This window comes from Giraffa tippelskirchi, chromosome Y, assembly GCF_054371585.1.
Source record: "Giraffa tippelskirchi isolate mGirTip1 chromosome Y, T2T-mGirTip1v1.2.pri, whole genome shotgun sequence".
Lineage (NCBI taxonomy): Eukaryota > Metazoa > Chordata > Mammalia > Artiodactyla > Giraffidae > Giraffa > Giraffa tippelskirchi.
Window position 1 is genome coordinate 12,430,166 of NC_137290.1, and position 72,089 is coordinate 12,502,254.

Genomic DNA, 72,089 nt, shown 5'->3' on the forward strand with positions numbered 1-72,089 from the left:
TTCTCTTTCTTTTTCCTAATTATTGGTGTATAGGAATGCAAGGGATTTCTGTGTGTTAATTTTATATCCTGCAACTTTACTATATTCACTGGTTAGCTCTTGTGATTTTCTGGAGAATTTTTAGGGTTTTCTGTGTAGAGGAACATGTCATCTGCAAGCAGTGAGAGTTTTACTTCTTCTTTTCCTATCTGGATTCCTTTTATTTATTTTTCACCTCTGATTGCTGTGGCCAAAACTTGCAAAACTATGTTGAATAGCAGAGGTGAAAGTGGGCACCCTTGCCTTGTTCCTGACATTAGGGGAAATGCTTTCAATTTTTCACCATTGAGGACAATGTTTGCTGTGGGTTTGTCATATATAGCTTTTATTATGTTGAGGTATGTTCCTTCTATTCCTGCTTTCTGGAGGGTTTTTATCATAAATGGATGTTGACTTTTGTCAAAGGCGTTTTCTGCATCTATTGAGATAATCATGTGGTTTTTATGTCTCAATTTGTTAATGAGGTGTATCACATTGATTGATTTGCGGATGTTAAAGGAACCTTGCATTCCTGGGATAAAGCCCGCTTGGTCATGATGTATGATCTTTTCAAAATGATGTTGGATTCTGTTTGCTAGAATTTTATTAAGGATTTTTGCATCTATGTTCATCAGTGATATTGGCCTGTAATTTTCTTTTTTGTGTGGCATCTTTGTCTGGTTCTGGAATTAGGGTGATGGTGGCCTCATAGAATGCGTTTGGAAGTTTACCATCTTCTGCAATTTTCTGGAAGAGTTTGAGTAGGATAGGTGTTAGCTCTTCTCTAAATTTTTGGTAGAATTCTGCTGTGAAGCCGTCTGGTCCTGGGCTTTCGTTTGGTGGAAGATTTCTGATTATAGTTTCGATTTCTGTGCTTGTGATCGGTCTGTTAAGATCTTCTATTTCTTCCTGGTTCAGTTTTGGAAAGTTATACTTTTCTAAGAATTTGTCCATTTCTTCCAAGTTGTCCATTTTATTGGCATATAGCTGTCGGTAGTAATCTCTTATAATCCTTTGTATTTCTGTGTAGTCTGTTGGGATCTCTCCGTTTTCATTTCTAATTTTGTTGATCTGATTCTTCTCCCTTTGTTTCTTGATGAGTCTGGCTAATGGGCTGACAATTTTGTTTATCTTCTCAAAAAACCAGCTTTTAGTTTTGTTGATTTTTGCTATGCAATCCCTATCAATCTACCAACGGTATTTTTCACAGAACTAGAACAAATCATTTCACAATTTGTATGGAAATACAAGAAATAGCCAAAGCAATCTTGAGAAAGAAGGGAAGTGGAGGAATCAACCTGACTGACTTCAGGCTCTACTACAAAGCCACAGCCATTAAGACAGTATGGTACTGGCACAAAGATAGAAATATAGATCTATGGAGCAAAATAGAAAGCTCAGAGATAAGTCCACGCACCTATGGACACCTTATCTTCGACAAAGAGGCAAGAATATACAATGGAGAAAAGACAATCTCTTTAACAAGTGGTGCTTGGAAAACTGGTCAACCACTCGTAAAAGAATGAAACTAGAACCATTTCTAACACCATACACAAAAATAAACTCAAAATGGATTAAAGATCTAAATGTAAGACCAGAAACTATAAAACTCCTAGAGGAAAACATAGGCAAAACACTCTCTGACATAAACCACAGCAGAATCCTCCATGACCCACCTCCCAGAATATTGGAAATAAAAGCAAAAATAAACAAATGGGACCTAATTAAAATGAAAAGCTTTTGCACAACAAAGATACTATAAGCAAGGTGAAAAGACAGCCTTCAGAATGGGAGAAAATAATAGCAAACAAAGCAACAGACAAACAATTAATCTCAAAAATATACAAGCAACTCCTGCAGCTGAATTCCAGAAAAATAAACGACCCAATCAAAAAGTGGGCCAACGAACTAAACAGACATTTCTCCAAAGAAGACATACAGATGGCTAACAAACACATGAAAAGATGCTCAACATTACTCATTATCAGAGAAACGCAAATCAAAACCACAATGAGGTACCATTTCACACCAGTCAGAATGGCTGCTATCCAAAAGTCTACAAGCAATAAATGTTGGAGAGGGTGTGGAGAAAAGGGAACCCTCTTACACTGTTGGTGGGAATGCAAACTAGTACAGCCACTATGGAGAACAATGTAGAGATTCCTTAAAAAACTGGACATAGAACTGCCATACGACCCAGCAATCCCACTGCTGGACATACACACGGAGGAAACCAGAATTGAAAGAGACACGTGTACCACAATGTTCATCGCAGCACTGTTTACAATAGCCAGGACATGGAAGCAACCTAGATGTCCATCAGCAGACGAATGGATAAGGAATCTCTGGTACATATACACAGTGGAATATTACTCAGGCATTAAAAAGAATATATTTGAATCAGTTCTATTGAGATGGATACAGAGCGGAGTAAGCCAGAAAGAAAAACAACAATACAGTATACTAATGCATGTATATGGAATTTGAAAGACGGTAATGATAACCCTATATGGGAGACAGAATAAGAGACACAGATGCATAGAACAGTCTTATGGACTCAGAGGGAGAAGGTGAGGGTGGGACGTTCTGAGAGAATAGCATTGAAACATGTATATCATCATATGTGAAACAGAACACCATTCCAGGTTCAATGCATGAGACAAATGCTCAGGGCTGGGGCAATAGGATGACCCAGAGGGATGGGATGGGGAAGGAGGTGGGAGGGGGGTTCAGGATGGGGAACACATGTAAACCCAGGTCTGATTCACGTCCATGTATGGCAAAAATCACTACAATATTGCAAAGTAATTAACCCCCAACTAAAATAAATAAATTTATTAGAAAAAGAATAACTATGGTAATAAAAAAACAATCAGAAAAGCAAACAAAATAATAAATACAAATAAATAATAAAATGTAAATAAAAGACACCCCACTGAATCACAAAAATCCAAGGTAAAGGCGGAAATGTACAAAGGAAATGAAATGTGTGATTTTAAAAAAGCTTAAAGGTTTAAATAGATTTAATAGTACTAATAAAATTACAGTTCATCACACTCTTAAGGCAAGAATACTCATGCGGTTTGCCATTCCCTTCTCCAGTTGGCACTGGTCATAGAAAACACCCTCTACCAACACTACGTATGGAATCACCAGGTTGTCAATGTTGAAACCAGATTAATTATATCTTTTGCAGCCAAAGATGGAGAAGCTCTATACAGTCAGCAAAAAAAGACAAGGAGCTGACCACGGCTCAGACCGTGAACTCTTTATTGCCAAATTCAGACTTAAGTTGAAGAAAGTAGGGAAACAACTAGAGCATTCAGGTATTACCTAAATCAAATCCCTTATGACTATACAGTGGAAGTGACAAATAGATTCAAGGGATAAGATCTGACAGAGTATCTGAAGAACTATGGACAGAGGTTCGTGACATTTTACAAGAGGCAGAGATCAAGACAATCCCCAAGAAAAAGAAGTGCAAAAAGGCCAAATGGCTGTCTGAGGAAGCCTTACAAATAGATTGAAAAGAGGAGAGGTGAAAGGCAAAGGAGAAAAGGAAAAATATGACCATTTAAATGCAGAGTTCCAAAGAATAGCAGGGAAAGATAAGAAAGCTTTCCTCAGTTATCAGCACAAAGAAATAGAGGAAAACAATAGAATGGGGGAAACTAGAAATTTCTTCAAGAAAATTAGAGATACCAAGGGAATTTCTCATGAAAAGATAGGCACAATAAAGGGCAAAAATGTTATGGACCTAACAGAGGCAGAAGGTATTAAGAAGAGGTGGGAAGAATACACAGAAGAACTGTACAAAAAAAGATCTTCATGACCCAGATAATCAAGAGGGTGATTATCACTCACCTAGAGCCAGACATCCTGAAATGTGAAGTCAAGTGGGCCTTAGGAAGCATCACTACAAACAAAGATAGTGGAGGTGATGGGATTCCAGATGAGCTATTTCAAATCCTAAAGGATGATGTTGGGAAAGTGCTCCAATCACTATGGCAGCAAATTTGGAAAATTCACCAGTGGCCACAGGACTTTAAAAGGACAGTTTTCATTCCAGTTCCAAAGAAAGGCAATGCCTTTCTTTGAATGCTCAAGCTACTAAACAATTACACTCATCTCACATGCTAGCAAAGTAATGCTCAACATTCTCCAAGCCAGGCTTCTAAGTATACTTGCGAACCATGAACATGCAGATGTTCAAGCCAGATTTAGAAAAGGCAGAAGGACCAAAGATCAAAATGCCAATATCCATTGGATCATTGAAAAAGAAAGCGTTCCAGAAAAACATCTGCTTATGCTTCATTGACTATTCTAAAGCCTTTGACTGTGTGGATCACCACAAACTGTGGAAAATTCTTCAAGATGGGAATACCAGACCACCTGATCTACCTTCTGAGAAATCCATATGTAGGTCCAGAAGCAACAGTTAGAACTGCATATGGAAAAACAGACTGGTTTCAGATCAGGAAAGGAGTACATCAAGGCTGTATATTGCTACCCTGCTTATCTGACTTTGTGCAGAGTACATCATGAGAAATGCTGGACTGGATGAAGCACAAGCTGGAATCAAGATTGCCAGGAGAATCATCAATAACCTCAGATATGCAGAAGACACCACTCTTATGGCAGAAAGCAAGGAAGAACTAAAGAGCCTCTTGATGAAAGTGAAAGAGGAGAGTGAAAAAGCTGGGTTAAGACTCAACATTCAGAAAACTAAGATCATGGCATCTGGTCCCATCAGTTCAGTTCAGTTCAGTTACTCAGTCATGTTCGACCCTTTGTGACCCCATGAACTGCAGCATGCCAGGCCTCCCTGTCCATCATCAACTCCCGGAGTCCACCCAAACCCATGTCCTTTGAGTAGGTGATGCCATCCAACCTATCTCATCCTCTGTCATCCCCTTCTCCTGCCATCGATGTTTCCCAGCATCAGGGTCTTTTCCAGCGAGTCAGCTCTTGTCATTAGGTAGCCAAAGCATTGGAGTTTCAGCTTCAACATCAGCCCTTCCAATGAACACCTAGGACTGATCTCCTTTAGGATGGATTGGTTGGGTATCCTTGCAGTCCAAGGGACTCTCAAGAGTCTTCTACAACACCTCAGTTCAAAAGCATCCTACTTCTACGCTCATCTTTCTTTGTAATTCAACTCTCACTTTCCATGCTTTACTGCTGGAAAAACCATAGCTGTACTAGACGGACCTTTGCTGGCAAGGTAATGTCTCTACTTTTTAATATGCTGTCTAGGTTGGTCATAACTTTCCTTTTAAGAAGTAAGTGTTTTTTTAATTTCATGGCTGTAATCACCATCTGCAGTGATTTTTGGACCCCAGAAAAACAAAGTCAGCCACTGTTTCCACCATTTCCCCATCTATTTGCCATGAAGTGATGGGTCTGGATGCCATGATCTTTTTTTCTGAATGTTAAGCTTTAAGCCAACTTTTTCACTCTGTTCTTTCACTTTCATCAGGAGGCCCTTTAGTTCTTCTTCACTTTCTGCCATAAGGGTAGTGTTATCTGCATATCTGAGGTTATTTATATTTCTCCTGACAATCTTGATTCCAGCTTGTGCTTCATCCCGCCCAGCGTTTCTCATGATGCACCCTGCATGTAAGTTAAATAAGCAGGGTGACATTATACAGCCTTGATGTACTCCTTTTCCTATATGGAAACAGTCTGTTGCTCCATGTCCAGTTCTATCTGTTGCTTCCTGACCTGCATACAGATTTCTCAAGAGGCAGGTCAGGAGGTCTGGTTTTCCCATTTCTTTAAGAGTTTTCCACAGTTTATTGTGATCCACATAGTAGGCCTTGCCATAGTCAATAAAGCAGAAATAGATGTTCTTCTGGAACTCTCTTGCTTTTTCGATGATCCAGCAGATGTTGACAATTTGATCTCTGGTTCCTCTATCTTTTCTAAAACCAGGTGGAACATCTGATAGTTCATGGTTCACATATTCCTGAAGCCTGGCTTAGAGAATTTTAAGTGTTAGTTTACAAGAATGTGAGATGAATGCAGTTGTGCAGTACTTTGAGCATTCCTTCTCATTGTCTTTCTTTGGGATTGGAATAAAAACTGACCCTTCCAGTCCTGTGGCTACTGCTGAGTTTTACAAATTTGCTGCCATATTGAGTGCAGCATTTTCACACACCATCTTTCAGGATTTGAAATAGCTCAGCTGGATTTCCATCACCTCCACTAGCTTTGTTCATAGTGATGCTTCCTAAGGCCCACCTTACTTCACAGTCCAGGATGTCTGATTCTAGGTGGGTTATCACAACATCGTGATTATCTGGGTTGTGAAGATCTTTTTTGAATAGTTCTTCTGTGTATTTTTGCCACCTCTTCTCAATATCTTCTGCTTCTGCTAGGTCCCTACCATTTCTGTTCTTCATTGAGCCCATCTTAGCATAAAATGTTTCCTTGGTATCTCTAATTTTCTTGAAGAGATATCTAGTCTTTCCCATTCTATTGTTTTCCTCTATTTCCTTTCATTGATCACTGAGGAAAGATTTCTTGTTGCTCCTTGCTATTCTTTGGAACTCTGCATTCAAATGGGTATAGCTTTCTTTTTCTCCTTTCCATTTTGCTTCCCTTCTTTTCAAAGATATTTGAAAGGCCTCCTCAGACAACCATCTTGCTTTTTTGCTTCTCTTTTTCTTGGGGATGGTCTTGGTTACTGTCTCCTGGACAATGTCATGAACCTCCATCCATAGGTCATCAGGCACGCTGTCTATCAGATCTAGTCACTTAAATGTATTTCTCAATTCCACTGCATAGCCATAAGGGATTTCATTTAGGTCATACATGAATGGTCTAGTGGTTTTCTCCACTTTCTTCAATTTCAGTCTGAATTTGGCAATAAAGAGTTCACGATCTGCACCACAGTCAGCTCCCAGTCTTGTTTTTGTTGACTATATAGAGCTTCTCTATCTTGGGCTGCAAAGAATATAATCAGTCTAATTGCAGTGCCGCCAATCTGGTGATGATCATGTGTAGAGTCTTCTGTTGTGTTGTTGGAAGAGGGTCTTTGCTATGACCAGTGTGTTCTCTTGGTAGAACTCAATTAACCTTTGGCCTGCTTCATTCTTTACTCCAAAGCCAAATTTGCTTGTTACTCCAGGTGTTTCTTGACTTCCTACTTTTGCATTCCAGTCCCCTATAATGAAAAAAATATTTCGGCGGTGTTAGTTCTAGGAGGTCTTGTAGGTCTTCATAGAACTGCTCAACTTCCGCTTCTTTAGTGTTACCAGTCTGGGCATAGGCTTGGATCACCGTGATATTGAATGGTTTGCCTTGGAAATGAACAGAGATCATTCTGTCGTTGTTGAGATTGCATCCAAGCACTGCATTTCAGACTCTTTGGTTGACTATGATGGCTACTCCGTTTTTTCTAAGGGATTCGTGCCCACAATAGTAGACACAATGGTCATCTGAGTTAAATTCACCCATTCCAGTCCATCTTAGTTCGCTGATTCCTACAATGTCGATGTTCACTCTTGCCATCTCCTGTTTGATCACTTCCAATCTGCCTTGATTCATGGACCTAACATTCCAGGTTCCTATGCAATATTGCTCTTTACAACATCGGACTTTGCGTCTATCACCAGTCCTATCCACAACTGAGTGTTGTTTTTGTTTTGGCTCCATCCCTTCATTCTTTCCAGAGTTATTTCTCCACTGATCTCCAGTAGCATATTGGGCACCTACCGACCTGGGGAGTTCCTCTTTCAGTGTCCTATCTTTTTGCCTTTTCATACTGGCCCCATCACTTCATGGTAAATAGATGGGAAACAATGGAAACAATGACAGATTTTCTTTTGGGGGGGCTCCAGGATCACTGTATATGGTGACAGCAGTAATGAAATTAAGACACACTTGGTCCTTAGAAAAAAAGTTATGACGAACTTAGACAGCCTATTAAAAAGCCGAGACATTACTCTCCCAGCAAAGGCCCATGTACTTAAAAATTATAATTTTATCCAGTAATCTTGTATGGATGTGAGTGTTGGACTATAAAGAAAGCTGAGCACCGAAGAATTGATGTTCTTGAATGGTGGTGTTGGAGGAGACTCTTGAGAGTCCCTTGGACAGCAACTAGTTCCAACCAGTCTATCCTAAAGAAAATCAGTGCTGAATATGCATTGGAAGGATGAATGCTGAAGCTGAAATTCCAATACTTTGGCCACCTGAACCAAATAACTGACTCACTGGAAAACACCATGATGGTGAGAAAGATGGAAGGCAGGAGGAGAAGGGGACAACAGAGCATAAGATGGTTCGATGTCATCACCGACTCAATGGACATGACTTTGAGTAGACTCCGGGTGTTGGTGATGGACAGGGAGGCATGGTATGCTGCAGCGCATAGGGTGGCAAAGAGTTGGACACAACTGAGTGACTGAGCTGAGCTGAACTGAATTAAATTGCAGCAATGGGGGAAAAAGAAAGAAATCCTGAAGCAACTACGGTACAAGTCAAAATAAAATAATAATAAGTGTTTTTCTTGAGTATCTGTTGTCTGTGTCCTTTCCCTCACTGGGAGTCATACGCCACCTCACCTCCCTATTATGCCCTGCAACACTGGGCTGGTCTCGACCTGCTGCGGGGACAGACCAGATTCTAGTCTGTTCCTGTTCCTGTGCATTCTTTTCTACAATATCCATAGCTTTCAGCACTAATGCCTTTTCTTTTTTTGGAATTCTCATTGTACATTTCTAGATTCTGTAGGCAGTGTCTGCCTAATTGATTGTGTGGATTTAATATACGTCTTGCACATGTGGTGGGAAGGTTTGGGGTCCTATTCCTTAGCCACACTGTCCCTGGGTTTCAATTGCAGTCTTATCTACATCTCTGTGTGTTAGTCATCCATAGGGTTTTGCCCCTGAGCTTGCCCTGGAGGACCTGTGTTTGCCTCTAGTGAAGGCTAGATATTGGGGAGATGCAGTTGCTTGGGTCACAGGGGCCCTGGCACCACCAGGTACCCAGGGGATCTGGCATCTAGGACAATAGGAAATACGGTTCTCCAGAATGGTATGGCAATCCGTTCCAGGATGCTTCCCTGGAGAATGCCCTGACAGAGAAGCCTGGCAGGCCACAGTGTGCAGTGTTACAAAGAGTTGAATGCAACCAAAATGACCCCATGTGCACAGATGAAGGACTTTTTCTAGCTTCTGTCAGCTCTGTACCAGTGGGGATTATGCATGGAGTTGGCACGTTTGCTTGGATCACAGCCTGGGAATGCTGACTATGCAGGAGTGCTGGTGGCTATAGTCACAGGAGATATGGTGCTATTAGGGCTTTTTCTAACCTAAGGCAACACTGCCCCAGTGAGAATTGAACATGAAGACGGCACAGCTCCTAGGTCACAGGGACCCTGGTTGTGTCAAATGTACAGGGACAGAGATTCCCTCAGCCACAGGAGCTATGGTCCTATCTGTGCCTTTCTAGCCTCTGGTAGCTGCTGATCAGAAAACTTCTTTGCTGGACCTTCTCCATTGGTCCACTCTTTCAGGCAATAAGAGGGCTCCCCTCCATGGGGTCCTTCTATGTTGCTCAGCCCATTTGGGCACTTAAAGAGCCTCCTTCACTGGGGTTCTTCTCTTTTGTTCAGCTCCCAGTGTTGGCGTATGTGGAGAGAGAGAATATGGTGATGGCCCCACCCACAAGCATGACTCATCAGTATTGCCTTGTCTCCATGGCTGCCAGGTTTACCTCCACATCATTTTCCACCACAGTCTCCTCCCTCACATTCCCTCAGGCTGTTACCCTGCAGTCAACAGCAGACCTTGTCTGGGATTACTCTTCAGTCCCCATGTTCCAGCCACTGTGCTTTCTAGGGAACTTGAGTCCCTGTCTGGGATATGCATGGCTGTGGCAAGGATTGTCTTTGTGGTTCTCACTCCATTCACACTATCACTGATCATCTACTTCACTCTCCCACACTGCCAAAATACTCCCCTCTTACTGAAACATTGGCCCTGATGTGGGGTATAAGCCCTACTTCAGTTCCCGCACTCCCTGGGTCCAGTCCTGTTCACGCTCCTCTTTCCCTCCAACTCCTTCTTTCATCCTACTGAGTTTTGTGTGGGTCTATATACTCTTTTCCAGTGGCCAAGGACTTCTGCCCTCTCTTAGCTTGTGTTCTGTGAGATCTAATGTGCCTGAGGGTGTATTCCTGATGTATCCATGGAGAGATATATATTCCATGTCCATCTGCTTCCCTCTGATCATTTTTATAAATTTATTATTTTAAATGCTTTTCAGTCTTGTAAACTTGAATTAATAAAAGCAGTGATTTTCATGAAGTAGACAAAGAAATACAATGAGGAATCTTGGAAGTATTAGAAAAAGCTACTTACTAAGTCTCTTAAATATCTGACTCAGCTGAAAGGTATAAGAGTTTTCCTTTCTTCTCTGGAACAGAGATGGCATATTTCCATCATTTTGAGGATGCAAAGAAAGGCTTAAATTGCCAAGTAATTGATAGAACAAGCTCAGATGTCCAATAAAATCATGAACCTGAATTAGCTGCTATCTTATGACTCATATCACACAAAATATAAATGTAATTTTTATAATTGATTTTATATTTTCTATTCTGTTCAGCAGAATCTAACCATAACTAATAATAATCTCCACTAACCTGAAAACTCAATTAGGGTAAAAGCTTCTTTCCTTGCATTTAAATATTTAGTATATAATGCTATCCTTTGTATATTTATCTGCAAATTATTTTAAACTATAATAAATAACTATTTCATTAACTTCTTTCTATCTAAGGTCATATGCTGCTGCTAAGTCGCTTCGGTGGTGTCCGATTCTGTGCGACCCCACAGACGGCAGCCCATCAGGCTCCCTTGTCATGTAGGTTGATCTAATTCTTTTAATTAGTAAGCAGTATATAGTAGGTTAATAAATCCATATGGTAATTTCAAGTGGACTTCTCCGGTGGCTCAGACAGTAAAAAATCTTCCAGCATTGCAGGAGACCCAGCTTCAATCCATGAGCTGAAATCATCCCTTGGAGAAAGGAATAACAACCTACTTCAGTATTCTTGCTTGGAGAATCCTTATGAACAGAGGAGCCTGGTGGGCTATAGCCAATGGGGTTGCAAACAGTCAGACATGACTGAGTGACTAACACTAACTTAACTACTAATGCCAAATATATCATTATGTTTTACAAGATGTGGAACTGGGATATTGATTGTAACATTCCAAAAATGGAAGTTAATATTGAAGTAGATAAAAATTTTTATTTTTAGATATGTAACTCAGTTAAGTAATTTTATTTATAACATTTCTAGTTGGTTAGTCATGATAGAATGGATGTGTCTATGTAACAAGTGCTTATTATGATGTCAGACATTCTATACTCTATAATCTCAGTCTCAACCTTGAGAGCTACTCTACTAGAGCCTTATTCTTGTGTTCACATCTACGTGAACTAAGATGAAAGGTCCACTTTGCCTCTGTCAGTTTTGGGGGCTGTTTTTCCACTGCTATGGTGGTAAGTTATAGATACATAGAATATCTCACCTCATTTGTCTTAGTGCTGTGTAAGATACTTTTGATTTTCCTTAAATTCTCTTGAAACATCATCTGTTTTTCTCCTTGTTACTTTTATCTCATTTCCTGTTTCTTATCCGTGCTTCTCTTCAGCTTAATGATACATTTTCCCCACTTTTATCCCTTGTCATAGTTTTCTGTATTCTCTCCTTTTCCATCTTCATCAAACAAAATTTTAGAATGAGAAATCTCATTAATCATTTAACAAGATACTGTTTTTCATGTTATATTTACCTCTTCCCTTCCCTATCTGGCCCTTTCAGTACCCAATTCTCAAAAGCAGTGGTTAACCTCATTGACCCCAACAATTGCCCCATTGTCAGCGTCCAACAACATCCCATGGCTAGTGTCCATGGCTGAGACCTGCCAGGGCATTATCCTGAGTCGTTGGTGGATCCTCTCCACGGCCAGCTGTCTGACTAAACTGTAAGTATATTTTAAAAGGGATGAGAAAATGATCATAGTTACGTTTAGTTTGCATATTAGCTTCATTTGTAGTTAGCTGTACTTGCTTTGGATCTTGTGCATTAAACGAACTTTTATCTTAGTTGAAAAATATATTAAAAATGAAATTTGAAGCTCTAAAACTCAAATACTATTCAATGTGTAAGGCAGAAATTCAGTTTACAGTGACAAAAAGTAGAGATTTGTTGAATTGTAAGTAAAAGATCTTATACTGGCAGACATCTTGGCTTAAACGGAAGTTTAATGAAATATTTTTCTTACTCTGATTTTATTATGTTGTTTATTTTCCTATTCCCTTAGGAGACAGTTAAACTCTGACATTTCGGGAGTCTTTGACCAAGAAGATGTCTTACGAGGCCACAAAATATGCCTACTCCCTAGTTTTGATCCAGAAACTGGAAAAGATCCAGTCAAAGCAGATGTAGGGGTGGTACTCCTTCAATATCCTATCAGGAAGAAAGAAATACCACTTTCTCACACTTATAACATCTTCTGGAAGGCCTGTTATAACTGCCAATACAGACACTGCAGGGTGTACCAATATCAGAGTAAGCCACAAATGTTATGTTGTGCTGTACCATAAATGTAGTTCAAAAATTGATATTAAAAACAAAGCAAATTAATGAGAAAACAAATGGAAAGTTTAAAAAACTCTTAATAATTAAATACACGTTAGTGCACTTTACAGGGTGGGGAGTGGAGTCCTTAAGGAAGTAAAGTAACAAAATCATGGGATACAATTATTCTCCATTCTATTTACAAAGGATTTGGGAGCAGTTAAAAAATCCAAGAGTGTATAAGTGTGTATGAAATTACATGCAGGAAAAGATATCAGAATATTTCTGGAATTTTGTGTAATTAAAAATGGAAATATGTACATAAAAATACTAGGAAGCTATTCTATAAAATGTTAAGAGACGTAATAGCCTCTACTCACAATCCTTCCCACATCTGTCCCTTCAGATCATGGTAACTTTGAAAGCAATATCAAGAAATTGTCAGTTAAGCTGCTGGACCTCTCATTCTGCCGCCATCAAAACATTCACCTGACTAAAAGTAACAATTTATGCATCTGGAGTCAGCCAGAAGAAGACTGCTGGGTACTTTCTGTATAAAGGCATTTACTTTTGGGGGGCTATATAATGTATTAAAATTCTATGAAATAGATATAAATCTTCCTTTATGCAAGATAAGTAAATTCTGCAGATCTGCTGTATAATATGCTATATACAGACAAACAAATATACAGTATAAATATTTAAGAGGGTAGATATCATGTTAAATAATAAAAAAGAAAAGAATAAAAGGCTCTCTATTTCCACAGCAATCAGTTCAGTTCAGCCGCTCAGTGGTGTCCAACTCTTTGCAATCCCATGCACTGCAGCACGCCAGGCCTCCCTGCCCATCTCCAACTCCCAAAGCTTACTCAAACTCATATCCATCGAGTTGGTGATGCCATCAAACCATCTCATCCTCTATTGTCCCCTTCTCCTCCTGCCTTCAACCCTTCCCAGCATCAGAGTCTTTTCCAATGAGTCAGTTCTTTGCATCAGGTGGCCAAAGTATTGGAGTTTCAGCTTCAGCATTGGTCCTTCCAATGCATATTCAGGACTGATTTCCTTTAGGATTGAATGGTGGGATCTCTTTGCAGTCCAAGGGACTCTCAAGAGTCTTCTGCAAAACCGCAGTTTAAAAGCATCAGTTCTTCAGCACTTATCTTTCTTTGTGGTCCAACTCTCACATCCATACATGACTACTGGAGAAACCATAGCTTTGACTAGACTACTTTGTCAGCAAAGTAATGTCTCTGCTTTTAATGTTGTGTGTAGGTTTGTCATAGATTTCCTTCCAAGGAGCAAGCGTCTTTAATTTCATGGCTGCAGTCACCATCTGCAGGAATTTGGAACACCGCAAAATAAAGTCTTCACTGTTTACATGGGGCTTCCCTAACAGCTCGGTTGGTAAAGAATATGCCTGCAATGCAGGAGACACTGGTTCAATTCCTGTGTCGGGAAGGTCCACTGGAGAAGGGTTAGGCTACCCACTCCCGTATTCTTGGGCTTCACTTGAGGCTCAGCTGGTAAAGAATCCACCTGCAATGCGAGAGACCTGGGTTTGGCCTCTGGGTTGGGAAAATCCCCTGGAGAAGTGGAAGGCTACCCAGAAATGTCTCAAGTAATGTCTCTGCTTTTTAATATGTCGTCTAGGGTGGTCATAGCTTTATTCCAAGGATCAAGCATCTTTTAATTTCATGGCTGCAGTTACCACATGCAGTGATTTCGGAGCCCCCTCCCCCCAAATAAAGTCTGTCCTTTTTCCATTGTTTCCCCATCTATTTGCCATGAAATGATGGGACTGGATGCCATGATCTTATTTTTCTGAATGCTGAATTTTAAGTCAACTTTATCACTCTCCTCTTTTACATTCATCAAGAGGCTCTTTAGTTCTTCTTTGCTTTCTGCTGAAATGGCTATGTCATCTGCATATCTGAAGTTATTGATACTTCTCCTGGCAATCTTGATTCCAGTTTGTGCTTCATCCATCCACTGCAATACATAGATGTAGTGTTTATGAGGATCACATAATCATATGCATATATGTAAACATGCATCATGATTATGTAAAAGATGAATAGAGACTTTTTTCTCAAGATCACAAAGAAGGGTGGAATATTTTCAGGGAGAAATTTGAATAATACAGAACTTACTAGAAATAATCTTTGAAACTATGGGAAGAACAGGAGGTTATGATACCCGGATTGTAGAAAAATGAACAAAAGGGTAAAATAAATAATATTGAAATTAAGGACCAACAACGTAAAGCATTTGGATTTTACACTGAGTTAATTTTGCTTTTGGGGATGAGAACAAATGCTGGGATAAGGGTGGGTGAGAAGAAAACAGAAATGATAGCTTGAACCAGACTAGTATAAGTAGAGATAATCTGCCTAGACATACTCAGCTAAAGGGATAACAAGTGATAGAGCAACAAAGATGTTGAATACATAGCTTGCTTTTTTAGAATTTGGAAGTTTTCTATAAATTTTCCCCTACTGTGTGACTTTTCTCTTTTAATAAGTGTTATGTTTACCTATGTCATTTCGTAGACCTCTTTGGAGTATGCACCATATACCATTTGTTGTTGTTTATCATGTTGTGTGGGAATTTATATGTTGTACAAAAATATATGAATGTTATATATTTTAATGCATTTCTAAATTATGTTAACCATATATAATATATAATTATATTTTATAATTATTTTCTATATTATGTACTTATATTTATTATATATGTGTACTATATATATCTGTCATGTATATATGTGTATGTATATATATATATACATACATATATATACACACACATGTATATATATATATATGGGTTATCTTTGTTTCCTTATTCAGGTACAGCAGGGCAGTCCTGTTTTCTGTGTCTTTGGCAACCACTTGGAACTCGTAGGCCTGGTCAGTGAGTCCTCAATGGCCTGCTATGACCCAATTCTTGTCATCAAGACAGCCCCCTACCTACCTTGGATGAGAAGACTTATCAAGGCATCCCAGAAGTCACTGGATCCTATTTTTTCTCTACCCTGCAGTTTTTCTTCTAGGGTAGAACATGGTAATCAAGATAGGCTTAGCCCAAAAAGTGCTTTTGCATTTTTTTCCTCCCATGGATTCTCTATACAGTCGTGGAGGGGGAAATTTGGCACTTTTCCACTAACCAGACAGCGCCAGAATCATCCTCCTGTATTTTTTGGTTCAAATAATAGAGACTCTTTTCCTGGAAGTTCACAGTTATACCCTCAAAGCAGTCAGATCTCCTCAGCTAGCAATTTCCTAATGGTACAATCTTGGACGTCTCCTCTTGTCAAATCATGGGATCCTTTTCATACAGCTGTGTCCTGGAATACTGCCGTAACTGATACATCTAATCCTTCAGTTCTTCATCAGCCTCGAAACACTCCAGCACCAGATGTATATACACCCTGGAACCTTCCTCAGAGAGATGCAATGAAATATAAATATAGAAATATGACAGATTCATTAAGATACTGGGTTGAATCTTTAGGTGGTATAATTGGGTTTTATACTCCACCATTAGATAATGCTGATGGATCACATATTCTGTTTTCAAGTGATGTAGATGGATACCAAGTTCATTCTGAGATAAATAATGTTCAGTCTCAAGTTCAGTATGGTATGATTCCTTCCCAAGGTCAATTTCCAGGAAGACCCTGGCTGCATATTATATCTGGTGTTGGACCTTTGACACATAATATGCCTGATAAAACAGGAATAGTGATGCAGATTCAACCTGCTGAGGAGAGTTTTAGAACTCAAACATATCATGCTGCTGATAGAGTTAATACTGTTATTCAACCAGTAGCTTATAAGATTAATCCATGGGTCCCTTTAATTGTTAATAAGATTGGATTCTGGACTCATTCCATACTAAATGAAGAGAGATCCCGATATCCGACAGTAACTCCTACATCAGAACCCTGGTTTCAGCCTGTCCTAAATATAGTTAAATCCCAAGGACCTATAGAAAGGACAGAAGAACTCAGACTTCTCCCTGAATCTAAGTCAACTCAATTTTGGACTTCCTCAACTGTTAATATGCTCCTTAATTGGGCTTCATCCACAAGCAAGACTAACAGGCCTGTGGCCCAGTATATGGCCAGTACAATCACATCCTTAAGTCAAATGGATAGAATGAATCCATTGAACGAGTATGGTGCTTTTACAGTCAAAACCCAGAAGCAGACTGATGATACAACCTGGCTTTTGATTCATACAGTTACTAGTATAGTTGATCCTTTAATTCACTCTGAAGTTGATACACCATGGACTCAGCATGAAGCTGATGTAGTCCAAACTTGGACCTGGTCAGAAACCCAATCAGGAAGCCTTATGAATCTGCTGAAAGCTGATACCACCAAACCATGGTTACAGACTAAAGGAAGAAGACACTGGATTCAACCTAAACTCCAAAATCTCAGACCCAGAACTCAAACTGAAGAAGGTAAATATAAACTTTGGATCCAGTCAGAAGCAGATGCAGTCATATCCTGGACCCACCATGAAATTGAAACACTCAGACCCTGGGACCAACCTGAAATTGGTACTGCCAGACCTTTGTTCTTGACAAAATCTGACCAAATAACACTGAGCACTCAGGCAGCCTTTAAAACACTCCACATATGGGCTCAGCCTGAAGTTGACACAGTCAGACCATGGATTCAGTCTGAAGGTGGCACCATCCAACAACGGACAAAGCCAGAGGAATCTCCTTTCAGACTCACAACAGAGTCTAAAGTTAATACAACTACACCATGGACAAGACCTGAAGCTGATGCTATCAGATTTTGGTTGCAAACACAAACTGATATAATCAGAACCTGGACCCAAACTGAAACTCAAACAATCATTTCTTGGTTTGAACCTGAAGCTGTTCCTGTCAGACCTCCGTGGAATACTCAAACTGATACATTTAAACCTTGGATTGAGACAGAAATAGAAACAGCCCATTCCTGGGCCCAATCTGAAGGTAATATAGACAGATCATGGACCCAGACTGAAGCTGAAAATGTCAAATGGTTCTGGACTCAAATGGAAACAGTCACATTTTGGACAGAGCCAGTAATCAAAACATCCCACAACTGGATACAATCCAAAAAGGAAATAGTCAAGCCCTGGAACCAATTTTATGAGGTTAAAACCTGGACGCAACATGATACTAAAACACTCAAGCCATGGAATGAAAACAATAAAGATAGATTTTGGACTCAGTCAGAAGCTGATACAATGAGACCCTGGATTCAGTCAGATATTGCTATCAACAACCCTGGAGCAGAAAATGAAGCAGGTGCATTCATGCTTTGGACTCAGGCTGAATATCCAGAAGTAAATCTCTGGATACAATCTGACACTGACACAGTGTCATTGTCAACCAATAGTAAAATTCCAGCAGTATATCACTGGACAGAAATACCTGATACCACCATACCACAGGCAAAGGCTAAATTTCCAGGAGTAAAGCCCTTGACACATCTGGTATCTAATACAGTAACACCACGGACTCAGACTGAATCTATAGTAGTAAATCTCTGGACTCAGCCTATGACTGATACAGTCACACAGTGGACTCCAGGTGAGTTTTCAGAAACAAATCCCTGGACAAAAACTACAATTGACAGAGTCAAGTCATGGACCCAGGCTGAATCTCTAGTAGTAAATCCCTGGGTGCCATTTGACCCTGATACAGTTACACCTTGGGCACAGACTGACTCCTTCATAATAAATTATTGGACACAGTCTATACCTCATACTATTACACAATGGACCCACAGTGAACCTTTAGATATAACTCCCTGGACAAAAGCTGTCACTGATGCAACACCTTGGTCTCAGGCTGAATCATCATCAGTAAATCCCTGGACAGATAGTGCAGCTGGGACAGTCACACAACGGACCCAAAGTGAATCTCCAGTAGTAAATTTATGGACTCAACCTGTGGTTAATGTAGTCACACTGTATACTCAGGCCGATTCCCCATTATTACATTTCTGGACAAAGTCTGAAATGGATATGGTCACTGCATGGACCTCAACAGAATCTTTAGCCATGAATTCCTGGAGACAGTCTGAAACTGACAGTATCTCAACATGGACCAATCAAATAAATCCAGACATATACAACTGGGTACCTTATGAAACTGATGTAGTCACAGTTTGGACCCAGTCAGAAAGTCCAGAAATAAATACTTGGACACAAGCTGTAGCTGGTGCAGCTCCACCATGGACTCAGGCTGATTTTTTAGCTCTAAATCCCTGGACAGAAGTTGAAAGTGATACAATATCATCATGGACTCAGGTTGAATCTTTAGTGAATCCTTGGACAGAGAGTGTAGCTTCCACAGTCATACCATGGACCCAGGCTGAATCTCTAGCAGTAAACCCCTGGACACAATTTGCAGCTGATGTAGATACACTATGGACCAAGACTGATTCTCTAACAATAAATCCCTGGATAGATCCTGCATCTGATCGTGTTATACAGTGGATTCAAACTGAACTTCCAACAGAATTTCAGTGGATTCAGAATATGTCTGATATAGTGACATCAATTACCCAGGCTGACTTTCCTGCAGTAGAGACTTGGACAGATCCTCTGGTTGATATAGTAACAATGTGGAATCAGACTGAATCTTCAATAATAAATCCATGGACAGAAGCTGCAGTTTCTACAATGACACCACGGACTCAAATTGAATTTCCAGCACTAAATACCTGGATAAATTCTATAGCTTCCACAGTCACACAGATGACTCAGGCTAAATACCCAGTAGTAAAGCCTCAGAGACAGTCCATATCTGGTTCAGCCACACTATTGAACCAAATAGAATCACCTATAGTAAATCCCTGGACACAGCATGAAACTGATGTAATCACACAGTGGACTCAGACTGAATCTGAAGAAATACATTCTTGGATACAACCTGTAACTGACACAATCATACGCGGGACTCAGGCTGAATCTCCAGTCATAAATTCCTGGACAGAGGCTGTTGCAGATACAGTAAGAACACTGAATCAGATTGAATATCCTTCAGTAAATCCCTGGGAAACAATTGCAACTGATACCAGTACACTCTGGACCCAGGCAAATTCTTCTGTCATCAATCTTTTGACACAGTCCATAGTTCATACACTCACAGCCTCGATCCAGACTATGTCTGTAGCAGTAAATCCCTTGTCTCAGTTTGAAACTGATAGAGTCACACAATGGATCCAAGCTCAATTTGCTTCAGTAAATCCATGGACTCCGTCTGAAGTCAATCCAATTACAGCATGGGCCCATTCTAGATATTCAGCATTAAACTCCAGGACACAATTTGAAACTAGCACATTCACATCACGGACCCAGGCTGAGTCTCCAGTAATAAACATAGCTTTATCTAGATCAGTCAAACCATGGATCCAGGCTGAATCTCCTGCAACACGTCCCTTAACAACAGCTGTAGCTGGTGAAATGACACCATGGATCAAGGCTAAATCTCCTGCAGTAAATCCCTGGACAAAATCTAAATATGACGTAGTCTCACTGTTGATCCAGAATACAACACCAGCAGTAATTTCCTCAACAGCGTCTGTAATTGATACAATGACCCTGTTGAACATGGCCAAAATTACATTACTAAAGCCTTGGTCACAGTCTGTGACAGAAACAGTCACACATTGGATCCAAAATGAGTTTCCCCTGGTATATAACTTCACACGAGATATAACTGATGTAACCACACTGTTTACTCAGGTTTTTACGCCAGAGGTAAATCCCTGGTCAAGGCCTAAAGCTGATACAGTCACACCATGGATCCAGGTTAAATCTCCAAAGGAAAAGGCCTGGAAAGTGGCAGGTTCTGAAACACTCACACCGTCGACCATAGGATTCTCTACAGCAGTTAAAGCCCAGATAGAGACTGTGTCTGATATAGTCACACCAGGAACCAAGTACAGTTTTTCAAAAGTAAAACTTGGGAAATTGCCTGAGGCAGGTGTCACTGAACCATGGACTCAGTCTGAATCTCTAGCAGGAATTCTCTGGACAGGACCTGCAGCTGACTCAGTCACAAAGCAGATACAGACTAAATATCCATTTGTAAATCTGTGGACTCAGGCTCAATTTCCAGTAGTAAATCCCTGGACACAGTCTAAGTCACTACCAAGAAATATTTTGACAAAATCCAAAACTCAAGGTGTAAACCTATTAATACAGCCTGAGACGATTACAGTCACATTATGGGGTCAGGTTGACTCTCCATCGGTAAATCACTGGATAAAACCTGTATCTTCCATAGTCATACCATGGACACAGGCTAAATATTCAACAGTACATCCATTGATGTGGACAGCAGCAAATTCAGTCACACAGTGGACCCAAAATGAATCTTCAGCATTGTATTCCTGGACAAAGACTACAGTAGATACAGTCACAAAATGGGCTCTGGGTGCATCTCCAGTAGCAAATTACCAGACACAACGATTAGCTTACACAGTCCCATTTTGGGCCAAATATGGAACATCAAGGATAAATGCTTGGATACATTCTAATTTTGAGCCATTTCCACCATCAACACAAGTAGAATCTTTAGCAAATAAATATGGGATACATATAGAAAATTATAGAGTCATAACCGTGTCCCAAGTTGAACCAAATGAAGTGAATTTCAGACCAGAGTCTATACATGTAGGGGGAAGAAAATGGACTAAAACTCAATTTTCCATAATTCATTTGACAGGGACTGTATCTTTCACAACCCCATCATGGACAAAGGCTGAAAGTTCAACTGCAAATACATGGAGAGAGACTGAGTCGTTAACAACACCAGCATTGACTCAGGCTATAAATCCAGCTATAAATACCTGGAAAGAGACTGTCTTTTTTACAGGCCCAACATGGACACAGGTTGAAAGTTCAGCTGTAAATACGTGGAGAGAGAATGTGCCTTTCACAACCCCACCATGGACTCAGGCTGGAAGACTAGCTATAAATATCTGGAGACAGGAAGTGCCTTTCACAGGCCCACCATGGACACAGGCTGAAAGTTTGTCTATAAATACCTGGAGGGAAGCTGTGCCTTTAACAAGCCCACCTTGGACTCAGGCTGTGCCTTTCACAGCCCCAATATGGACTCCAGATAAAGGCACAGCTGTAAATAACTGGAGAGAGACTGTGCCTTTTACAGTCCCACTATGGACTCAGGATGAAAGTCTAGGTGTAATTACCTGGGGAGAGACTGTCCCATTCAGAGCCCTACCAAGGACACAAATTGAAAGTCCAGATGCAAACACCTGGAGAGAGACTGTTCCTTTCACATTCCCACCATCGACTCAGACAGAAAATCCAGCTACAAATACTTGGAGAAAGGAAGTGCCTTTCACAGACCCACCATGGACACAGGCTGAAAGTTCAGCTGTAAATACCTGGAGAAAGACTGTACTTTTAACAGACCAACCATGGACACAGATGGAAAGTCCAGCTGTAAATACCTGGAGTGAGACTGTTCCTTTGGCAAACCCACCATGGACTCAGATGGAAAGTCTAGCTGTAAATGCCTGGAGAGAGAATGTGCCTTTCACAGCCCCACCATGGACTCAGAGAGAAAATCCAGCTATAAATACCTCGATAAAGACTGTTCCTTTCACAGTCTCACCATGGACTCAGGCTGAAAGTCCAGTTATACTTACCTGGGGAGAGACTGTGACTTTCACAGCCCCACCATGGACACAGGCTGAAGGTCCAGATGTAAAAACCTTGAGAGAAACTGTGCCTTTAACTGGCCAACTTTGGACACAGGCTGAAAGTACTGCTCTGCAGACTTGGAGAGAGACTGTGCCTTTCACAGCTCCATCGTGGACTCAAGATAAAGGTCTAGCTGTTAATAAATGGAGAGAGATGTTGACTTTCACAGCCCCACCATGGACACAGGCTGAAGGTCCAGCTGTGAATACCTGGAGGGAGACTGTGCTTTTAACAGGCCCACCTTGGACTCAGGCTGAAAGTAGAGCTGTAAATGCGTTAAGAGAGACTGTGCCTTTCACAGCCCCACCATGGACACAGGCTGAAGGTCCAGATGTAAATAACTGGAGAGAGACTGTGCCTTTCACAGCTTCACCATGGACTCAAGTTAAAGGTCCATCTGTGAACAACTGGAGAAAGATGTTGACCTTCACAGCCCCATCGTGGACACAGGCTAAGGGTCCAGATGTAAATATCTGGAGAGAGGCTGTGTCTTTAACAGGACCACCTTGGACACAGGCTGAAAGTACAGATGTAAATACCTCAAGAGAAGCTGTGCCTTTCACAGGCCCACCTTGGTCTCAGGTTGAAAGTATAGCTTTCAGGTTGAAAGGTCCATCTGTAAACAACTGGAGAAAGATGTTGACTTTCACAGCCCCATCGAGGACACAGGCTAAGAGTCCAGGTGTAAATACCTGGAGGGTGACTGTGCTTTTAACAGGCCCACCTTGGACTCAGGCTGAAAGTACAGCTGTAAATGCTTTAAGAGAGACTTTGTCTTTCAAAATTGCACCATGGATACAGGCTGAAGGTCCAGTTTTACATAACTGGAGGGAGATTGTGCCTTTCACAAGCCCACCTTGGACTCAGGCTGAAAATCCACCTGTAAACACCTGGAGAGAGACTGTGCCTTTCACAGCCCCAACATGGACTCAGGAGGAAAGCACAGATGTAAATACCTTGAGAGAAGCGGTGCCTTTCACAGGCTCACACTGGTCTCAAGCTGAAAGTACAGCTGTGCATACTTGGAGAGAGACGGTGCCTTTCACAGCTCCACCATGGACTCAAGATAAAGGTCCAACTGTAAACAAATGGAGAGAGATGTTGACTTTTACAGACACACTGTGGACACAGGCTGAGGGTCTAGCTGTAAATACCTGGAGTGTAACTGTGCTTTTAATGGGCCCACCTTGGACTCAGTCTGAAAGTACAGCTGTAAATACTTTAAGAGAGACTGTGTCTTTCACAGTCCCACCATGGACACAGGCTGAACGTCCAGCTGTAAACACTTGGAAAGAGACTGTTCCTTTCACAGCCGCACCATGGACACAGGCTGAAAGTACAGATGTAAATACCTCAAGAGAAGCTGTGCCTTTCACAGGCCCACCTTGGTCTCAGGCTGAAAGTACAGCTATAAATAGCTGGAGAGAGACTCTGCCTTTCACAGCCCCAATATGGACTGTAGGTAAAGGTCCAGCTGTAAATAACTGGAGAGAGACTGTGCCTTTCACAGCCCCATCATGGACTTGGATAGAATGGCCAGCTGTAAATTCCTGGAGAGAGACTGTGCCTTTTACAGCTTCACTATGGACTCAGGATGAAAGTCCAAGTGTAATTACCTGGGGAGAGACTGTCCCATTCAGAGCCCCACCAAGGACACAGATTGAAAGTCCAGATGTAAATACCTGGAGAGAGACTGTGCCTTTCACAGCCACACCATGGACACAGGCTGAAAGTACAGATGTAAATACCTCGAGAGAAGCTGTGACTTTTACCAGTCCACCTTGGACTCAGGTTGAAAGTATAGCTGTGCATACTGGGAGAGAGACTGTGCCTTTCACAGCCCGACAATGGACACACATTGAAGGTCCAGATGTAAATACCCAGACAGATACTGTGCCTTTCACAGTCCCACCATGGACTCAAGGTAAAGGCCCAGATGTAAATAGCTGGAGAGAGATGTTGACTTTCACAGCCCCACCATGGGCACAGGCTAAAGGTCCAACTTTAAATACCTGGAAGGAGACTGTACCTTTAGCAGGCTCACCTTGGACTCAGGCTGAAAATTCATCTGTAAATACCTGGAGAGAGAATGTGCCTTTAATAGCCCCACCCTTGAAACTGGACGAACATCCAGCTGTAAATACATGGAGAGAGACTGTGCCTTTCACAGCGCCACCATGGACTCAGGCTGAACATCCTGCTGTAAAAAGCGAGGGAGAGGCTGTGCCTTTCTCAGCTCCACCATGGACTCAGGCTGAGAGTCTAGCTGTAAACACCTGGACAGAGACTTTGCCTTTCACAGCCCCATCAACGACTCAGGCTGAAATCACAGCCCCATCAACGACTCAGGCTGAAAGTCCAGCTGTAAACACCTGGAGAGAGACTTTGCCTTTCACAGCCCCACCATGGACTCAGGATGAAAGTCCATCTGTAAACACCTGGAGAAAAAATGTGCCTTTCTCAGCTCTACCATGGACTCAGGCTGAAAGTCCAGCAGTAAATACCTGGACATGGAATGCCCCTTTTACAGCTGCACCATGGTCACACACTGGAAGTCCAGCTGTAAACACCTGGACAGAGGCTATGCTTCTCACAGCCGCTCCATGGACTCAGGCTGAAAATCAAGCTACAAATACCTGGAAAGTGAATGTGCTTTACAGAGGCCCGCCACGGGCTCAGTCTGACTCTGCACCAGCAAACCCTTGGACATCTACTGAAAGTTTTAGAATTACATCATGGACTCACACAGTAAAGCCAGTTTTAAATATTCAGACAGAGCCAATACTGCGGACTGAGGCTGAATATTCAACAACAAAATATTGGACAGAGACTAAGGTCACTTACATAGTCACACCATTGACCCAGTGTCAGTTTTCAATAAATACTTTGATAGAATCTTTAGGAGCCATAATCACACCATGGAAATCTGCTGAATCTCCAGCATTAACATCGTGGAGACAGTCTGCGGTTTCCACAGTGGTGTTGTCTACTCAGGCTCTAGCATTACATTCTTTCACACAAAATATTATTGATACAATCGAATTTTGGCCAATGCTTAAAACTGAGTCTAAGAAAAGGTGGCATCTGCCTCAAACTGGTACACTCATGTTTTCACTAAATCCTCAAATTGATACTTTTGGATCCTTGAACCAAATTGAAAATCAGGAATCTCCTCTGTGGACACATCCTGAAATTGATAATGCCAATACAGTGACCCTTCCTGAATCTGGAACACTCATATCGCAGGTAGTACCTTTGCCCCAAGCAGCTAGACTCTGGCCCCAAAATGAAGCTGATATTAGCAGAACTTGGTTTGTATCCTCAGAAAGAATAAATTCCTGGGCCCAATCAGAGTCTCAAAGAATGAGTACCTCAACACATTTTGGAGTGGGTAGAGTGAAGCCCTTGGCCCAACATGAGACTTCTATAGTCATGTCATGGTTTCAGATTGAAACTGGTATATTCCACCCTTGGAACCAGTCTGAGGGAGACACAGTGAGGTTCTGGCCCCTTTCTGAAACTGAGGAGGTAAGAAAATGGATCCAAACTGGAGCCGGTATAGTCAACTCTTGGACTCAAGCGAGAAGTAGTGTAGTCAGAGCTTGGATCCAAGCTGAATCTGAACTAGTCAGACCCTCGACACAATCTAAAACTAATGCAATCACACTATTGACCCAGGCTGATACTATCAAATCTTGGTTCCAAACTCAAATTAATGCAGTAAGAGAAGGGACCCAAACTCAATCTCAAATTGTTGCTACTTGGATCCAAACACAGTTGCAAACAGTTTACCCCTGGATTCAGCCTAAAAGTGATTCAATCAGAATTTGGACCCAGCCTTGGATCCGAGCTGAAACCCACACAGTCAGACTCTATTATGAAACTGATATAAGAAATTCATGGATCTCATCTGAATCTCAGTCAGTCACATTTTGGTCACTGAGTCAAAATTCAATTAGGACCTCATTTCACTTTGAATCTCAGATGACATGTTCCTGGGCCCCAAATGAATTTGATATAATCAGTCCTTGGACTCAATATGAAACTAGTTCTGTTGGATCCTGGATCAAGTCTGAAACTGGTACATGTCAACCCTGGCTCCATATCGAATCTCCTAAAATCACACTATGGACCCAATATGAAACTTTAGAGATCTACCCTTCAACCCAACCTGAGACTGATTCAGCAGTAAGGCATTGGTTCCAGCCCCAAATTGATCCAATGAATACTTGGAATCAGCCTGAAGTGGATACAATCAGATTCTGGACCCAAGCTGAAACAGAAACAATTCCAATCTGGACCCAGATTGGAAGTCAGGTAGTTAAACCTCCCAAATTATCTGAAGTTGGTATAGTCACACCTTGGTTACAGACTGAAACTGATGCAAGTAGATCCTGGATTCAATATGACTTTCAGTCAGTCCATCCTTGGCCCCAGACTGGATTTGGTATAATTAACCCCTGGTCTCAGCAAAGAGCTGTGGTAAATCAACCCTGGACATATGTTCAAACACAGGCAATCAGACCCTGGATCAATGTGGAAGCCAATACAATCAAATCTCGGTTTCATGTTCAAATGAAAAAAGTCAGACTGGGGATTCCTTCTGAGTCTCAAATATTGAGTTTCTGGATGCAGTCTGATGTTAGTAGAGCTAAAGCTTGGATCCAACCAGAAACCCAGGCAGTCAATCCTGGGGCTCACCCTAAAACTGGTAATGTTGCATCCCTGGCTATTCCTAAGCCTGAAAGAGTCAGAATGTGGATCCAGCCTGAGACAGAAATAAGGCCTGGCGTCATTTATGAAGCTGATATAATCACATCATTTGTTTCTCCTGAAATTGAACCAGATGGAACAATTAGTCACTTTGATTCCTGGTATAACCATGTAACATTTTTACCAATAGAAACTGTCCCTTCCCTAGATGAGTATTTTGCAGCTTTGTCAACTGAAATAGCTTCAGTAGAAAGCCAAGGTCAAACAAATTTTTTCCAACCCAGTGAGATCACAAATATTCTCTTTCTTACACTTTCAAGCACATGGCTTCCTAGAGGAGTTGGTTACCTGAACTTTGGCAATAAATTACAAATTACCAAAACAAAAGGAAGCCCTCATATCCCATCTAGTTCTCTCAACCCTCTTTTTCCATCTTTTTCCTTTCCTGTTCCTTGTTTTTTCCCATCTTCATGTTCTTTGTCTCTTACCTGTTCAGTATTTTCTTCTTGCACATTTTCTTCACCCTGTACTGTTCCTTCTTGCTCAATTCTTCCTCTTGTGGCATTCTCTCCCGTTCTTCCCTTAGCTGCTTCTGATAGTTCTCTCCAGGAACCATCTTTTTCAAAATTTACTGAAGACGCCGTTGTTTCCCATGCTTTTTCATCCTTACATACTGCTCCAGCCACTCTTTTAACAAAGCAACCATCTATGATGCCTGGATATCAATCTGGAACCAAATCTAATCAGCCTGAACAAGATCTTCTTAAGTATTCTGAACTCAATATTTCCCTTGCTGAGTGTCACCTGGGTGTGGTCTGGAAAGAGAGTCTCCAGGCTTTGTCGCTCTTCAAGACAGCTGTTATTTCTCATGAAATCACAGGCAAGTTCAGCTTATTTGAGTTACTGTATTTGGGATTATGTCTTTTTTGGAACGTAAAGCCAGTTTCTGGATAGACCAGAGATCATGTCAAATCTTGTCAGGACCAAATTAAAATTATAATCTGCATGAAAAAAAGGGCAATAAATAATATAATCTTAAGATATATCCACATAATTAAGAAAATATCTTATTTTGCCAGTAATAGTTTAAGATTTAAATTTTACACAGATAACAGTAGTATAAGAGCTTTAGTGCTTAGAAATAGTTTACTATTCCACTTGGGAAATGAATAGAGATACTTTGGGTTTTTCATGGTAGACAAACTGTTATACTATCTAACATTATAGGGTTAAAATGTACATATATTTCCAAGCATTCCTGAAAAATTGAAGAGTTACAGGCATTTTCCTAAAATCTAAACGTAGGAAGTCAACACGTTCAGGGAAAGAAGGGTGGTACCATTAACTTCACCCTGTCTCACCTATGGATTCCTTCTACAGAGTGTGGATTACGTCCCGGCCTAGTTCCACACTGTCCCAACTGCTGGGAGGCCGAAGTGGGTGAATTCCCTTGGATGGTTTCTGTGCAACTCTCTTTCTCCCATTTCTGTGCTGGTTCTATACTGAACGAACAGTGGATTCTCACTACAGCTAGATGTGCAAATTTCATGTGAGTATGAATCAGTCATTTCAAAAGGTTAAAGTATAATTACAAAATATGAAGATTTTCAGTTCATTAATGGTATATTCCTTCAAAGAAGCTAGATATGCTTCTTTAGTTATAGATAGTGGATCTGGTATACATGATATGGGATATTTTAACTCCTAACTTTGCAGGGGTTCCCTAACAGCTCAGTTGGTAAAGAATCTGCCTGCAATGCAGGAGCTGCTGCTAAGTCGCTTCAGTCATGTCTGACTCTGTGCGACCCCATAGACGGCAGCCCACCAGGCTCCTCCGTCCCTGGTATTCTCCAGGCAAGAATATTGGAGTGGGTTGCCATTTCCTTCTCCATTGCATGTAAGGGAAAAGTGAAAGTGAAGCCGCTTAGTCGTGTCCGATGCTTAGCGACCCCATGGACTGCAGCCCACCAGGCTCCTCCATTCATGGGATTTTCCAGACAAGAGTACTGGAGTGGGGTGCCATTGCCTTCGCCGGCAATGCAGGAGACCCTGGTTCAATTCCTAGGTCAGGAAGATCCACTGGAGAAGGGATAGGTTATCCATACCAGTATTCTTGGGCTTTCCTTGTAGCTCAGCTGGTACTTTCCAAGTCTGCATCACTCAGTGTTAAACACTATAAGTAGTAGAATGTAAAATATTGAAAGCGTCCAAACATATTGTGCCTAATAAGATATTATATGTTGGCAACAAGTAGAGAAGAGAATAAAACTAGTAATTTAGTGTTCACCTAGATTTCATTTGATTCATATGATCTCTAAGCACTTTTTTTTCACATTGAATTATGTAACAATAAAATGCCTGCTTAATTTTCCTCCCAGAAAAAACTCAGAAGCACTGGCTCATGTCCAGGTGGGGCTTATTGATCTTCAAGACCCTGCACAAGCTCAACCTGTAGGCATTCATCGTGCCATGCCCTACCTAGGCTCCAGAGGACCTTTGGGACCTGGTCTAATCTTCTTGAAGCAACCATTACATTTTCAACCCCTGGTTCTTCCTATCTGCCTGGAGGAGAACCTAGAGGAAGAGAAAAATATACAACTATATGACTGCTGGCTACCCAGTTGGTCTCTCATGAGAGGTGAGTAATACAGAAAACTGAGATTGGAGGACAATGACACATTTGGAAAGAGCAATATTTTGTAATATGTAATAGTAGATTTTTTTTTTTCTTTAGCCGCATTTCTCCTTCTAGTCTAGGCTAATGCTTAAACTCTCTATTCTCTGTTTTCCACTAGGAAGTCCTGGAATTTTGCAAAAAAGGCACCTGAGCATCCTGCAAGTCATCACATGTGCCCAGTTTTGGCCCAAACTGAATGAATTTACTTTCTGTGTGGAAGCCAAGAAAGCTATGGGGGAGGCTGGCTGTAAGGTGATGAGTTGAGGGCATAAAAGGCAGGAAGAAAGAGAGGAATATCCTTCAATATAAGAAGTTATTTCCTAACCTCCTTTAAAATATTCTTTTTCCTTGTTTCTTGTAGGGTGACCTTGGGGCACCTCTTGTGTGTCATCTACAACAAAAAGACACATGGGTGCAGGTGGGAATCTTGACTCATTTTGATGAACACTGCACAAAGCCCTACGTCTTCAGCCAAGTGAGCCCTTTCCTTTTCTGGATCCAGGGAGTTACACGACCCAGCCATGCACCCTGGTCCAAGCAAGGGCTCATGACTACCTCGGCTTCCATCTCCCTTTCAGTCTCTACCTCTATGAATGCCTCAGCTTTTACCTCCATACCTGCTTCTGTACGGCCACATTTCATCTTTCTGCCACAGCCTCAGAGTAAGGCCCAGGAAAATTGTAGTGAGTGACGTTGTAGAAAGAAAGGAAGAGAAGAGGATAATGAAAGTAGAAAAGGGAGGGTGTAGAGAATATTTTTTTTCCTGGTAATGCATGAATTTTTATGCCAATGAAGTGATAGGAATTATTTACATTATGGCTTACAAATGCATTTCATCCTTGACACATTATTTAACTTTCTTATGTACCCATATGATATACATGACATTATCATTATGTTCATCTTAATGTATTATTCTGAAACCTAGAGAAGTACACTGGATTCATCATTTGTTAAAGATCAAAGTGGAAACAGGGATAGCACAGAAACTCAAATTTCTTATTTGCCTAATATAAAGTTTTTTACTATTGTTTATTGCTTTACAAAAATAATTTTAAAATTTTAAGTTAAATATGTTGGTTTTGTTGACAATATGTAAGTATTTCTGGAGGGTACTATGTACCCAGCTTCCCTGGTGGCTTAGATGGTAAAGCATCTGCCTGCAATGTGGGAGACCCGGGTTCAATTCCTGGGTCTGGAAGATCCCCTAGAGAAGGAAATGGCAACCCACTCTAGTCCCTTGCCTGGAAAATCCCATGGACAGAGGAGCCTGGTAGGCTATAGTCCATGGGGTCACAAAGAGTTGGACATGACTGAGCAACTTCACTTCGTTTTCTTTTACTACGTACCCAACAATGGCATATTTTGATGATTATCATTTCTTCTTTCCTTAACTCTTATGCAACAAATTATACTCATCAAAGTAAATTAGATATATTTTGATTGAGTAAGATTCCCACATTTTACATTTTTACTTAAAGCCATTTGCCCTGGCTCACATTGCCATATCCACACTGAATTATGCTTTTAAAACATAGGGATCATCTCATTTTATAGTCAAATTCTTCAATGTTTTTCACACAGATATCTCAGAGTATGCATCAGTGAAGGATCAAATTTTATCTTCATTTACGCCCTTACTACTTTTTGAAAGTAGCTTATCTCCACCATTTCACACACACACACACACACACACATACTTAGCTTCAACTCCCACTTTTTGAGTTCCTATTTTTTAAATATAAGCATTTTGCTGAAATTTCCAATTTAGTGTGTCTATTTGCCATGTCACTAAGTTTTGAATTTAGTCAGCTCACCCCTCCAGCTCACTTAAACTACAATTTTTATTTCTGTAACATTTTCAAATTAAATTATTGTCTTTTATTGCTTTCTAGTTGATTTTCTTATATTGTAACTCAGTGAGAGATCTGGAGAAAACTGAACCTGGACTATTAAAAATTACACATTTGAAAAGGCAATAATAAGGGGAGAATTATTTCCAGGGAGGTAACGTGTACACAAAAATGCTGAGTGTGTGTTTGCAAGTCAATTTTAATAATAGATATGCTTAGCAGAGCTGTGAGACGTGAAAATTTTATAGATGGGATATAGATGAAAATTCTGCTGAATTCATTTTTACTGTTTTTCCTCAGCGTTGGCAGAACGAATTTCTCTGAGATATGCCATGCCTTGGCAGGCCATGATCATCAGTTGTGGCAGTCAAATTTGCAGTGGTTCCATTGTTAGCAGCTCTTGGATACTCACTGCAGCCCACTGTGTCAGGAATATGTAAGTTGGCCTCATGAATCTTCCAGTATACTATAACCTAGTATCTCCACATTTGTTGAAGCTTTCTTTGAACAAATTCACTTCATTTTATGCCTGAATCATCTCTCTTATGCTTCATAACATCTTTGCATCAGGCTAAGCAAACATGTCTCTGTGTTTGGCCGATTGTTTTCTCTGTCAGTTAATGTTTCTGTAATAATATTGTCTGTGAACCCAGCTTTATTTTTCTTGATGCGAAGTATGAACTTGGTGTATCAGGGGTAAGGAATACATGATAAAAGCTAATGTGGTAGATTTACAGGACTCAAGTTTCCAAGGGAGTCTGTTCTAATTTTCTCTAACTATTCATCTAGGAATCCTGAAGACACAGCTGTAATATTGGGCCTGAGGCACCCTGGGGCACCTCTGAGAGTTGTTAAGGTCTCTACCATTCTTCCGCATGAAAGATTTCGATTGGTGAGTGGGGCAGCAAGAAACGATCTAGCATTGCTGCTCCTTCAAGAGGTCCAGACTCCCATTCAGCTTTTAGCACCCTTGGGTCATCTGAAGAACCTGAACAGCTCAGAATGCTGGCTCTCTGGGCCACGAATTCTTAAGCCAGGTTAGTGTTTATTTTCTTTGTTAGGGTACTGATTTTAAATAAGACAGTGGTGGTGGTTGTTTAGTCATTAAGTTGCATTTGACTCTTTGTGACCCCATGGACTGTAGTCCACCAGGCTCCTCTGTCCATGGAATTGTCCAGTGAAGAATATTGGACCACTGTACAACATTATATTTCTACCTTGTATACACTACAACTGCTCAACACCATAAATTTAGTTTTCATGCAACACCATATGCTTAAATCTCCATTTAACCCTTACCTTCTCCCCCTGCTCATCGTCCTCTGGTAGCCACTCTATGTTCTCTGTATCTACATGGCTGTGTCTCTTTGCTTTTGCTTCTTCATCAAAAATCATCAGAGACATGCAAATCAAAACCAAAATTAAATAATACATGTTTGAATGACTGTCATCAAGAAAACACCAGATAACAAATGCTGAAGATGCTGTGAAGAAAAGAGAACCCTCTACACTGTGCTGGTATTGTAAATTGCCACAGTCACTGTGGAGGTCAGCATGGAGGTTCCTCAGAAAACTAAAAATGAAGCTATTATATGAGCCAGAAATCCCACTCCTGGTCCATATTTTTGATGATAAAAACTTAAGGAAGAAGTATTTCTTTTTATTTTATTTTATTTTATTTATTGAATTACCTTTATGTTTTCTTTTTTAAAATACACACACACACACACACACACACACACACACACATATATATTTTACTTTACAATATTGTATTGGTTTTGCCATACATTGACATGAATCCGCCATGGGTGTACATGTGTTCCCCTTCCAGAAACCCCCTCCCACCTCCCTCCCCATCCCACCCCTCTGGTTTTAAGAGTTAATAACTTTATTAAGATATAAAAAACATATAAAAAACTGTGTATATTTAATCTGAACAATTTTAAGAATTTGGAATTATGCATGCAACTATGAGGCAGCTTCCTAAGTGTACACTGGTATGGAATCCACCTACAATGCATAGTTTGATTCCTGGGTCAGAAAGGTCTCCTGGATGATGAAATGCAGCCCAGGCCAGTATTCTTACCTGAGGAAGCCCAGGGACAGACAAGCCAGGCAGTCTACAGTCTATGAGGTCACAAACAGTCATACATGACTGAGTGACTAAACAACAGCAATACAACTGTGAAACCATTTACTTAAGCTAATACACATACCTATCATTTCCAAAAGGTGCCTTGTGCCCCATTTTGTATGTGTATGTGTTAAGAACAGTTGATGTGAGAACTACTTTCTTAATAAAAAAATTAGGTGCATAATATAATATTCTTAAATTTAGGGACACTTTTGTACCTTAGGAGATTTTGCAGGTCTCTAGCACTTAATCAACTTGCTTAAGAGAAACTTTATGACTTTCAAACAACAGTCCATTTCTCTGTGCATCCAGGCCCTGACAGCTGTCCACTTATATGAATCTGAATACTTGAGGTACCTTTTTGTTGTTCAGTCACGTATATGAGATATCTTCTATAAGTGGAATCATAGAGCATTTATCTTCCTGTAACTGGATTATTTCAGTTAGCATAATGTCCTCCAGGTTCATCCATTATAATTAAGAAAATTTTCTTTTTTTAAGACTGAATACTTGCCATTGCATATATATATATATATATATATATATATATACATATATATATATACATATATATATATATATATATCTCAGCTTTTACTTATTTGTATATAGACATTAGAGTTGTTGAATTATCTTGGTTATTGTGAGTAATGCTGCAGTAAACATGAGAGCAAAGATATCACTCCTCAAGGAAGAACTGTAATCACTACTGTCTCCATTATTCCTCCTTTTAAGACTTCTATCATTTTATATGAAATTAATTTTTATTTCATAAAACGATGGCTTTATGATGAATCCATAATATTTTAAAGATGAAAGATAATACAAGGGAGATCTTTCTATGTACAGCCAGTTTGTATAAACAAAATAGAGAAAATATGCAATTAAACAGTTTTGTATCTTTAGAACATAGGAAGATGTTTTTGTGTCCTTTAATTTGTTCTTTTTAAGAAAATGAAACTAGACTTAAGTTGAAATTGCTAAACTTACAAGTAAAATGGTACTTGTTAATTAACAACAGTGGCATTTGAAAAATGAGTGAGAAGATTGAAACATATACATTTGTGGAATAAGTTGCTAATGATGACAGTGATAAAACATCTTAGCATAAAAACTTAGAAATAAAGTGATGATAGAGATAGTGGTCTTCTCTCCAAAGCTGGTGTTTCAAGATAAACTATTTCATTGAGATTTTCTTTCCAATTGTTCTAGGAGAGACAGATGAAAACCCAGAAATATTACAGATGCAGGTGATAGGTGCTTCAAGCTGTGCCCACCTTTACCCTGATATAGGCAGTTCTATTGTATGCTTCATTACTCAAGACAAAGACTCTGACACAAGTGTGGTAAGCAGGGATTTTTTCCTTTAAAATTCCACAGAAACTACATCTTTCCCATCTATAATTGTATAAACCAAATCATCCATAAATGATAAAACTAAGAAACTGAGTTGTTGACCTGTGGGGAAAAATAAAACATCTTTAACTATAAAAATTGTTCAAAGACTGTGACTAATCTCTGGCTTATCTCACATCTGTCATTCTTCTCTTCCCAAACTTAACAACTGATTTGGTGCTCTCCAAATTGGCATCTCATTTAATTTATGCACTTTTAATTATAAAATCATTGTTTCTAAGAGTCCATCATATAAGAAACCTTTTTTAAAAAATTGTCAATTTACAAATGAAATTTTTATGGCACATTATCCAGTGATTTTTACTTGTAGTGTCACCTGTAATACTAATGCGTTTGGTGATAAAGTTGATTTTCCTATTTTGATGTACCTATTTAAAGTCCTGCTATTTCTCTGAATACCAGCTTGAAAATGTAAATGAAGAATCTGAGATGGTGATTTGAATCTAAATTCTACCTTTATTTCACAGGAACCAGTAAGTCCAGGCAGTGCTGTTATGTGCAGACCAAAGTCTAGGAATGGAAGCTGGAGACAGATAGGCCTCACTAGTCTGAAGGCACTGGCTACCATTGTGAGCCCCCACTTCTCATGGATATTATCCACTTCAGCAAAGGCAGGGCAGCCATTAAGCCATGCACTCATGCCTTGGATGGAAAAGCCTAAGTCCTCTAGTCTCAAAAAACAGCCAACCACCCTGCCATTTTCTTCAATAATAATTGTTTTGCTACAAAGACTTTCGTAACTCACTGCAAATGTAAGGCAGGGCTAATCTATTCAAACTATATATAATAAAGTTGTTAAACAACGTTAAAGAAAATTAAGACCTTATGCAACCTCAGAATATGTGTCATGAATAAACTAACTTTTAAGATAATTTCTAGCCTTTGCATTATTTTGAAAAATTAATTTTATTTTGCTAAATATTGAAACTGTAAGAGGACTCAAACATACATCATCACCAAAAAGTAAACACAAGATTTAGAAAACAAAAACTATGAAACAAGAAAAAAAAAAGCATGCTCTCTAGACCAATAAGTGCAATTCAATTGAAAAATGGAAAATAATTCATGATACCAACATTAAGAAAATAAATGCCTATAAAATAAGTAATTTCATTAAAAAAGCCACACATTATTCCATGAAAAATGAATATATATATATATATATACATGTAATATACAGTTTACAAAAAATAAAATTTATTTAAGAAAATTAAACAGTAAGATTCTTTACAACAAAAAGGTGATATTTACAGATTATGTAAAAACTAACTTATTAATGAACATATACACAGCAAAATACTATGTGATCTGCCCCACTAAGCACACGGTGTACGTGGTTTTGGAAAGGGGAAAGGCCTGGGGCTGACAGACCTTTGGCCAGGGCCTCCAGGATGGTTTGGTTTTCGAGTGCAGTATGGGGGCCAGGCAGAGAGCAGAGGGAAGTGGTGCGCTTCTTCCTCAAGGATGGCTGCATTCCCAACACTGCTGTAGCCTTAGGCACAATTTAGGGATGGACTCTGCAGCAGCTGAGCCACAGTGAGGTCATTGTGTGACCCCACACCCTCTACATGGTTTGTAGTTTGGATCTGAGCATCTTTATCCCGGAGATTCCCAGTAACCCTGTCTCTCCTGTGTTGACTCCTGAGAAAAAGTGGTTACCTGCTGCTCCAGAGGCAATTGCCAGCTTGAGGAGGGTTATAGCATCAGGTTCAGGTTTCTTGCCTGCACCTCACAAGTGGCCTGGCTTTCCCAGTCGTGGCTCAGGCACTTTTGAACTGTCGGTCATGCAAACGGCTTCTGTGGTCATATGCCTTGTGTTGAGCTAAGACTGGCAGCTGGGTCACTGCTGCCAGAATGCCCGGCATGCTGAGGGGCAATGATTTTGGAGCCCATTTGATTGGTTCAGTGATGGGGTCTAGAGGTCAGGGTGTAGAAGTCAGCTCCTTCCTGCCAACCTATTAGGTATGGATGTTGTCACAAGGCTCTGTGCCTGCATGTCTCACTTTCCCTGCTTATGGGCTATAGACAAGTAACCAGTAGTTGGTGCAGAGTGACTTCAACCTGTGAGCCACTTGCTGTGCTTTTGTGTCCAGCCCCTTCGCAGCTGGAGGCCACGGCCAGGACAATGTGGAGAGTGAGATGAGGCCAGAGAAAGATGGGAATGATCTGGGACTGTGGATCTTCTTAGTTGTGAGCCCAGGTTTTCAGGGGCCAGGGGCCCTGGGGCCGGCAAGCATGGTGGGGGCAGTGGGAACAATGCAGGCCCCAAGTGGCATGCCAGATGAGAAGACCTCCCTCTTTAGGGTGGAGGCAGTGGAGGAAGGACAGTCCTGGAGGATAGAGAAGTTGCGGGAGGATAGGGCAAGAGTTCCGCTTGCTGGTAGAAGACATCATGGAGGAAGTGGAGGTTGTGGCGGTCAAGGAGCGGGAGCAGATGTCCTTAGAGGAGCAAGAAGAGAAGCTGGAGAAGTAGGGCCAGGAACATCCAAGGCCTGGATCCCGGAGTGACTGGCCCCTGCTGGAGATGCTGTTAGCTCTGAAGGTGGGTCTGAATCCTGTGAATAAGAAAGCCCAAAGGGCCCACCCTCCACTGAAACACAAGATCTGTCAGAGGTGGACCCTCCATCTAGAACACAGAAGTGGCATCATCTGGGAAATCCATGGCTTCTCAGTCAAAATTGTATCCCTCCTGTGGTGCTTGTGAAATTCGTTTTATCTGGGCTATTACAAAAGCAGTTTAACAGATCTGGAAGTTTTGGTACAGAGTCTCTTTGTTGGATTATGGATATTGTCTACTGTCCTGCAAATCTGTTCCTGATATTATGGGTTATATCTTTCCTATTCTAATTAGGGAGAAGGCAATGGCACCCCACTCCAGTACTCTTGCCTGGAAAATCCCATGGATGGAGGAGCCTGGTAGACTACAGTCCATGGGGTCGCACAGAGTCGGACACGACTGAAGCGACTTAGCATAGCATGGCATAGCATTCTAATTAGCACAAATTGATACTTGGGCTTTACTTGCAGGGGTCCTAATTATAATTTTCATTAGCACCAGGAACTCTTCAGAGAAAAGGGTTGTCAGCTACACAAGTCTTCTCCAAAACACTGAATGAATTTGGGGATGAGATTGGGATTTCTAAGTGCTCATGCTAGTTGTAGCTAGGAGTGTTTATTTTCCAGAAATAAGCTATTTTTTTAGGGGGCTGAGATAGAACTTAGGGTCTACCTGTTAAGAAGAGAACACCCTTGTGTTAGTGCATTAATATCCATGGACTTGGAGCTTGTCGGGCCTTCATACAGTCTGTGTTGATGAGATGAGACTAGTTGTTAATAGCAAGTTGAACTCAGACAATGTCAGGCTGTTCTTTAGAACAGCTTTGTTCTTCCAGCCCTTTCACCTCAAGCATCTAGAGGCTCATTGACTTAAAGCAGTTTGTGAACCACCACCAAATGTCAGCCATGATGAGTGACCAAGATGCAGACATGCTTAACTACATGACCAACTTGAAGGTAAGTCTGGGGACACCGATATAGTGAAGGGAGTTGACTGGGGAGGGAAAGGGAGATGATTTACACTTGAAAACAGGAAAGGACAGTTCTTTTGTAAAGAGGTTTCATTTCCCCCTGCTCCACTTTGTCCTGGCAGATGGAAGAGCTCAGGTATCCCACTGATTGCTGGAAGATCACTTTCTTTTGGAATAACAGGTATTTCCAGAAGGAAGTGATTGTTAAGAAGTATCTCATTAGCACCACTGGTAAGAAGCAGTTCTTTGGATTTGGGGAGTAGGGGCAGGAAGGGGTAAGTTTAACTTGGAATGTGTTTAGGCTCTTCTCCCATACTCCTTTTCCTGCAGATTACCGAGCATCTTATTCCACTTCAGTTCAGTGGTACCAGATATTTGAACATGAGGCATGCAGCCATAGGTACCACATCAGAAGCACTAACATCTTCAACTGCTTCTCTGACCACAACTTGCAGGATCTAGCAGGATTGCTGAGGTGGGGTCCCACTGGATTTCTGCAACACTGATGATTGATGTTTGAGTTCTTGGTGGTACATGGAAAGGCTTGGGGTCTGGCCAGACCTGTATTGATCTTGCTCCTTTTCCTGGCAGATCATCTCTAAGGATCTGTGGACAAATCCTTTGCAGTACTATGTGAGGAGAAAGCCTTGAGAGGTAACTGGGAGGAGGACAGGTGAGGACGCCAGGGCCTGGGCACTGACATGAGTGTTTCCGGGAACCTTAGTCATTTATTTCACTTGTGAATAAATTAAGACTCCATGGAGTACAGAGTGACATGAGGGCATCACCATGAGAGAGTAAGTGTGGAGAACTGTAGTGGAAAAGAGATTTGAACTAGGAAATCTTGCGGTAGATGAAGTGGTCTGACTATCTCCAAAGCCACTCAGATTTAAAATAGTCTCAGCTGCACATCTCTGAACTGTCATTCCAAGGCTAACAACACCACCTTCAGTCTCTTCTTAAATTTGGGCTCACTTGCTATTGCTCATGACAGAAGCCTGTGAGTCTCCTTTGTGCAAAATTGTAACCCACTGTCTGCCAATTGTTTCTTTTTTTGATATCACACTTACCTTTTTTATTTTGCGTCTCTTTCACCTACTGCAATCATTCTGAGAATACTGGCCATTGTGAGGTATTAGGAAGAATAGTTTTTTTATTAATCAATTTATTTTAATTGGAGGATAATTACTTAACAATATCGTGATGTTTTTGCCATTATATCTGCCAACATGCATCAGCCATATATATACACATGTCCCCCACCCTTCATCATCCTGAACCCCACACCCACCTCCCTTTAGACCTAGGTTGTTACAGATACTAACTTTTAGTTCCTCACTTCATGCATCAAACTTACACTGGTAACCTATTTTACATATGGTGAAATCTATTTTACATATAGTATTTTACATCTATTTTACATATGGTAAGACAGTATTTTTATTAATTAATTTTAGTAGGAAGATAAGTACTTTACAATATTGGATGGTTTATCTTTTTTTAATTTTTTTATAAATTATTTATTTTAGTTGGGGGCTAATTACTTTACAATATTGTAATAGTTTTTGCCATACATTGACATGAATCAGCCATGGGTTTACATGTGTTCCCCTTCCTGGACCCCCCACCCACCTCCCTCCCCATCCCATCCCTCTGGGTCATCCCATTGCCCAGGCCCTGAGCCCTTGTCTCATGCATCGAACATGGAATGGTGTTCTGTTTCACATATGATAATATACATGTTTCAATGCTATTCTCCCAGAACGTCCCACCCTCACCTTCTCCCTCAGAGTCCATAAAATTGTTCTATGCATCTGTGTCTCTTATTCTGTCTCGCATATAGGGTTATCGTTACCATCTTTCAAATTCCATATATATGCATTAGTATACTGTATTGTTGTTTTTCTTTCTGGCTTACTTCACTCTGTATAATGGGCTCCAGTTTCATCCATCTCAGTAGAACCGATTCAGATGTATTTTTTTTAATGGCTGAGTAATATTCCATTGTGTATATGTACCACAGCTTCCTTATCCATTCGTCTGCTGATGGACATCTAGGTTGCTTCCATGTCCTGGCTATTGTAAACAGTGCTGCGATGAACATTGGGGTACACGCGTCTCTTTCGATTCTGGTTTCCTCGGTGTATATGCCCAGCAGTGGGATTGCTGGGTCATATGGCAGTTCTATTCCCAGTTTTTTAAGGAATCTCCACACTGTTCTCCACAGTGGCTGTACTAGTTTGCATTCCCACCAACAGTGTAAGAGGGTTCCCTTTTCTCCACACCCTCTCCAACATTTATTGCTTGTAGACTTTTGGATAGCAGCCATTCTGACTGGTGTGAAATGATACCTCATTGTGGTTTTGATTTGCATTTCTCTAATAATGAGTGATGTTGAGCATCTTTTCATGTGTTTGTTAGCCATCTGTATGTCTTCTTTGGAGAAATGTCTCATGAAAGAAATCAAAGAGGACACAAACAGATGGAGAAATATACCGTGTTCATGGATTGGAAGAATTAATATAGTGAAAACGAGTATGCTATCCAAAGCAATCTATAGATTCAATGCAATCCCTATCAAGCTACCAACGGTATTTTTCACAGAAGTAGAACAAATCGTCTCACAGTTTGTATGGAAATATCAGAAACCTCGAATAGCCAAAGCAATCTTGAGGAAGAAGAATGGAACTGGAGGAATCAACCTGCCTGACTTCAGGCTCTACTACAAAGCCACAGTCATCAAGACAGTATGGTACTGGCACAAAGATAGAAATATAGATCAATGGAACAAAATAGAAAGCCCAGAGATAAACCCACGCACATATGGACACCTTATCTTCGGCAAAGAGGCAAGAATATACAATGGAGAAAAGACAATCTCTTTAACAAGTGGTGCTGGGAAAACTGGTCAACCACTTGTAAAAGAATGAAACTAGAACACGTCCTAACACCATACACAAAAATAAACTCAAAATGGATTAAAGATCTAAACGTAAGACCAGAAACTATAAAACTCCTAGAGGAAAACATAGGCAAAACACTCTCCGACATAAATCACAGCAGGATCCTCCATGACCCACCTCCCAGAATATTGGAAATAAAAGCAAAAATAAACAAATGGGACCTAATTAAAATTAAAAGCTTTTGCACAACAAAGGAAACTATAAGCAAGGTGAAAAGACAGCCTTCAGAATGGGAGAAAATAATAGCAAATGAAGCAACAGACAAACAATTAATCTCAAAAATATACAAGCAACTTCTGCAGCTGAATTCCAGAAAAATAAACGACCCAATCAAAAAATGGGCCAAAGAACTAAACAGACATTTCTCCAAAGAAGACATACAGATGGTTTTTCTTTTTAAAATTTATTTTAGTTGGGGGTTAATTACTTGACAATATTGTAGTGATTTTTGCCATACATTGACGTGAATCAGCCCTGGGTTTACATGTGTTCCCCATCCTGAACCCCCTCCCACCTCCCTCCCCATCCCATCCCTCTGGGTCATCCCATTGCCCCAGCCCTGAGCATTTGTCTCATGCATCGAACCTGGAACGGCGTTCTGTTTCACATATGATAATATACATGTTTCAATGCTATTCTCTCAGAACGGCCCACCCTCACCTTCTCCCTCAGAGTCCATAAGACTGTTCTATGCATCTGTGTCTCTTATTCTGTCTTGCATATACGGTTATTGTTACCATCTTTCAAATTCCATGCATATGCATTAGTATACTGTATTGGTGTTTTTCTTTCTGGCTTACTTCATTCTGTATAATGGGCTCCAGTTTCATCCATCTCAATAGAACTGATTCAAATATATTCTTTGTAATGGCTGAGTAATATTCCATTGTGTATATGTAAGACAGCTTCTTTATCCATTCATCTGCTGATGGACATACATCATGACCAAGTGGGCTTTATCCCAGGAATGCAAGATTTCTTTAATATCCACAAATCAATCAATGTAATACACCACATCAACAAATTGAAAGATAAAAAACATATGATTATCTCAATAGATGCAGAAAAAGCCTTTGACAAAATTCAACATCCATTTATGATAAAAACCCTCCAGAAAGCAGGAATAGAAGGAACATACCTCAACATAATAAAAGCTGTATATGACAAACCCACAGCAATCATTATCCTCAATGGTGAAAAATTGAAAGCATTTCCCCTAAAGTCAGGAACAGGGCAAGGGTGCCCAGCTTCACCACTACTATTCAACATAGTTTTGCAAGTCTTGGCCACAGCAATCAGAGCTGAAAAGGAAATAAAAGGAATCCAGATAGGAAAAGAAGAAGTAAAACTCTCACTGTTTGCAGATGACATGATCCTCTACATAGAAAACCCTAAAGACTTCACTAGAAAATTACTAGAGCTAATCAATGAATATAGTAAAATTTCAGGATATAAAATTAACACACAGAAATCCCGTGCATTCCTATACACTAATAATGAAAAAACAGAAAGAGAAATTAAGAAAACAATACCATTCACCATTGCAACAAAAAGAATAAAATACTTAGGAATATATCTACCTAAAGAAACAGAAGACTTATATATAGAAAACTATAAAGCATTGATGAAAGAAATCAAAGAGGACACAAATAGATGGAGAAATATACCGCATTCATGGATTGGAAGACTTAATATAGTGAAAATGAGTATATACCCAAAGCAACCTATTGATTCAATGCAATCCCTATCAAGCTACAAATGGTATTTTTCACAGAACTAGAACAAATCATTTCACAATTTGTACGGAAATATAAAAAACCTCTAATAGCCAAAGCAATCTTGAGAAAGAAGAATGGAACTGGAGGAATCAACCTGCCTGCCTTCAGGCTCTACTACAAAGCCACAGTTATCAAGACAGTACGGTACTGGCACAAAGATAGAAATATAGATCTATGGAACAAAATAGAAAGCCCAGAGATAAATCCACACGCCTATGGATACCTTATCTTCGACAAAGGAGGCAAGAATATACAATGGAGAAAAGACAACCTCTTTAACAAGTGGTGCTGAGAAAACTGGTCAACCACTTGTAAAAGAATGAAACTAGAACACTTTCTAACACCATACACAAAGATCAATTCAACATGGATTAAAGATCTAAACATAAGTCCAGGAACTATAAAACTCCTGGAGGAAAACACAGGCAAAACACTCTCCAACATAAATCACAGCAGGATCCTCCATGACCCACCTCCCAGAATATTGGAAATAAAAGCAAAAATAAACAAATGGGACCAATTAAAATGAAAAGCTTTTGCACAACAAAGGAAGCTATAAGCAAGGTGAAAAACAGCCTTCAGAATGGGAGAAAATAATAGCAAACAAAGCAACAGACAAACAATTAATCTCAAAAATATACAAGCAACTCCTGCAGCTGAATTCCAGAAAAATAAACGACCCAATCAAAAAATGGGCCAAAACTAAACAGACATTTCTCCAAAGGAGACATCCAGATGGCTAACAAACACATGAAAAGATGCTCAACATCACTCATTCTTAGAGAAATGCAAATCAAAACCACAATGAGGTACCACTTCACACCAGTCAGAATGGCTGCTATCCAATAGTCTACAAGCAATAAATGTTGGAGAGGGTGTGGAGAAAAGGGAACCCTCTTACACTGTTGGTGGGAATGCAAGCTAGTACAGCCACTATGGAGAACAGTGTGGAGATTCCTTAAAATACTGGGAATAGAACTGCCATATGACCAGTAATCCCACTGCTGGGCATACACACGGAGGAAACCAGAATCGAAAGAGACACGTGTACGCAAATGTTCATCGCAGCTCTGTGTATAATAGCCAGGACATGGAAGCAACCTAGATGTCCATCATCAGACGAATGGATAAGGAATCTCTGGTACATATACACAGTGGAATATTAATCAGCCATTAAAAAGAATACATTTGAATCAGTTCTATTGAGATGGATGAAACTGGACCCCATTATACAGAATGAAGTAAGCCAGAAAGAAAAACACCAATACAGTATACTAATGCATATATATGGAATTTGAAAGACGGTAATGATAACCCTATATGGGAGACAGAATAAGAGACACAGATGCACAGAACAGTCTTATGGACTCCGAGGGAGAAGGTGAGGGTGGGACGTTCTGAGAGAATAGCATTGAAACATGTATATTATCATATGTGAAACAGAACGCCATTCCAGGTTCGATGCATGAGACAAATGCTCAGGGCTGGGGCAATGGGATGACCCAGAGGGATGGGATGGGGAGGGAGTTGGGAGGGGGGTTCAGGATGGGGAACACATGTAAACCCATGGCTGATTCATGTCAATGTATGGCAAAAACCACTACAATATTGTAAAGTAATTAGCCCCCAACTAAAATAAATAAATTTATTAAAAAAGCATGCAAGCCCAGTACATATTGCATGATGCTCTAAATATGGGGTCAGTAGTGGAAGGACAGAAGGTTCAGTGTTATCTCAGAAGTTGTGATGCACTTGTTCAAGAGTATAGGCTCAGTAGTTGAAGGACATGTCCTCTTGAAGACTGGATCTTTATGGGCAGAGGGATCCTCCAGAGAGAAAGAAAGCTCAATAGGTTCAGTATACCTCCTCTAGAGCATGAGCTCGGTAGTAGCATGCTAAGTGCAAGCTTAAGTGTTGTGGCATGTGTTCTTGAGTCACAGAATGAATCATGACAGGAAATATGATGGATAATTCCAGATATGTAGTTGTGGCACATCAACTGAAGAATATAGAGACACTTTTTGAAGTTTGCATGATCTAGAGTGCTGGCTGACTAGCAGCATAACAGATTGTCTAGTTCAGTTCAGCTCAGTTCAGTCGCTGAGTCGTGTCCGACTCTCTGCGATCCCATGAACTGCAGCACGCCAGGCCTCCCTGTCCATCACAAACTCCCGAAGTCTACCCAAACCCATGTTCATCGAGTTGGTGATGCCATCCAACCATCTCATCCTCTGTCGTCCCCTTCTCCTCCCGCCCCCAATCCTACCCAGCATTAGGGTCTTTTCCAATGAGTCAACCCTTCGCATGAGGTGGCCAAAGTACTGGAGTTTCAGCTTCAACATAAGACCTTCCAATGAACACCCAGGATTGATCTCTTTTAGGATGGATTGATTGGATCTCCTTGCAGTCCAAGGGACTCTCAAGAGTCTTCTCCAACACCACAGTTCAAAAGCATCAATTCTGCGGCGCTCAGCTTTCTTCACCGTCCAAATCTCACATCCATACACGACCACTGGAAAAACCATAGCCTTGACTAGACGGACTTTTGTTGGCAAAGTAATGTCTCTGCTTTTCAATATGCTATCTAGGTTGGCCATAACCTTCCTGCCAAGGAGTAAGCGTCTTTTAATTTCATGGCTGTAGTCACCATCAGCAGTGATTCTGGAGCCCCCCAAAATAAAGTCTGACACTCTTTCCACTGTTTCCCCATCTATTTCCCATGGAGTGATGGGACCAGATGCCATGATCTTAGTTTTCTGAACGTTGAGCTTTAAGCCAACTTTTTCACTCTCCTCCTTCACCTTCATCAAGAGGCTCTTTAGTTCTTCTTCACTTTCTGCCATAAGAGTGGTGTCATCTGCATATCTGAGGTTATTGATATTTCTCCCGGCAATCTTGATTCCAGCTTGTGTTTCTTCCAGCCCAGCATTTCTCATGATGTACTCTGCATAGAAGTTAAATAAGCAGGGTGACAATATACAGCCTTGACAGACTCCTTTTCCTATTTGGAACCAGTCTGTTGCTCCATGTCCAGTTCGAACTGTTGCTTCCTGACCTGCATACAGGTTTCTCAAGAGACAGGTCAGACGGTCTGGTATTCCCATCTCTTTCAGAATTTTCCACAGTTTATTGTGATCCACACAGTCAAAGGCTTTGGCATAGTCAATAAACCAGAAATAGATGTTTTTCTGGAACTCTCTTGCTTTTTCAATGATCCAGCGGATATTGGCAATTTGATCTCTGGTTCCTCTGCCTCTTCTAAAACCAGCTTGAACATCTGGAAGTTCACGGTTCACGGATTGCTGAAGCCTGGCTTGGAGAATTTTGAGCATTACTTTACTAGCATGTGAGATGAGTGCAATTGTGCGGTAGTTTGAGCATTCTTTGGCATTGCCTTTCTTTGGGATTGGAACGAAAACTGACCTTTTCCAGTCCTGTGGCCACTGCTGAGTTTTCCAAATTTGCTGGCATTTCGAGTGTAGCACTTTCACAGCATCACCTTTGCGGATTTGAAATAGCTCAACTGGAATTCCATCACCTCCACTAGCTTTGTTCGTAGTGATGCTTTCTAAGGCCCACTTGACTTCACATTCCAGGATGTCTGGCTCTAGGTGAGTGATCACACCATCGTGATTATCTGGGTCATGAAGATCTTTTTTGTACAGTTCTTCTGTGTATTCTTGCCACCTCTTCTTAATATCTTCTGCTTCTGTTAGGTCCATACCATTTCTGTCCTTTATCGAGCCCACCTTTGCATGAAATGTTCCGTTGGTGTCTCTAATTTTCTTGAAGAGATCTCTAGTCTTTCCCAATCTGTTGTTTCCCTCTATTTCTTTGCACTGATTGCTGAGGAAGGCTTTCTTATCTCTCCTTGCTATTCTTTGGAACTCTACATTCAGATGGGAATATCTTTCCTTTTCTCCTTTGCTTTTCGCTTCTCTTCTCTTCCCAGCTATCTGTAAGGTCTCCTCAGACAGCCATTTTGCTTTTTTGCATTTCTTTTCCATGGGGATTTTCTTGATCCCTGTCTCTTGTACAATGTCACGAACCTCTGTCCATAGTTCATCAGGCACTCTGTCTATCAGGTCTAGTCCCTTAAACCTATTTGTCACTTCCACTGTATACTCATAAGGGATTTGATCTAGGTCATACCTGAATGGTCTAGTGGTTTTCCCTACTCTCTTCAATTTAAGTCTGAATTTGGAAATAAGCAGTTCATGATCTGAGCCACAGTCTGCTCCTGGTCTTGTTTTTGCTGACTGTATAGAGCTTCTCCATCTTTGGCTGCAAAGAATATAATCAATCTGATTTCGGTGTTGACCATCTGGTGATGTCCACGTGTAGAGACTTCTCTTGTGTTGTTGGAATAGGTTGTTTGCTATTACCAGTGCGTTCCCGTGGTGAAACTCTATTAGCTTTTGCCCTGCTTCATTCTGTACTCCAAGGCCAAACTTGCCTGTTATGCCAGGTGTTTCTTGACTTCCTACTTTTGCATTCCAGTCCCCTATGATGAAAAGGACATCTTTTTTGGGTGTTAGTTCTAGAAGGTCTTGCATGTCTTCATGGAACCGTTCAACTTCAGCTTCTTCGGCGTTACTGGTCGAGGCATAGAGTTGGATTACCATGAGATTGAATGGTTTGCCTTAGAAACGAACAGAGATCATTCTGTCATTTTTGAGACTGCATCCAAGTACTGCGTTTTGGACTCTTTTGTTGACCATGATGGCTACTCCATTTCTTCTAAGGGATTCTTGCCCACAGTAGTAGATATAATGGTCATCTGAGTTAAATTCACCCATTCCAGTCCATCTTAGTTCCCTAATTCCTAGAATGTCGACGTTCACTCTTGCCATCTCTTGTTTGACCACTTCCAGTTTGCCTTGATTCATGGACCTAACATCCCAGGTTCCTATGCAATATTGCTCTTTACAGCATCGGACTTTGCGTCTATCCCCAGTCACATCCACAGCTGGGTATCGTTTTTGCTTTGGCTCCATCCCATCATTCTTTCTGGAGTTATTTCTCCACTGATCTCCATTAGCATATTGTCTAGAGTGCTACTTAATTAGCCGTGGCACACATTCTGTAGAGCATTGGTTCAGTTGAGATGAGTCATGCTTCAGAGTTCAAGCTCAGTAGTGGTCACACAGTTGATTTAGAATGAGGGTTCATTTGAGGACAGGGCATGTGGTCTAAAATGCAGCCTCCATTGTGGTGGTTTTTTACCCTCCTTAGGGCAAGCACAGTAGGTAATAGACCTTCTGTAGAACAGGGCATTGTAGTGGGAGAATATGCAACCAAGTGGAAGTCAATGCAGAATTCCAACCATATAATGTGAGCTTACTAGTTCCAGTATACAGGCCATAGGGCATTGTCTCGGTAGTGGTGGAACTCATGTTCTGCAAGGAAGGCTCATGAGTGCAGAATGAGTGTACCAACATGAAAAATCAATAGTTGCTACATGGATGCCTTGGGGCATGAGTTCGGGAGTGGTGGTGGTGGGAAACATGTTTCAGAGTGCAAGATCATTCATTGCAATGAATGTGGTCTAAACAGAATCACTAGTTGTGCCATGCCTACCTAGTATCAGGAATCAGAAGTGGTGAGAAGTGTGCTGTGGTATACAGATTCATAGTGATGGGATGCATGATCCAGAGTGCAATGGATTAAGTCAGGTATGCTTGCACTAGAATGCAGGCTCAGAAAAGTAAGTATAAAAGGCCTAGAAGGCAAACTGAAGTGTGGCAGAAAGTACGCTCTCAAGTAAAATCTTAGTAGCTTAAAACCCATGCTAAAATGTTTGCCCTTTAGTGGAGAGAACTTGCTACCAATTTCAAGCTCAGTTATTGTGGCATGCGTGCATTAGAGCATGGGCTCTGTAGGGGTTTGATTCATGCATTTGAGATAGTGGCTTGTAGTGGCGACACCTTTGCTCTAGGGTTCAAGCTCACTACTTTCTTCACGATTGCAGGCTCAGTTGTGGCAAGAGGTGTTCTACAGAGTGTAAGTACAGTAGTTGTTTAGGCACACCTGATCTAGAGCAAAGGGTAGTTAGTGGCTAGAAGTATGTTTAATATAGAAAACTAAATACTTGAGGCATGGCTGCTCTTTTTAATAATATTTATTTTAATTGAGTGATGATTGGTGTACAATATTGGTTTGATTTCTGTCATACATCAGTAAGAATTAATTATAGGTGTATGCATGTCCCCTCCCTCTTGAATCTCCCACCTATCTTCCGTGCATTACCATCCCTCTAGGTCATTACAGAGCCCAGGTTTGAGTTCCCTGAATCAAATAGCAAATTCCTATTGGCTATCTGTTTAAATATGTCAGTGAAAAGAGAATGGCGGCTCCTTACCACAAGTTTAATAGGTAAAGCATGCATTCTCTAGAAGGCAATTTAGTAGTTCAGGGATGCCGGATCCCAAGTGCAATATTTCAGCAGGCATGTTTTAGGGTACATGCTCAGTAGTGGCAGGACATATTTTCAAGAACATGGGCTCAGGAGTGGTGGACTGTTGGTTCTACTGTACAATCTCAGTATTTGTAGCACAATGCTCTAAAGGACAGGCTTAAAGTGGCAGAACGAGCACTATGGAATGGAATTTCTGTAAGTGCAATACACATGCTCTAGTTGATGGTTGTAGTTGTGACTAAATACGTGGTCCAGAGTGCAACCTCGGCATTTGTGGCATGAATGGTTTGAAGTGAATGCTCAGTAGTGGTGAAAAGAATGTTGGTGTGATTTATGTCGGAGAGTGTTTTGCCTATGTTTTCCTCTAGGAGTTTTATAGTTTCTGGTCTTACGTTTATATCTTTAATCCATTTTGAGCTTGTTTTTGTGTATGGTGTTAGAAAGTGTTCTAGTTTCATTCTTTTACAAGTGGTTGACAAGTTTTCCAGCACCACTTGTTAAAGAGATTGTCTTTTCTCCATTGTATATTCTTGCCTCCTTTGTCGAAGATAAGGTGTCCATAGGTGCATGGATTTATCTCTGGGCTTTCTGTTTTGTTCCATCGATCTGCATTTCTATCTTTGTGCCAGTACCATACTGTCTTGATGACTGTGGCTTTGTAGTAGAGCCTGAAGGTAGGCAGGTTGATTCCTCCAGTTCCATTCTTCTTTCTCAAGATTGCTTTGGCTACTCGAGGTTTTTATATTTCCATACAAATTGTGAAACTATTTGTTCTAGTTCTATGAAAAATACCGTTGGTAGCTTGATAGGGGTTGCATTGAATCTATAGATTGCTTTAGGTAGTATACTCATTTTCACTATATTAATTCTTCCAATCCATGGACACGGTTTATTTCTCCATCTATTTGTGTCCTCTTTGATTTCTTTCATCAGTGTTTTATAGTTTTCTATATGTAAGTCTTTTGTTTCTTTAGGTAGATATATTCCTAAGTATTTTATTCTTTTTGTTGCAGTGGTGAATGATATTGTTTACTTAATTTCTCTTTCTGTTTTCTCATTATTAGTGTGTAGTAATGCAAGGAATTTCTGTGTGTTAATTTTATATCCTGCAACTTTACTATATTGAGATGGAGGAAACTGGAGCCCTTATACAGAGTGAAGTAAGCCAGAAAGAAAAACACCAATACAGTATACTAATGCATATGTATGGAATTTGAAAGGTGGTAACGATAACCCTATATGCAAGACAGAATAAGAGACATAGATGCATGGAACAGTCTTATGGACTCTGAGGGAGAAGGTGAGGGTGGGACGTTCTGAGAGAATAGCATTGAAAGATGTATATTATCATATGTGAAACAGAACACCATTTCAGCTTCGATGCATGAGACAAATGCTCAGGGCTGGGGCAGTGGGGATGACCCTGAGGGATGGGATGGGGAGAGAGGTGGGAGGGGGGGTTCAGGATGGGAAACACATGTAAACCCATGGCTGACTCATGTCAATGTATGGAAAAACCCACTACAACACTGTAAAGTAATTAGCCCCCAACTAAAATAAATAAATTTATTAAAAAAATAAAAGCACAGAATCACTAAGAAGTGTAGCTGAAAAAATATAATACTGTGTGTTATTTATAATTCAATAAAAGAGATTTAATAGCAATAAAAAAGAATGCTGCATAATTCATGAACAATAGTTGTGACATACTAGCTTCAGAGAGCCATCAACAGGTTGTGATACACCTAATTTACTGTGTGCTCTGACTATCATTGTAATGTATGTTCTAGAATGAAAGCTAATTCCTTGTCATATGCATGCTCTAATTGTCTGCTCATTAGAAGCCTGACACATGTTCCAGAGACCATGCTAAATCGGGCAGTATGTATAATGTAGATTGTGGTCTTAGTAGGTGTGGCACATTTGCTTGGAGCATTGGTGAGAAGTGATGGATCAGTCCTATAGAATGTGAGGTCATTAGTAAAGGGCATGTGTCCAGAGCCCAAGCTCAGCTATTGTCTTATGTCTACAGAAGAGCATGGGCTTAAGACGAACAGGTGCTTCAGAATACAAGCCCAATAGATGTGGGAAGAATGCTCCAGAGTGTAAGGTATATACTTCTAGCATGATGGTCAAGGTCACAGGCACACTAGTTGCAAAACATGCTCCAGAGGGCAAGATCACTAGTTGAAGGATGCCCACTCTAGAGCACAGTCTCTGTAGGGGTCAGATGAATGCACTTGAACATGTGCTCAGTAGTGGGGTTCCTGTATCCAGAGTGTGGAGCGGTAACAGTAGGAAGCATGCTTCAGAGGGCAAACAGGATCTTCAGGACACATGTTACAGCGGGTGAGCTCAGTAGTCTTGATGCATGCATACTTTACACAGTGAGCTCAATAATACATGGAGTAGCTATAGAAAGTGAAAGTGAAGTCACTCAGTAGTGTCTGGCTCTAAAGCAAAGCATCTGTAGCGGTGGGACATGTGGTCTAGATTACAGGCTCAGTACTGGCTTCTTGCATTTACTCGTGTGCCAGCTAGATAGTTTCAGACATCCTGCTCTAAAGTACAAGCAAATTAATGATAGAAGACATGCTGAAACTGCAAGTTTGGTAGTTTCAGCACTCATACTCTAGAACTCAGACTCATTAATGGTGGGACAGACTCCAGAGTGCCCTCCTACTAGTTGTGGTACATCTGCTCTAGAGCGCAGGGTCAGTAGCGGTGAGAAACATGATCTAGAGTGCAAGCACAGGAGTAATGACATGTGTTCACTAAAGTACAGGCAGAGTAGGTGAAGCATACCTGCTCTAGGTCATGCAGCTGTAGTGGTGGGCATCTGTTCTAAGCTCCTGATGGTGAGATGTATGCTCAAGAATGCAAACTTGGTAGATTCAGCATGCATGTTCTGAAGGACTGGATCAGCAGTTGCAGAAGGCATTATTCAAAGTGTCCTCTAAGGAGGTGTGGCGCACTAAATCACAAGTGCAGGCTTTGTAGTTGAGTGAAATGTCCTCTTAAGTATTGGATAGCTGTATTGGGATGCATGCTCCAGAGAGCAAGCTGAATAGGGGAAGTATGCCTGCTCTAGAACATGAACTCAGTAGTGACAAGACAAGTGTTCACAAGTGCCAGTGCAAGCTCAAGGGTTGTGACTTGTGCTTTGAGACACATGATCAGGCAAGGCAGGATATGTGATGGATATTACCAGATCTATAGTTGTGGCCCATCAGCTGTAGAATGCATGTGCCCTCTTTGCAGCTTGCATAATCTGGAGTGCTGACTGACTAGCACAATTGCTGTTGTCTAGGATGTCACTTAAATAAATGTGTCACACTTTCTCTAGAACATTGGCTCAGTGGAGAAGAGATTCATGCTTCAGAGTTCAAGTTCTGTGGTACGGACCCTCTTGATCTAGAGTGAAGCCTCATTTGGGGGCAGGATACGTAGTCTTGAAAGCAGCCTGTGTCATGGAATGCGTACTCCAGAGTGCATGCTCAGTGGTTCACACACCTTCTATAAAGCACAGAAAATGTTGTGGGAAACCCACGCAAGAGAATGAAAGCTAAGTCAATACAGTGTTTCAGCTGTAATTTGTGGGCTCACTAGTTCCTACTCATGTGACATGGAACATGGGCTCAGTAATGGTGGAAACTCATTCTTTTCAAGGCACTTAATTTGTACCAGTGCAGAATGAGTGTACCAGGATGTAAAGTCTGTAGTGGTCACTGATCAGGAGTCATGGGACACATGCTTCAGTGCACAAGATCAACAAGTGCAACACACCTCCTCTAGACCACGTGCTCACTAGTGGTGCCATGTCTGTCTAGTGTGAGGACTAAAAGTGGTGAGAAGTGTGCTGTAGTGTACGTAGGATACATAGCAGTAGGATGAGTGATCCAGAATGCAATTCAGTAGTTCTGGCATTCCTGCTCTAGAGTATAGAAACTCAGTCATGGGGGGAAGTATTCTTCTGAGAAAAATCTCGGTACTACAAATTCCAAGTTAAGATGTTTGTGCTATATAGTGGTGAGACCTGTACTCCTGTCTGCAAGTTTAGTTACTGATGTGAGCTCAGTAGAGGCCTGATGCATGCACTTGAGCTCATGTTGAGTAGCAATGATACATGTACTCCAGCGTTCAAACTCACTACTTTCTTCATGAGTGTAGGATCAGTTGTGCCAAGAAGCATTCTTCAAAGTGCCAATTCAGTAGGAGCTTCCGCACAACTAATATAGAGTGCAGGGTGAGTAAGGATCAGACTTATGTTTAAGAAAGCAAGCTATCACTTGTGGAGTGTCTGCTTTACAGGTTCAGTAGGTAAGGAACACTTGCTCTAGAATGAGATTTCGTTGTGCTTGGATGCAGGATCCAGGGTGCAATATTGATAGTTGCAGTAAACATGTTTTAAAATGCAGGCTCAGTACTGGCATGTCATATGCTTACGAACACAGACTAAGGTTTGGTAGGCTTTATGCCCACATTACAATTTCATTATTTGCAGCACACATTCTCTAATGCACAGGCACAATAGTGAGAGCAAGGGTGCTCCAGAATGTCAGCTCAGTAGTTGTAGTATACCTGTGTAGACGATGGTCTTAGTTGTGTGAAAAGATGCAGGTTCCAGAATACAAGCTCAGTATTTGTAGCAGGTGTGGTTTGAAATAATGGCTCAGTAGTGGTGATAAGTGTCTGGGATAGTACATGCTCAGTAAAAGTGGCATGCCAGATCCAGAGTGTAGGCACACTCAGTTGTGATGCATATATTCTAGAGTGTGGGCTGATAGAGTTTCAGTATATGCTGTAGAGTGCAACCTTGTGGTACATGTGCTCTAATTGCATGTGAGTAGAGCGTGCATGCTCAAGTATCCAAGGTCAGTCATTGTAGCCTGCATAATCTGGACCGTGCTATTAGTAGTGGTGGCACATGAGCTTGAGGATCAGTTTCAAAGTGGTGTATGGTACTACAGAATGTGAGTTAAGTAGTAGCAGGGCACATATTCCAGAGTACAATCTCACAAGTTGTGTCATGTCTATTCAAGAGTATAGACTTAGAAGAAGAAGAATTTGTGTTTTGCAATACAAGCCCAATAGACCCCGGAGAAATGTACTAGACAGCAAGCTATGTTGTTGTAGCAAGATGTTAACGGTCATAAGACAGTAGTTGTAAAACACAAACACCAAAGTACAAGTTCAGTAACTCTGGCACACCTGTTCTGGAACAAAGGCTCCGTATGGGCTAGTTGCATCGGGCACTTGTTCTTAACCATGTGATCAGTAGTGGTGGTTCACGTGATCAACTCAGAAAGTCAGCTCACCAGTTGCAGCAAAAGAACCATTGAGTGCGGGATAGTACAGCAAGAAACATGCTTCAGAGTACACACTGTGTAGCTGTGGGACACATGCTACAGAGGAGGAGCTCAGTAGTTTTGATGCATGGATGGCTTACACTGTGGACTCAATTGTACTCAGAGGTGTTGTAGAAGGCAGGCTCAATATTGACTGGATGCCTGCTTTAAATACCTGATTTAGTTCAGTTCAGTTCAGTCACTCAGTCATGTCTGGCTCTTTCCGACCCCAAGAACCGAAGCACGCCAGGCCTCCCTGTCCACCACCAACTCCAGGTGCCCACTCAAACCCATGTCCGTTGAGTCGGTGATGCCATCCAACTATCTCATCCTCTGTCGTCCCCTTCTCCTCCTGCAGTAGTGGCAAAATGTGAACCTCAGCATACAAGCTCAGTAATTATGACATGCTATTTCTAGAGCTCAGTCTCAGTTGTGATGGAATGCATGCTCCAGAGTGAAAAAATAGTATTTGCAGATACTTACTCTAAACAGTCTCACAAGTGGCAACATGTGGCTTAGAACAGGTTCAGTAGTGATGTGATTGGTTCTCCAGACTCCAAGGTCAGGATCTTTAGCACATCTCCTCTAGATTATTGTTTCAACACTGGAGGGATGGGTGCTCCACACAGAAGCTCAGTAGATACAGAACCTGTATTTTAGAGCATAGTCTTAGAAGTGGTAGAATGTGTGTTTCTGAGTGCAAGGATAGTGGTTTTGAAAGCATAATCTAGTGCATGGGCTGATTAGTTACACAGAAGCTAATCAGCAGTGTGGTTGCCTACAGTCAAGCTCATTTGTGATGCAAACTGTGCTTTGGAGTGAAATCCAATATTTTTGGAATGTGCACTTCAGAACTGCATTTCAATATCAGTAAGATGCATGCTGCAGGGTGAAACTGAGCACTAGTAGCACACATAGTCTAGAGTGCAGGCTCACTAGCTGTGGCACCATTGTCTTAGGAAACAGAATTCGTAGTCACAGTATGTGTGCTATAAAACGTGAGGTGAGACATTATCTTGAGGGCAGGCTAAGAGATTTCAGCTCAGCTGATCTAAAGCTTAGGCTGAGTAGCTGCAAGACACATCCTCCAGAAGTCAAAGAAAGTATTTGGGGTATGCCAGCTATATGGCATAGGCTCAATACTTGTGAAACATCAGCTGTAGGATGAAATTTCAGTAGTGGAAAGACATATGCTTCAGAATGCAACTGAGCAATTTTAGCCATGCTGCTCTAGAGCAAGGGTTCAGTATTAGTGAGAAGTGTGCTCTAGAATGTAGGTTCAGCAGTGGCTGGATTCATCTTCCATGTGTCACCTGGGTAGTTTCAGACAGCCTGCTCTAAAATATAAGCACCCTAGTGGCAGGATGTAGGCTCCAGACTTCAAACTCAGTAGTTTATGCACTCATACTCTAGAATTCAGGCTCAGTACTGGTGTGGCACAGGCTCCCGAGTGACACCCCACTAGTTATGACTAGGCTCAGTAGTGGTGGGAAGGATGCTTCAGAGTTCAAGCTTAGATGTGGCATGTGTTTTCTAAAGCTCAGGCTCAGTACTTCAAGCATGGCTGATCTGGATCATGAGTCTGTAGTGGCAGGGATATGTTCTAAACTGTTGGTTCTCTGACAGTAAGACACATACTCAAGAGTGCAAGGTCATTAGAACAAACACACATGCTCTAAAGCATGAGGTCTGTAGTGGCAGGACACATGCTTCTAGGAGTTATCTCAGGAGTTGTGGCACAGTTGCTCAAGAGTGCATGCTCAGCAGTTGAGGTGAAGTAGGCGCTGGACTTATGTTAAAGTCTGCAAATTAATTACCTGTGGCATGTCTGCTTTATAGTGCATTTTCAGTAAGTGAGGCATACTAGCTCTAGAAGCATACTAGCTTCTAGTCCTCTCGAAGGCCAGATCACTTTGTTGGGATGCATGCTCCAGAGAGCAAGCTCAGTAAGTGTGGTTTGCCTTCTTTAGAGCATGATCTCTGTACTGGAAGGACAAATACTTATGAGTGAAAGTTCAAGAGTTATGGCGTATGAGCTTTGGTTTCAATGGTCAAGAATGACAGGAAATGTGACTATAGTACCAGATCTGTAATTGTGGCACATCAGCTGTAGAATACAGGCACAATAGCTGGAGTTTGCCTTATGTATTTGGTGGCTAATTAGCAGCATAATTATTAGTCTGAGTGCCATTTACAGAGTTGTGACACATGTCCTCTAGAGCATTAGCTCAGTGAAGCTGGGATTCTTGCTTCTGAGTTCAAGTTCACTAGTTGCCACAGCTTGATCTCTTTTGGGCAGGGCATGTGCTCTGGAATGCAGCCTCAGTTGTGGTAGAATGTGAACTACAGAGTGCAAGATCCGTAGTTGGCACACCTGCTCCAGAGTAAGGAAAATGTACTGGGCTGATGCATGCAACAGACAGCAACATTAGTCATTGCAGAATTGCAGTCGTAGGATGTGGACTCATTAGTTTCTGCATCCAGCCATGGAGAATGGGCACATTAGTAGTGTAACTCATGCTCTAAAAGCAGGCTCATGAGGGCACAATGGGTGTTTCAGGGTTCAAGGTCAGCAGCTGCCACATGGATCTTCTGGGGCATGGGCTCATGGGTGGCAGGATACATGTTTCAGAGTGAGATCAGTCATTGCCACACACGTGCTCTAGACCACAGGTTCACTCACTGTGTCATGCCTGCCTAATGTGAAGACTTAGAAGTGACTAGAGTGTGCTGTACTACGTGTATTCATAGTTGTGGGATGCATGATCCAGAGTGCAATTCAGTAGTTCAGACACACCTGCTTTACAGCATAGGTTCAGTATTGTCCTTACCCCAGGACTAGGACGCAAACTCAGTCATGGTGGCAGATAGTCTTCTGAGTAAAATCTTGGTAGTACAAAACATTGGAAAGTTTATATGTTCTGCAATGGTGAGAACTGATACCTGTGCTTCCAATTGCAAGTTCACTTATTGTGGCATATGTACTCTCAAGCATGGGCTCAACAGAGGCTTAATTTATGCACTTGAGATCCTGAGCAGAACAGGTGATATCCAGGCTCCAGTATTGGAGGCTATTTTCTTCGTGAGGCAGGCTCAGTTGGGGCAATTAGTATGTTTCAGAATGTAACTTTAGTAGTTGTCTTGACACACCTAACTTAGAGTACATGGTCAGTAGGGGCTGGGATTATGTTTAAGACAGTAAGTTAATTATTTGTGGCATGTCTGCTTGAGAGCACAGGTACAGTAGGTGAGGCACGTTTGCTCTAAAAGGCAATTTCAGTAGTGCAAGGACGCAGGATCTGGAGAGCAATATTGGTAACAGCAGCGGGTTTGTTTTAGGGTTCATGCTCTATAGTGGCAGGTCATATGCTCAAGAACTCAGACTTTGGAATGGTGGGATGCGTCCTCCACTGTCCAATCTCAGTATTTGCAGAACACTACTCAAAAGCTCAGGCTCAATAGTGGCAGAAGTGTTGCTCCAGAATGGAAGCTCAGTAGTTGCAGGATGCATATTCTAGAACATCGGTCTTAGTCTTGACATGATGTCTGTTATAGAGTATAAGCTTAGAATTTGTAGTACACTTTATTCCAAATAACAGCTCCATAGTGGAGAAAAGTGAGTTGGATAGTCGAGGCTCAATAGATGTGGCAAGAAGCTCCAGAGCACAGGCATGCCCCACTGTGATACACAAGCTCTAGATTGTGGTAGGACTAGAGTTGTAACCTATGCTCTAGATTGCAGCCTAATTATTTGCGGCACACATGCTCCGATTTCATACAGTAGAAGCATTCCCTAGAGTCAAAGCTAGCATTATTGCATGCATAATCTAGTCTTACTAGTTGAGAACATGAGCTCGGAGCATTTATTCAGAAGTGACACATAGATGCTATGGAATGTGAGTTCATTAGTAACAGGGCACAAACACCAGGGTGCAAACTCAGCAGTTTTGTCATGTATACACAAAAGCATGGATCTAGGAGAGACAAGATTTGTACTTTGGAATGCAAGTCCCAGTAGACATGAGTGGGATGCTCCAGACTGCAAGCTACGTCATTATAGCATGATGCTCAAGGTCACAGGCACAGTAATTGCAGAACACATGTTCCAGAGTGTAACTTCAGTAGTTTCAGCAAGACTGCTCTGGACCATAGGCTCCATAATAGTCATATGCATGCACTTGAGCATGTGTTCAAAGGTGGAGGCCCATGTGTTCCAGAATGCCAACTCAGTAGTTGCAGCAGAAGTATCATAGATACTATCATAGATAGTAGCCATAAGAAACATGCTTCATTAATAAGAGATCATCCAAAAGCCTCCGTACCTACCGAAACCAACCACCACCCAAGAACCAAAAATTTCCAGGGCAAGACATACCACACAAATTCTCCAGCAACGCAGGAGCATAGCCCTAAGTCACACCAAAGCCATAGACATCTCAAAACTCACTACTGGACACTCCATTGCACTTCAGAGAGAAGAAATCCAGCTCCACCCACCAGAACACCGACACAAGCATCGGTAACCAGGAAACCTTGACAAGACAATTGTACAACCCCACCCACAGGGAGGAACTTCCACAATAAAGAGGAACCACAAACTGCCAGAATACAGAAAGGCCACACCAAACACAGCAATCTAAACAAGATGAAAAGGCCGAGAAATACTCCTCAGGTAAAGGAACAGGATGCTACTGCTAATGCTAAGTCACTTCAGTCGTGTCCAACTCTGTGCGACCCCACAGAGGGCAGCCCACCAGGCTCCCCCGTACCTGGGATTCTCCAGGCAAGAACACTGGAGTGGGTTGCCATTGTCTTCTCCAATGCGTGAAAGTGAAGTCGCTCAGTCGTGTCCGACTCTGCACGACCCCATGGACTGCAGCCTACCGGGCTCCTCCATCCATGGGATTTTCCAGGCAAGAGTACTGGAGTGGGTTGCCATTGCCTTCTCTGAAGGAACAGGATAAATGTCCATAAAACCAAACAAAAGAGGAGATAGAGAGTCTATCTGAAAAAAATTTAGAATAATGATGATAAAAATGATCCAAAATCTTGAAAATAAAATGGAGTTACAGATAAATAGCCCATAGACAAGGATTGAGAAGATGCAAGAAATGTTTAACAAGGACCTAGAAGAAATAAAAAAGAGTCAGTATATAATGAATAATGCAATAAATAAGATCAAACACTCTGGAGGGAACCAATAGTAGAATAACGGAGGCAGAAGATAGAATAAGTGAAGTAGAAGATAGAATAATGGAAATAAATGAAGCAGAGAGGAAAAAAGAAAAAAGAATGAAAAGAAATGAAGACAACCTCAGGGACCTCTGAGACAATGTGAAACTTCCCAACATTCGAATTATAGGAGTCACAGAAAAGACAAAAAGAAAGGTTATAAAAAAATACTCGAGGAGATAATAGTTGAAAAGTTCCCTAAAATGGGGAAGGAAATAGTCACCCATGTCCAAGAAACCCAGAGTCCCAAACAGGATAAACTCAAGACGAAACACCCCAAGACACATATTAATCAAATTACCAAAGGTCAAACACAAAGAACAGTTATTAAAAGCATCAAGGGAAGAACAACACATAACACACAAGGGGATTCCCATAAGGATAACAGCTGATCTGTCAATAGAAACTCTTCAGGCCAGAGGGGAATGGCAGAACATTCTTAAAGTAGTGAAAGAGAATAATCTACAACACAGATTACTGTCCCAGCAAGGATCTCATTCAGATCTGATGGAGAATTCAAAAGTTTTACAGACAAGCAAAAGTTGAGAGAATTCTGCACCACAAAACCAGCTCTTCAATAAATGCTAAAGGATCTTCTCTAGACAGGAAACACAGAAAGGGTGTATAAACTCGAACCCCAAACAATAAAGTAAATGGCAAAGGGACCACTTATCAATAATAACCTTAAATGTAAATGACGTGAATGCTCCCAACCAAAAGAAAAAGCCTAGCTGAATGGATACAAAAACAAGACCCCTATATGTGTTCTCTACAAGAGACCTACCTCAAAACAAGTGACACATACAGATTGAAAGTGAAGGACTGGAAAAAATATTTCATGCAAACGGAAACCAAAAGTAAGCAGGAGTCACAATACTCATATTAGATAAAATAGACTAAAATAAAGGCTGTGAAAAGTGACAAAAAAGGACACTACATAATGATCAAAGGATCAATCCAAGAAGAAGATATAACAATTATAAATGCATATGCACCCAACATAGGAGAAGCACAACATGTAAGGAAAATGTTAATAAGTATGAAAGGGGAAATGAACAATAACATAATAATAGTGGGAGACTTTAATATCCCACTCACACCTATGGATAGATCAACTGAACAGAAAATTAACAAGGAAACACAAACCTTAAATGACACAATGGACTAACTAGACCTCATTGATATCTATAGGACATTTCACCGCAAAACAATCAATTTCACGTTTTTCTCAAGTGCACAAGAAACCTTCTCCAGGATAGATCACATCCTGGGCCAAAAATATAACCTTGGTAAATTAAAAAAAAAAGTGAAATCATTCCAAGCATCTTTTCTGACCACAGTGCAGTAAGATTAGATCTCAGTTACAGGAAAAAAAAAAAACAAAAACAAAAACAAAAACAAACAACTGTTAAAAAATTCAGCACATGGAGGCTAAACAATATGCTTCTGAATAAATAACACTTCATCAAGGAAATCAAAATATGCATAGAAACGAATGAAAACAAAACAACCTAAAACTTATGGGACACTGTAAAACCAGTGCTAAGGGGAAGATTCATAGCAATACAGGCTTACCTCAAGAACCAAGAAAAAAGTCAAATAAATAACCTAACTTTATTTACACCTAAATCAGCTAGAGAAGGAAGAAATGAAGAACCCCAGGATTAGTAGACGAAAGAAATTTTAAAAATCTGGGCAGAAATAAATGCAAGAGAGAAAAAGAGACCATAGCAAAAATCAACAATGCTAAAAGCTAGTTTTTTGAGTAGGTAAATAAAATTGACAAACCGTTAGCCAGACTCATCAAGAAACAAAGGGAGAAGAATCAAATCAACAAAATTAGAAATGAAAATAGAGAGATCACAACAGGCAACACAGAAATGCAAAGGATCATAAGAGACTACTACAAGCAACTATATGCCAATAAAATGGACAACTTGGAAGAAATGGACAAATTCTTAGAAAAGTATAACTTTCTAAAACTGAACCAGGAAGAAATAGATCTTAACAGACCCATCACAAGCACAGAAATCTAAACTGTAATCAGAAATCTTCCAGCAAACAAAAGGCCAGGACCAGATGGCTTCACAGCTGAGTTATACCAAGAATTTAGACAAGAGCTACCACTTATCCTACTCAAACGCTTCCAGAAAGTTGCAGAAGAAGATAAACGTCCAAACTCAATCTATGAGGCCACCATCACCCTGATGCCAAAACCAGAAAAAAAGATGCCACAATGAAAGAAAACTACAGGCCAATATCACTGATGAGTATAGAAGCAAAAATCCTTAGCAAAATCTTAGCAAACAGAATTCAACAACATATTAAATGACCAAGTGGGCTTTATCCCAGGGATGCAAGGATTCTTCAATATCTGCAAATCAATGGATGTAATACACCACATTAACAAATTGAAAGATAAAAACCATATGATCATCTCAATAGATGCAGAAAAAGCCTTTGACAAAATTCAACATCCATTTATGATAAAAAACTCTCCAGAAAGCAGGAATAGAAGGAACATACTTCAACATATTAAAAGTTATAAATGACAAATCCACAGCAAACATTATCCTTAGTGGTGAAAAATTGAAAGCATTTGCCCAAAAGTCAGGAAAAAGGCAAGGGTGTCCACTCTGATTACTACCATTCAACATAGTTCAGGAAGTTTTGGCCACAGCAATCAAAGCAGAAAAAGAAATAAAAGGAATTCATATTGGAAGAGAAGAAGTAAAACTCTCACTGTTTGCAGATGACATGATCCTCTATATAGAAAACCCTAAAGACTCCACCAGAAAATTACTAGAGCTAATCAATGAATATAGTAAAGTTGCAGGATATAAAATCAACACACAGAAATCACTTGCATTCCTATCCAATAACAATGAGAAAACAGAAAGAGAAATTAAGGAAACAATTCCATTCACCATCTCAACGAAAAGAATAAAATACTTAGGAATATATCTACCTAAAGAAACAAGTGAAAGTGAAGCCACTCAGTCCTGTTCGACTCTTCACGAACCCATGGACTGCAGCCCACTAGGTTCCTCCATCCATGGGAGTTTCCAGGCAAGAGTACTGAAGTGGGTTGCCATTACCTTCCCTAGGAGATCTTCCCGACCCAGGGACTGAACCTGGGTCTCTCGCATTGTAGGCAGACGCTTTACTGTCTGAGCCACAAGGGAAGTCCTCAAAGAAACAAAAGACCTATATATAGAAAACTATAAGACGCTGGTGAATGAAATCAAGGAGGACACAAATAGATGGAGAAATATACTGTGTTCATGGATCAGAAGAATCAATATAGTGAAAATGAGTATACTACGCAAAGCAATCTATAGATTCAGTGCAATCCCTATCAAGCTACCAACAATATTTTTCACAGAACTAGAACAAATAATTTCACAATTTGTATGGAAATACAAAAAAACCTCGAATAGCCAAAGAAATCTTGAGAAAGAAGAATGGAACTGGAGGAATCAACCTGCCTGACTTCAGGCTCTACTACAAAGCCACAGTCATCAAGACACTATAGTACTTTCACAAAGACAGAAATATAGATCAATGGAACAAAATTGAAAGTCTAGAGATAAATCCATGCACCTATGGACACCTTATCTTCGACAAAGGAGGCAAGAATACACAATGGAGAAAAGACAATCTCTTTAACAAGTGTTCCTGGGAAAACTGGTCAACCACTTGTAAAAGAATGAAACTGGAACACTTTCTAACACCATATCCAAAAATAAACTCAGAATGGATTAAAGATCTAAACGTAAGACCAGAAACTATAAAACTCCTAGAGTAAAACACTCTTTGTCATAAATCACACCAGAATCCTCTATGACCCACCTCCAGAACATGAGAAATAAAAGCAAAAACAAACTAATGGGACCTAATTAAAATGAAAAGCTTCTGCACAACAAAGGAAACTACAAGCAAGGTGAAAAGACAGCCTTCACAATGGGAGAAAATAATAGCAAACGAAGCAACGGACAAAGAATTAATCTTAAAAATATACAAGCAATTCCTGCAGCTCAACTCCAGAAAAATAAACGACCCAATCAAAAAATAGTCCAAAGAACTAAGCAGACATTTCTCTAAAGAAGACATCCAGATGGCTAACAAACACATGAAAAGATGCTCAACATCACTCATTCTTAGAGAAATGCAAATCAAAACCACAATGAGGTACCATTTCACGCCAGTCAGAGTGGCTGCTATCCAAATGTCTACAAGCAATAAATGCTGGAGAGTGTGTGGAGAAAAGGAAACCCTCTTACACTGTTGGTGAGAATGCAACCTCTTACAGACACTATGGAGAACTGTGTGGAGACTCCTTAAAAAACTGGAAACAGAACTGCCATATGACCCAGCAATCCCACTCCTAGGCATACACACTGAGGAAGCCAGAATTGAAACAGACACCTGTACCACAGTGTTTTTGCAGCACTGTGTATAATAGCCACTACATGGAAGCAACCTAGATGTCCATCAGCAGATGAAGGGATAAGGAAGCTGTGGTACATGTACACAATGGAATATTACTCAGCTATTAAAAAGAATACATTTGAATCAGTTCCAATGAGGTGGATGAAACTGAAGCCCATTATGCAGTGAAGTAAGCCAGAAAGAAAAACATCAATAAAGTATACTAACGCATATATATGGAATTTAGAAAGATAGTAAGAATAACCCTATATGCGAGATAGCAAAAGGGACACAGATGTAAAGAACAGACTTTTGGACTCTGTGGGAGAAGGTGAGGGTGGGATGATCTGAGAGACTAGCAATGAAACATGTATATTATCATATGTGAAACAGATCACCAGTCCAGGCTCGATGCATGAGACAAGTGCTCAGGGCTGGTGCACTGCGATGTCCCAGAGGTATGTGATGGGGAGGAAAGTGGTAACGGGGTTCAGGTAGGGGAACACATGTACACCCATGGCTGATTCATGTCAATGTATGGCAAAAACCACTACAATATTGTAAAGTAATTAGCCCCCAACTAAAATAAATAAATTTAAAAAATAAGAAAAAGATTAATTAAACAAACCAAAAAAAAAAAAAAAACTTTTTGAAGTAACCTAAATGATCATCAATAGAAAATTGGTTAGATAAATTATGCCACAACATGAAAAAAAAAGAAAAAAGAATCATGCTTACATGCTCCAGAGTGCAAACTGAGTAGTTGTGGGACACATGCTACTGAGAGTGAGTTCAGTAGTTTTGATTTTGATGCATGCACGCTCTACACTTGGGCTCAATAGTACTCAGACTAGCTATTATATTGGCAGGATGCCTGCAGTAGAGAATCTGCTCAGTAGTGGCAGAATACAAGTCTCATAATGCAAATTCAGGAGTTATGACGTGCCAGCTATAGAGTGCAAGTTGAAGAGTGGCAGGGTACATGCTCCACAGTTCCAGATAAGAAATTGGAAAATAAATTTTGTAGGTCAGTCTCAATAGTCGTGCGATGCATGCTTCAAAGCGCAAGAACAGAAATTGTATACGCTTACTCTAGACACAAAGTCACAAGTGGCAGTTCGTGGTGCTTAGAGTGCAGATTTAGTAGTGATGTGATAGCTTCTCCAGAGTACAAGGTCACTAGCTTCAGCACACCTGCTGTAGACTATTAATTCAGTGGTCGTATGATACCTTTTCTACTGTGGAAGCTCAGTAGTTGCAACACCTGCACCCCAGAGCACAGTCTCAGTAGTGGTGGAATGTTTGCTCCTGAGTGCAAGAGTAGTGATTGTAAAGGCAAAGTCTAGTTCATGGGGTGATTAATTACAGCACACTTACCTAATGTCAAGCTCAGTTGTGGTTCAATGTGTGCTCCAGAGTGAAACTCAATAATTATTGCATTTGTACTTTATAGCCAAGGTTCATGTTCCAGGGTGCAACTCACTACTTGTAACACATAGTCTACAGTGAAGGCTCACTTGTTGTGCTGTAATAGCTTTAGGGCACTGAATCTTTAATGGCAATAGCTGCACTATAAAGTGTGGGTTCAGATGTGCTCCTGAAGACAAGCTCAGTTTGAAGCACAATTCAGCCAAAGTATAGGCTTGTTACTGGCAAGACACATGCTCCAGAGGGCAAGGAAAGTGTTTGGGTATTTGCCAGCTGTGGAAGGCTGGCTCAGTACTGTGGGACATTGGTATAGAATGCAAGTTCAGTAGTAGAAAGCTGATTCTCCAAAATGCAACTGAGCAATTTTAGCCATTCTGCTGTAGAGCACAGAGACTGTAGTGGTGAGAAGTGTGGTCTAGAATTCAGGGTCAATAGTGGTTGGATGTATCTTCCCAAGGCCAGCTGGGTGTTTTCAGATAGGCTGAACAAGTACGCAAACACCCTAGTGGCAGGATGCATGCTCCAGATTGTAAATTTGTTAGTTTCAGCACTCGTACTCTAGAACTCAGACTCAGTAATGTTGGGTCACAGATCCAGATTCTCATCCCCCTATTTGTGTCAAGTCTGCTCTATACCACTGGCTCATTAGTGGTGAGAACTATGGTCTAGACTACAAGGTCAAGAGATATGGCACATGTTCTTTGAAGTGCAAACTCATTATTTGAATCATGCCTGATATAGTCCCAAGAGAGCAGAGGAACAGGAAAAGAAGACCACTTTCTCCCACACAAATACATAAAAAGATCGTCTGCATGTGGAGTACCTTCCACAAAGCAGCTTCTGAACCTTGGCAGAGCTCCACGATACCCATAAAGGCAAACCAATCTCTTCAAAATGAGTTAGGCGGAAAGATATAGATGAAAAGAGAGACAAAGGATTTAGGGAAAAAAATCCATCCTGGGGTGGGAATCGTGAAAAAGTGGTTTCCACGCAACAGGAAATCCTCTCACAGGCTGCTTCAGTGGGAAGTTTTGGAACATCAGATGGCAGCATAATAGAAGAAAGAAACAATCACCACAGAATTTGCACCAAAAGGCAATTACCAGTGGAGAAGCAGCTCACATGCTCGTGACCATCAGCAGTGAGTGCGATCAGAGTGAAGAGGTGCAGGCTGCATCTTTGGTTCTTAGGGTAATGACCAAGACTAAAGGACACTCTTATGGGACTTAGGTGACATAGCACCCCAAACTGTGGAAGCACCAGAGGGTTTAGATAAAAATAAAAGGACCTTTACTGCAGGAAGTCTCTAAAGCCACATTATAAGCCCTGATGTGTTCACAGAAAAAAGAATCGCATCCTACTGAATACCACAGGAGAGCAAGCTGGATGATGTTAAGGCCCTCTGTGGAGACAGAGGCAGGTGCACGGCATCCAGAGGCAGAAGGCGAGGCTGCACTCTCAGCCCCAGAGACTGCATCTCCGAACATGAGTGAGCAAACTACCTGTCTCTAAGCACATCCGGGATCCTGGACCATTAGTATCTGCCAGGAGTGTCGTGGCCTGAAACCATTTCCCAATAGGAGAGACATAGCTCACCTGGAACTGTGCCCTCATGGAGTAGCCGAGAGCATGAGTAATTTCCATTTGGAAAGTGCATAAGGCCCACCAACCCCCTGGGATGTGACCTCATGGAGCACCTGGGAGCCTGAGTGGCCTGGAGCTGGGTAGTGCATGTCACCATGTGTTGTGGCAACCCTTTTGCTATTCATCCACTTTGAGTGCTTCCCACACATTCCAAAGGCATTGGTTTGGAGCATCTGTCCCCCTCCAAAGCAAAACTGAGCAAGTAAGCATGAATAAGTGGCTTGGTTTGATCCCTCATGTCAGGGTGCAGATTAGACACTGAAGAGACTTGCAAGCAGATGAGGCGAACACAAACAAGGAAAGAAGGGGGTATTGACCCGAGAGTGACAGGTGCACAGATCAAAACCCTGCAGTTATGCTAAAACTGTATATTTGAGGGGCAATTGTAGACTTTGAGAACAAGTGTAAGCTGAAACAGGGGATTATCTGACACTGAACTGACTCCATCTATTTTTTTTTTTTAATTTTTGTCTTCTTTGTTGATTTTCCATATTACACTTTTGAGAGTGTAACCTCTCTTCTACATTTTTTTTTTTTTTTTGCTTTTTGATATTTGTTGTTATTTTCATACCTTTAAGAATCTAATTTTTAGTATCCACTTTCACAGAGGGATCTGATTCCTCCCTTGAGGGCTGTCTTCCCTTTTAACTCTCCCTTTTCTCTTCCTGGTCACTTCTATCTCTTTCCTTCCTCTTCTATTCTATCTATAATTCAATGAATCTCTTTGATTATTTCTGCCTGTGGAGAGTTCTTTCACTATTGACCTTTGTGTTTTGTCTTATGTGCCGTGTGGTTGGGGAAGTCTTGATGCTACTGAAAGAGGGGGACAGAAACCCAGAGGAAGCTCAACTCCAGAACTTTGGACCATTGTAGAACTTTAGATCCAAGGGAACATGAGTAGCTGAGAACCCATCCAACAGCCTCCATATCTGCACTGAGGCCAAGTTCCACCCAAGAGCCAGAAAGCTCCAGTACAAAACACCCCACACTAATCCTCCAGCAAACAAGAACACACCCCTGAACACTGAAAGGTAGGCTGCCCAAAGGCTGTCATATCAAACCCACAGACACCACAAAACTCACAACTGGATGCTGCATTGGCCTCCAGAGAGACGACATCCAGCTTCATCCACCAGAACACAAACACAAGTTCCCTCAGTGGGAAACCTCAAACCATGAGCCCAATCTGCCCACTGGAAGCAGACTCCAAAATTAAGAACTATGACCCACCAGCCTGCAGAAAAAAAGACCCCAAAATACAGCAAACTAAATAAAATGAAAAGACAGAGAAATATCCAGCAGGTAAAAGAACATGCCCCAAACCCACCAACCCAAACAATAGAGAAAGAGGTAGGGAGGGAGTCTACCAGAAAAACAATTCAGAATAATGAGAATAAAGATGTTCCAAAATCCTCGAAAACAAAATAGTTACAGATGAATAAACTAGAGAAACAGATGGAAAAGATGTGAGAAATGTCTAACAAGGATCTAGAAGAAAGAAAGAACAGTCAGTCAGTAATGAACAATGCAATAACTGAGTTTAAAATCACTGTGGAGGGAACTAACAATAAAGTGAGGCAGAAGAAAGCATAAGTGAGCTATAAGATATAGTGGAGCAGCACAAATGAAGCGGAGTGGAAAAGAGTAAAAGAAATGAGGAGAGCCTCAGTGATGTCTGTGACAAGGTTAAACACCCAACATTCAAATCATAGGTGTGTGAAAGAAAAAAGACAAAAGGAATGGGCATGAGAAAATATTTGAGGGAACAATGGTCAAAAACTTCCCTAAAATGGGGAAGGAAGTAGCTACCTAATTCCAAGAAACCCAGGGAATTCCATACAAGATGCTGCTGCTGCTACTAAGTCGCTTCAGTCGTGTCCGACTCTGTGCGACCCCATAGACGGCAGCCCACCAGGCTTCCCTGTCCCTGGGATTCTCCAGGAAAGAACACTGGAGTGGGTTGCCATTTCCTTCTCCAATGCGTGAAAGTGAAAAGTGAAAGTGAAGTCACTCTGTTGTGCCTGACCCCTAGTGACCCCATGGACTGCAGCCCACCAGGCTCCTCCATCCATGGGATTTTCCAGGCAAGAGTACTGGAGTGGGTTGCCATTGCCTTCTCCCCAAAGCAAAACATTAAAAGCCACATATTAGTCAACTAAAAAAAAAAAAAAAAAAAAAAACACTAAGAGAAAATACTGAAATCAGTAAGCTAAAGTGAATATAACATTCAAGTTGCCCAATAGAGATAAAGCTGACCATTCACAGAAACTCTGTAGGCTAGAAAGGAAAGGCAGAGTGTACTTAAAATGATGATAAAAAAAAAAAAAAAAAAAAAACTACAACCAAGATTACTCTATGCAGCAAGGATCTAATTCAGATCCAGAGGATAAATCAAAAGCATTACAGAAAAGCAAAAGCTGAAAAAATTTAATCTCATGAAACTAGTTCTTCAACAAATGCTAAAGGATCTTCTGTAGACAGGAAACACTTGAAAAGTTAGTAGAACAAGCCCACAATGATACACTAAATGGTAATGGATCATACTTATCAATAATTACCTTAAATTTATGTCTCTTTTGCTGTCTCGCATACAAAGTTAACTTTACCGACTTACTAAATTCCATATATATGTGTTAGTATACTGTATTGGTGTTTTTCTTTCTGGCTTACTTCCCTGTATAATAGGCTCCAGTTTCATCCACCTCATTAGAACTGGACTCTATGGGAGGGAGCGAGGGCGGATGATATGGGAGAATGTCACTGAATTAGCATATGTGAAACGAATTGCCAGCCCAGGTTTGATGCATGATACAGGGTGTTTGGGGCTGGTGCACCAGGATGACCCAGAGGGATGGGATGGGGAGGGAGGTGGTAGAGGGGGTCTGGAAGGTGAACCCATGTACACCCATGGTAGATTCATGTCAATGTATGGCAAAACAAATACAATATTGTAAAGTTAAAAAATAGATAAATAAACTATTAAAAAAAAAAAAAGCCTCGGGGACCATAGAGAGATTGATCAGTTATCTGAAAGAATTTTTTTTTCCTGTGGTTTAGTCTGTTTGTGCAACCTCTAGAAAATATTTCTTATCTTGACTTATAATAAAAAAAGTATTGTTCATAATCAGAAGAATCTAAGAATAATAATAAGAGTAATAATTACCTTAAATTTAAATGGGCTAAATGGTCTATCCAAAAGACAAAGACTGCCAATTGGATTAAAAAAAAAACAAGGTTCTGGGAGGCAGTCCAAAGACGGCAGAGAAATAGGATGGGGAGACCACTTTCTTCCCAACAAATTCATCAAAAGAACATTTGAACGCTGAGCAAATTCTACAAAACAACTTCCAAATGCTGGCAGAGGACATCAGGCATGCAGAAAGGCAGCCCATTGTCTTCAAAAGGAGGTAGGACAAAATATAAAATAGAAAAAGAGAAACAAAAGAGGTAGGGACGGAGATCCATCAGGGGAAGGAAATCTTAAAAGAGGAGAAGTTTCCAAACACCAGGAAACACTCTCACTAGTGGGTCTGTGGGGAGTTTTGGAATATCAGAGAGCAACATAACCAGAAGGAAAAATAAACAAACAAACAAACAAACAAATAAATAAAACCCACAGATTATGTGCCTAAGTGCAACTCCCAGCACTCATATCCACCACCAGCAAGCGGGAGCTGAACAGGGAGGCATGGGCTGCATTGCTTAGTGTAAGGACCAGGCCTCGATGCCCTGAGGGCAATCTGAGGGAACTAACGTGAGATAGCAACCCAAACTATGGGATAGCCAGAGAGAGAGAGAGAGAGAGAGAGAGAGAGAGAGAGAGAGAGAGAAAAGACACAGAAAGAGAGATAGAACTATTCGGCAAAAAGCCCTAACCCAAGGCACTGCCAGGCCCACTCAGAGAATAAAGGACTGAGTGAATACCAGAAGAGAGTTAGTAGGGTGCGACTGACCCATTCCCCACTGAGACAGTGAGGCAGGCATGTGGCAGCCAGAGTCGGAAAGGGCAATCTTGACCCCACAGAGGCATCCTCTGCAAAACTTCAATCAGGCTCCCAGTTGCTAACCAAGACTTACTGGGATTCTGGACAATTGATATCTGCTAGGAGGGCCACAGCCAGAGATCAGCTCCCTAGAACAGACACACAGCATA

At 41.0% G+C, this 72,089-nt stretch overlaps 1 protein-coding gene and 1 pseudogene across 2 annotated transcripts; both read left to right on the plus strand.

Moving 5' to 3' along the window:
* The first annotated feature begins 11,415 nt into the window (after positions 1-11,415).
* On the plus strand, positions 11,416-36,039 carry LOC145537795 (serine protease 53-like). 2 transcript variants are annotated; one of them, XM_081568642.1, is made up of 12 exons: positions 22,525-22,894; positions 23,180-24,235; positions 24,344-24,624; positions 24,721-27,964; positions 28,465-28,633; positions 29,463-29,722; positions 29,880-30,013; positions 30,123-30,423; positions 31,915-32,050; positions 32,404-32,651; positions 34,964-35,097; positions 35,635-36,039. In XM_081568642.1, the coding sequence occupies exons 1-12, from the start codon at positions 22,525-22,527 to the stop codon at positions 35,905-35,907; spliced, it is 6,606 nt and encodes a 2,201-aa protein (XP_081424768.1). In that variant the 3' UTR covers positions 35,908-36,039. The 2 variants fall into 2 exon arrangements, with proteins under 2 accessions (XP_081424769.1, XP_081424768.1); XM_081568643.1 differs by lacking the exons at positions 22,525-22,894; positions 23,180-24,235; positions 24,344-24,624 and adding an exon at positions 11,416-11,538 and having other exon boundaries at positions 27,767-27,964.
* Positions 36,040-36,677: 638 nt separating this feature from the next.
* LOC145537708 (testis-specific Y-encoded protein 1-like) lies at positions 36,678-38,957 on the plus strand (annotated as a pseudogene).
* Positions 38,958-72,089: the final 33,132 nt, after the last annotated feature.

Bases quoted from the DNA above. Each gene is read 5' to 3' on its own strand.
- LOC145537795 (XM_081568642.1), top strand. From the start codon at position 22,525: ATGTTGACTTTCACAGCCCCACCATGGACACAGGCTGAAGGTCCAGCT. The intron at 30,014-30,122 runs GTGATGAGTTGA...TGTTTCTTGTAG, and splicing joins TGGGGGAGGCTGGCTGTAAG to GGTGACCTTGGGGCACCTCT. The intron at 32,652-34,963 runs GTTAGTGTTTAT...CAATTGTTCTAG, and splicing joins GCCACGAATTCTTAAGCCAG to GAGAGACAGATGAAAACCCA.